General features: G+C 45.7%; 1 protein-coding gene across 1 annotated transcript; it reads right to left on the reverse strand.

Moving 5' to 3' along the window:
• Nucleotides 1-145: 145 nt before the first annotated feature.
• LOC120983422 (carnitine O-palmitoyltransferase 1, liver isoform-like) lies at nucleotides 146-43906 on the reverse strand (the record flags this gene model as incomplete). The annotated part of the gene is made up of 5 exons (XM_040413162.1): nucleotides 43762-43906; nucleotides 13162-13325; nucleotides 11363-11502; nucleotides 2522-2693; nucleotides 146-247 (listed from the first exon to the last, which is right to left on the reverse strand). Coding segments are annotated over exons 2-5 (555 nt in total), but the record flags the coding sequence as incomplete, so codon positions are not given.
• Nucleotides 43907-52533: the final 8627 nt, after the last annotated feature.

Here is a 52533-nt window from a genome sequence, read left to right on the forward strand (position 1 = left end):
AAATTCTCAACACGTCATTGAGCTGTTAAGCATGGCCGTATACTTTTAACCACCTATTAGAAATGGGCATCCAAATACTTTTGACCATGATGTACTGTATACGCATGAATAAAGAAGATATCATACATAGTCAGAATAGACTTACCTTTTGCATTGTGTCTTTAACTTTTGGAACAGGAAGGCGAGGAAGGGACGCCTGGTAACTGTAAAGCATGGGCTTACGGCCAGAGAAAATCTTCACTAAAGTCTAACAATAAAATAAGGAGAGTGTAAGCAGTATAATAATACAGACTGCCTATATAGTTCATAGAAATGGATGTGGGCACTACTGGACTGGCTGCCATGGGAAAGCTCTAGAAATACTAACATGTCCACGGGTAAGCTGCTTCTGTATAGTTATAGTGGCACGCCACCATCGAGTAACACAGTTAACAAATTTAACTATATGGCATCTTTGCATGACAGATTCATTATCTGTATCTATTTTTTGTTGCTAGTTTTACTTTTTATTTTGTGGTTTTATTTTTTACTCTGTGCTATGTGCACCCCCTGTCTCCAAACCAATGCAGGTATATACAGAGCAGCTACAAATCATTGGGTAACGGGTTCTTCCCATAAATACAGGGACTCTATCTCATCAGGAATGTCAATGGACCAGTCACTACTGTCCTTAAAGGGAACCTGACATCAACTTTATGCTGCCCATACTAACGGCAGAATAAAGTAGAGACCGGTGAGTTGATTTCAGCGGTCTGTCATTTATAAGTTAAAAGTAAGTGGTTGCCGAGAACCAACATCACAATCATTGCAGACTAGGCCTGGAAAAAAGAGTCCTGGCCACCTGAGAAGAGTCCTGGTTATTCATGAATTCCTGCTCTCCTGCCCACCTGCTGATGACTGACCGTCTTCTACCTAGTTTTTGCCCTTTCTCTCTAGGAGAGAACTGCCAATCATCAGCAGATGGGTGAGAGAGCAGGAGATTAGGAATAACCTTGACTCTTCTCATGTAGATTTGACTCTTTTCAAGGCCTGGGCTGCAATGATTATGATGCTGGTTCTCGGCAACCACTTACTTTTAGCTCATGAGTGATACACCACTGAAATCAGCATTTCTGTCACTAATTTATACTGCCCTCAGTAAAGTTAGCATAAAGTTGATGACAGGTTCCCTTTAAGACCGGGCCTATTTTCATTTATTTTTCTTCCCTACTTTCCAATAGCCATAACCTTTTTTTTTTTAAATCAAATCGTTTTTATTGAACAATAAATACATAGTATAACATAAAACAATACGTTGTATTTTCCTTTCTTTACTTTATAGCCATAACCTTTTAGTTATTTTATTTTTTTGTTAACATAGCCATATGAGGGTTTATTCATTGTGGGACAAGATGCATTTTTGAAAAACGAGAAAAAAAGAATTCTTTGTGGGGTAAAATTTAAAAAACAAAAATTCCACCAACGTTTTTGTAATGGACCCACGCAAACACGGGGAGAACATACAAACTTCATGCAGATGTTGTCCTTGGTAACCACTGAGCCACCGTGCTGCCCATATGTATACATAGATAGCTGTCAGTTACTGATAGTTGTACATGGGGGACGTGTTATCAGTGATTGATAGTATTCTCTGTGTAAATGTGTATATAGATATAGCTGTCAGTTACTGATAGCTGTACACGGGGATGGTGTTTTCAGTGATTGATAGCATTCTCTGTGTAAGTGTGTATACAGAGATAGCTGTCAGTCACTGATAGCTGTACACGGGGATGGTGTTTTCAGTGATTGATAGCATTCTCTGTGTAAGTGTGTATACAGAGATAGCTGTCAGTCACTGATAGCTGTACACGGGGATGGTGTTTTCAGTGATTGATAGCATTCTCTGTGTAAGTGTGTATACAGAGATAGCTGTCAGTCACTGATAGCTGTACATGGGGACGTATTATCAGTGATTGATAGTATTCTCGTATCTCTTCTCTACAGGATAGGGGATCAGTGTCTGAGGCCCCTGCCAATCAAGAGAATGGGAACCCCTGTTCTCCATTTGAAAGGACGGAAAACGCACATGCGTGTCTTCCTCTCCATTCAACTCTATGGGACTACTGGAGATAGCCAAGTATAGGCACTCAGCTAACTCTGTCAGCCACAGCATGCGGGCCTCAATACTCATGATCGGTGGGGGCAGACACTGATCAACTATCCTGTGGAGAGGGTATAAGTGGTTGTAATGGGACAATCCCTTTAAATTACTTTCTTTCTAAATTTCTTAAACTTTCAAACAACCCCCTCATTAAAGAGAGGGCTCATAACTTCTATCAACCTCTAGTAGCAAAGACCTACTGCTATTACAGAATATAGCAGAGGTCCACTTATGCTTTCCAAGCACAGCCCTGGAAGGATTTACCTTTGGAAAGATTCATATTTAGTTCCGTTCTACCAACAGAAACTCCAAACCCACTAGCATCCATTCAAGTGTTCGAAGTTCAAGTGAAACTTATTTGTTAAAGGCAATGCTCCTTACCAACCATAACTTGGTGGTGGCTGACATCTTGCCATGCTGCTCGTACATCCAGCCATGGTACGATAGGAGTTGTTTTAGTATATAACGCATGGTCATGATGAGTGCAAACCACAGGGCCGTGGAGAAGAGCAAGGCGCTAATAATACTCTGTCCTTGGTGAGATAGGTAGTAACTGCAAAGATTAAAAAGGAAAAGTTATCTGAAAAATGCTCATATCACAACATCACCAATCCAGTCTCTATGAATGCGGTATAGGCAAATCTGCCTCCGACTGTCCATGACTGAAAGTAGCAGGCAACGTAAATGCTGGCTTTCTGTGAAGACCACAAAAGCTGCATACAATCTTCTTATAGAGTACGTCCAAATCTGCAGCATTTTACAGTACCAGCAAAATGAATACGATACTAAGGAATCTTACTTAGAGGTCTCTTGCACACGACCGTATGCATTTTGCAGTCTGCAAAAAATACGGATGACATCCATGTGCATTCCGTATTTTGCGGAACGGAACAGCTGGCCCCTAATAGAACAGTACTATCCTTGTCCATAATGCGGACAATAATAACACATGTTCTATTTTTTTGCAGAACGGAAATACGGAATCGGAATGCACAAGGAGTACCTTCCGTTTTTTTTGCGGACCCATTGAAATGAATGGTTACATATACGGTCCGCAAAAAAAAAAAAAAGAAACGCAAATGGAATGAAAATACGTTCGTGTGCAAGAGGCAAGACGCTGAGAAAAGAATCTGCAGCATAAACTGACCTGTGAGGCAGATTTGAAATCAGCAGCGTGTCAATTTGCAATGAGCCTTATATGCACTCCATGTGAATCTCAATGGCATACAGATCTGCATCTCTAATATCAATAAAAAACTGATCAGCCGAGATACATCATAAACACAATTTCCCTCCTTCGTCTCCCTCTCTAAAATGGGAATACCCTTTAATTATTATATAACTAACATGTTATACCATAATTAGGGTATGGTATGTTGCCATGGGATGTGAACTGCTGTGGAAAAATCCCTGACAAATCCGATGAACACATGCGTAATATGCAGGGTCGCCAACAAGAATTTTTCTCTTCTCTAGACAACTTTTCCCCAAATCATGAACAGTCAACATTTTTTTAGGACAAATTGGAAAACCATAATGAATGATAAAGATTATAAGTAATACATGTAAATAGCTCAATATACTGATAACACCTCATTACCAGCATTTACTGTGAGCTGGAAAAACTAGATTTTTGTACTTACCGTAAAATCTGTTTCTCTTTCGTTTATTGTGGGACAAAGGCTTGACCGTGGGTATAGCTGCTGCCACTAGGAGGCGAGATTTTACGTTAAGTACAAAAATCTCGTTTTCTCATCCGTATTATTGGGGGACACAGGCTTGACCGTGGGACGTTACAGAGCAGTCCCAGGGATGGGCCACAAACGAAGAAGCCCTCCGGCCAGAGAAACGCCGTCTGCAAAACTCTATGCCCTAGAGAAGCGTCAGAAGATACAAAGGTGTGTACTCTGTAAAATTTGGAAAAGGTGTGCAAAGACGACCTGGTAGCCGCCTTGCACACCTGAAGGGCCGAAGCCCCAAGATGTACTGGCCAAAGCAGAATGAGCAGTAACCCGGAAAAGCGGAGCCTGGTCACTGATGCGGTATGCTTCCACAATGGCTAAACGAATCCATTGGGAAATGGAAACTTTGGACGCAGCCAGCCCTCGTCTCGGTCCCTCTGGAATGACGAATAATGAATCCATCCGTCGGAAAGAGGACGTCTGAGACAGATAGATGCGAAAAGCCCGAACCAAATCCAGAGTGTGGAGTGAGGATGAGACGGGCAGGACAAATGGGAGAATGATCTCTTCATTGAGATGGAATGCCGACACGACCTTTGGATGGAAGGACTAGACATGGGAAGAACTACTTTGTCCTGATGGAGGAAAAGGAAGGGCGACCGACAGGAAAGAACCGCTAGTTCCGACACCCTACGGATGGAAGTGACTGCCACCAAAAAGGTAACCTTGTAGAACAGGAAGCGAAGTGACACCTACTGCAGAGGCTCAAACGGAGAGGACTAGAGAGCGCTGAGCACCAGATTAATACGTGTGCCACCCCCTACTGAAGGGTCCGAACTGCAGAAAGCAAAGCCAAGTTCCGCTGAAAAAGAATGGAAAGGGCCGAAACTTGCCCTTTGAGGGAACTGAGAGCCAGCCCCAAGTCCATGCTCGACTGCAGGAAAGACAAGAGTCGCGGCAACGAGAACGGAATGAGAGACAACTGGTGGCGTTCGCACCAACTAAACCAACTAAAGTAGGACTTCAGGGTCCAGTGATAGATCCAGGAGGACGACGGCTTCCTAGCACGAATCATGGTCTGGACCATCCGAGAAACCCAGAGCCATTAGTACCGTGGCTTCAACAGCCATGCTGTTAAATGTAGAAAACCTAAATTCGGGTGGAAGATCGGTTCCTGCGACAAGAGGTCCTCCCAAAGTGCAAGACGCCAGGGTTCGTTGGCGAGGAGGGAGACTAGGGATGCGTGCCATACTCTGTGTGGCCAGTCCGGGGCCATGAGAATGACAGGCAGACCTTCGGACCAAATTTTCCGGAGAAGACGCGGAATGAGCGGAAGAGGAGGAAACGTGAACTGCGTCCACGGGATCACAAGGGCGTCCGATGCCCGAGGATCCTTGGACCTCGCAACGAACTTCTCTACCTTGAAGCGGGAGGTCATGAGATCCACATCAGGCCGACCCCATCGCTCGCAGATCGCGAGAGAGACCTGTGGATGCAAAGCCCATTCCCGGGATCGAATCTCTCTCGGCTGAGAAAGTCGGCGATCCAGTTGTCGACGCTGGGGATATGAACTGCCGACAGAGCTGGGACATGGCTCTCCGCGCAGGAGAGGATGAGCGCTGCTTCCAGCATGGCTGTGGGGCTCCGGGTGGCGTCCTGGTGGTTTAGATATGCAACTGCTGTGGAATTGTTGGATTGAACCTGTACTGGATACCCACGGAGACGATCCGTCCAATGAACCAGAGAGACAAATTGCCCGTAATTCCAGAATATTGATCGGAAGGGAGCGTTCCTCGCAGGACTAGGTGCTCTGGACCAAGAGATTGTCCAGAACTCCTCCCCAGCCCTGGAGACTGGCGTCCGTCGTCAACACTATCCAGCAGAGGGGAAGGAAGGAGCGGCCTGATGTCAGCATCGGAGACATCAACCACCACCGAAGATCTCTGCGCGTCGGGGCTGGGAGACTGATGAGTCGATCCAGGGAGGCTGGGGAACGGTCCTAAGTAGTCAGAATGTCGCTGAAGAACCGTGGTATGGAACTGAGCATAGGGCACTGCTTCGAAGGAAGAGACCATGTGGCCCAGAGCCCTCATGCACTGGCGAATGGGAAGAGGCTGAGGCCGCAACAAAGAGAGGATCTGACAACGGAGAGTTTGTTCTGGGGCAAGAATATCTTGGCCCGATCGGTGTTGAACAGCATGCTCAGAAATTTCAGCTGTTGAGATAGGTGAAGACATGACTGATAGGTTCAGAACCCACCCCGAAACGTTCCAGGGTGTCCCGGACGATGAGTAGGCTGTCCGCGTTGCCCGGAATGATGGATCCTTGATCAGGATATCGTCCAAGTACGGAATCGCCACTATCCCCCTGGCATGAAGCAGAGCCATGACTGAGGCCAGAATTTTGGTAAAGACTCTGGGAGCTGTGGCAAGACCGAATGGGAGGGTCACAAACTGGTAATGAAAAGGTCCCACTGCGAACCGAAGATATTTCTGGTGACTGACGCAGATTGGAACATGGAGGTAGGCGTTCTTGATGTCTATCGATGACAGGTACTCCCCCAGGTAGCGGCGGAGGGCATTGAGGTCTAGGATAGGACGGAACGTACCCTTTCTTGGAAAAACCAGTACCCGTTCGAGCGAAAAAAACAGTAACCCTCCGACATGACTTCTCGTACCCAGGCATCCGAGATGTGAGCTAGCCACCCATGCTGGAACAGATGAAAATGCCCTCCCACTCGACTGGGTGGGCAGAGACCACACATCATGCAGAGTAGGACTTGGGGGTATAGGGCTTGGAGCCCTGCTGGCGAGGACGCCAGGGAGGGCAAGGCTTGAAAGATGGCTTGCGCTTCTGCTCTGGGGCAGATTTGTCGGCTGGCTGCTTAGGGCTGGAGAAACCCCGAAAGGGCCGAAAAAGAGGTCTTTTTAGACCTGTTAAAGCACGTCCTGCTCTGCTGCAAATGGGTGCTTTTAGCCCCTGTAGCATTAGAGATAATCTCATCCAGACGCTTGCCGAAAAGTCTGCTACCTGCAAAAGGGAGGGACGTCAAGGCCTGTTTAGAAGCATTATCCGCCGCCCAGCAAGATAGCCACAGGGTAGGGCTGCACGATATATCGCAAAAGTAATCGAATCGCGATAATCGGCAAATGCGGTTTGGCGATTCGGCCGAGCCGAAAATGCCGCGATTATTATATATGAAGGGGCCCCTATTGATAAAAAAAAGTCCTCTGTCCTATTACAGCCTCTGTACTTACTTTCACAATGAATGCATGCACTGCAGCGACGAGCGGGAGCGAGCGAGGCAGCCGGCCGGCGCGGGACTGAAGTCACTTAGTCACGCTCCTGCTTCCTGAATTAAGTGGGAAGAGCGTGCCAGTGACGTCAGTCACGCGCCGGCCGGCTCGCTCTCTGCCGCTCTCTGCAGTGTGAGTGCATTCATAGTGAAAGTACAGAGGCTGGCCATTTTATGAATAGGAGAGTTAACACATGAAGGGACACATGGGGCCATGAGGGGGACCAGCATAAGATGCTATATGTGTGTCTTATGCTGGCCCCCCTCGTGGCCCCATGTGTCATAGCACACATCCCCTATAACAGTGCCCTCCGCAGGTCCCCCATAACAGTGCCCTCCGCAGGTCCCCCATAACAGTGCCCTCCGCAGGTCCCCCATAACAGTGCCCTCCGCAGGTCCCCCATAACAGTGCCCTCCGCAGGTCCCCCATAACAGTGCCCTCCGCAGATCTCCCACATAACAGCGTCCTCCACAAATCCCCCATAACAGCATCCACAGATCTACACCTCCACAGATCTCCCACATAACAGCGTCATCCACAGATCCCCCACATAACAGTGCGTCATCCACAGATCCCCCACATAACAGAGTCATCCACAGATCCCCCACATAACAGCGTCATCAACAGATCTCCCACATAACAGAGTCATCCACAGATCCCCCACATAACAGCGTCATCAACAGATCTCCCACATAACAGCGCCATCCACAGATCCCCCACATAACAGTGCCATCCACAGATCCCCCACATAACAGTGCCATCCACAGATCCCCCACATAACAGTGCGTCATCCACAGATCCCCCACATAACAGCGTCATCCACAGATCTCCCACATAACAGCGTCCTCCACAGATCTCTCACATAACAGCGTCCTCCACAGATCTCCCACATAACAGCGTCCTCCACAGATCTCCCACATAACAGCGTCATCCACAGATCCCCCACATAACAGCGTCATCCACAGATCCCCCACATAACAGCGTCATCCACAGATCCCCCACATAACAGCGTCATCCACAGATCCCCCACATAACAGCGCCATCCACAGATCCCCCATAACTATGTCATACCCAGCCGCGTCAGCGGCTCTTATGGGAAAATCCAAGCAAATAGACCTCTAGCACAATTCCCTTAAAATATCGCATCGCACATCGTTATCGCAATTTTTAGGGCCCTAATCGCAATCGCACAAAATTCCCATATCGTGCAGCCCTGCCACAGGGTATGGCGAATAGCCACCAAAAGGGCTGAAGAGCGGGCCAAAAGCCTGGCCGCGTCCAGAGAGGCCTCACAGATGTAAGAGCTGGCGTGGGAAAGTTGTACTGCAATATCTGAAAGTTCCTCCGAGGAGTCCCCAGAGGCGAGGCCTCGACGTAGCTCGTTTGCCCACTCGGTTATAGCCTTGCTAACCCATGTAGAGGCAAAAAACGGGCGCAGGGCAGTGCCAACTGCTTCAAAAGAAGATTTGGCAAAGGATTCCAATTTCTTATCCTTGGGGTCCGAGAAGGAAGCCCCATCCGCCATAGGCAAGGTGGTATTCTTAGCCAGGCGGGATACCGGAGGGTCAACAATAGGAGAGGATGACCACTTCTTTGTCAAATCCTCTGGAAAGGGATATAAGACGTCTAAACATTTCAGCAAAGCAAAATGCCTGTCAGGGAAGTTCCATTCCTTGGAAAGGGAGGAATCAAACTCTGGGTGGTTTTCGGAAAACTTTTGGCGAGCGATGGGATCGCCTGAAGGAAAAACTAGAACCCACAGATGAGGGTGTACGGTCCTCAACCTGTAAGGTTTCTATAACTGCTGCAATGAGATTGTCTACCAGTTTGGAAGACTGGTCCTCCGGTAAGACAAGTCAACGTCTGACAACTTTTCCTCAGAACACGCCTCTTCTAATGAGGATGCATCGGAGCGAGACTCCCTGGGAGGTGACGGGGAGATGGAGGAAACGGGGGACGCAGACGCCCTTCGAGGAGAGGGTGGTCTGGCCTGTTTTGCAAGACGGCCGCGATGGGGAGTAGCAGAGGAATCCCCAGAGTCTGATAGGTCAGATGGTGGCCGCACGGCCAAACGCCCCATCATTTCCACAATGGCCCTGTTGGAATGGGAAACGTCCTGCACCATCTTAGACAGAGAGCGCACCGACTCCGGCTCTACCATGGGCTGGGCAGGGGGGGGCGACTGGGACAGGGTCAGAGCCACTTGGTGGTGGAGCAGAGCACGATGAGCAGAGTGGATCCAACTGACTGAATGGGAATTTTGAGCGACAAGAAGCACATGCAAAATGTTGCACGGAAGTGATCGCCAGCTTTGGGGCCTGGGATCTGGGTTCGGACATAGTAAGTACCTGTAGTGAAAGGTAGGAGGGCTAAAGTTAGACCCTGTAGGAAGCGGAGAAAGCGTTCACCTGGCCTGTGTCCCTTACTGCAGCCTGTCCGGAAAAAAAACCTGGTGTCAGAGTCCGCAGAAGTCCTCCTGAGTAGGCGTTGGGCGGTGTCAGAGAAACAAGTGCGAAGAACTCATGCCCCCCCCGGTGATAATGAAAAGGAGAGCTGGCGCACCAACTGACTCCCCTTAGGGATCTCTCCCCCCCACCCCCTGTACAGCGGTGCTGCCACAAGGAGAGGCAGCACCGCTGGGGGGGCCAAAAAGAAGCTTGGCAAGCACAGAGGGCTTCCCTTTACCCCCAACCCCACAGGAGAGCTTTCCACGCCTGGGGGGAAAAGGCTTTGTGGGGCCATACACAGCAAGTAACCTGAGAAGGGTAGGGGGGAAGAAAAAGGTTTAGAGCCAGGAATACTTACCCGTCTGGCATGTTCTGCCCCCCTGGTTTCAGCCAGGTCACCACCTTAGGTGTGTGGCCCCTTGGGGAGGGCTGCTACACCGGAAACAGAGACTTGTCGTGGGCGGCCGTGGTGACCCGAAGGCTGGCAGGATGCAGAAGCTTTAGGAACCTCTGGTCCTCCTTGTCTTCTGGGGACTGGGAAGAAGCAGCAGACTGGAAACAGCTATTTTTTTAATGGACGCAAGAAAAAATGTTGCCTATTTTTATGGACTGTTCAGAAAATTCTGGACAGTTGGCAACCCTGCGTATATGTCACAGACCTCACCCCACGTGTTGCAAAGGGTGAAATCAGCAGCAAAAATTGACATTGTGAAGATTTAAAATCCACACCCCAATTTCTGCATCATGTGAAGTGTGAAATTCTGCTGCTATGGTAATTGCTGCAGACTTTCTGCCCTCAATTAGGAGGAAACAGAGGAGAAGAGAGATCTGCTCTGGAACCGGAGCGCCGGTAGCAGGTAATCTTTCTTTAATCCCTGCAACCTGCCAAAGAGGTTCCCTGTTTCTGAGAACTCCTTAAAAAAATATGCATTGCCCTGGTTTACCAGAAGGAGGAAGCAATGGCTATACATACTGACATCATAAATCAGAAGTGTTTGATGGGGGCTTCATGGTGTAATAAGTTACTATGGACTCCATTCATACTCTCTTTCGCACTTCTTTTCATACTCTCTAGTGAATAACAATATGCCCCCCATTTCCCCACCAGCAAGGCGCACATTCAGTATACCACTCACATGGTGGTGCATTTTAAATTCGTGCAATTGTAAATATTTTCATATATAGTTAAATGTTGATGACCTCAGGATAAGATCTGAATATCTGATCAGTGGCGTCTGACCCCCAGCACCCTGATAAAGTGCTTTTAAAAAGGGTCAAACAATGTTTGGGCGAGCACTGTGGTCTCATCCTCAGGTTGTGTCCATCGGTAACATGGTGTTTGTGCAGCTCAGTTCCATTCAAATGAACAGTACTGAGCTGCGACACCAGGCACAACCATGATACAATGTATGGTGTTGCGCTGATGTGAACAGATATTGGTGGCCTATCCTGAGGAAAACTACTGTAAAGGAGTTGTCTGGCCTAGGGGCTGACAACGCTAAGGGATGGAACTGGTACCCAGTTAAAAAAAGAAAAGAAAAAAAAACTGACCTGTCTTCAGTCCCGCTGTTCCTGGCTGCTTCCAGTCCAGCGGGGACCAGAAGCAGCCGAGAATGGAGCCGCAACGCAGGAACGGCAGAAGTCTGGACAGGTAAGTGTTATTTAACTGGGCATGTCTATCCCGGGTGTCAGCTCTTAAGAAAGAGAACCCCTTTAACAGAAGTATGCACAAAAAATAAAATAAAAAATGTATTATCAAAAGTTAAAAAAATAAAAATCCCGACAGTGAATACATACCTTACAGGTAGATGTTCTTTGATTTTGCCAATCATCCCCATTGATGGGTCCACACGAGCATACATGGTCCCCATAATTGCAATTACCACAAAGAGCCAACTGGAAGGGCTGGCTGGATAAACTCCTGTGATGAAACTGTTCTATAGAGAGAAAGCGTAGAAGAATTACCAGAAGGATTCTGCATATATACATCCGTCTGTCTGTCTATCATGGGGTTCCTGCATGGGACTTTACTTTGATAATTAAGCTGCTCACTGTCCTAAGAGGCATTCCACACACAGCAGTTTTATGGTAGTTATTCCTACTTCTTGACCCACTTCTAGCTTTGGCTCAAACAACTGCTTTAAACCTGCAGTGGTGTTTTCCCAAAAATACAGAAAAGTTACAGCAATAATAACGAAATCTCTTTTTTTAAGGATCTGTTTCTTTCTTTAAACTTGGCATATGTGCCAGCGGTAACCTTATATTGAGTTCACATATATCTGTTGCGTGCGGCGTCCATAGCTGGACAGAAAAACGCTGCATATAGCATATAACACATGCCATGAGGCCTAACTGCTCCCATAATAAAGCATGCGATCGGTCCTTGCGTTAGTTTCTGTACCACCGCAGTAAGGCTACTTTCACACTTGCGTTCAGAGCGGATCCGTCTGGGGTCTGCCCAGACGGATCCGCTCATATAATGCAGACTTGGGATCCGTTCAGAACGGATCCATCTGCATTATATTGTAGAAAAAATTCTAAGTGTGAAAGTAGCTTCAGACGGATCCGTCCAGACTTTACATTGAAAGTCAATGGGGGACGGATCCGTTTGAAAATTGAGCCATATAGTGTCAAATTCAAACGGATCCGTCCCCATTGACTTACATTGTAAGTCTGGACGGATCCGCTTGCCTCCGCACGGCCAGGCGGACACCCCAACGCTGCAAGCAGCGTTCAGGTGTCCGCTTGCTGAGCGGAGCCTGAACGCTGCCAGACTGCACTCAGAATGCATTAGGGCAGGACGGATGCGTTCGGGGCCGCTTGTGAGACTCTTCAAACGGAGCTCACAAGCGGAGCCCCGACGCTAGTGTGAAAGTAGCCTAAGAATCAAAACTGAATTGCCAGATTTGTGAAGGGGCCTTGTAGCCTACAGAGGATATTCACTACAATGAGTAATGGGAAGCTAGGAAGATGACAACAGGCTTAGCTGAGGTACACACTTTTCTGAATGTTTTCTACATGTAGTATTCTACACCTGGTGTGGACAAACTTCTCCTGAAGCACTAGCATAATGGAAGTGATCAATTATAGCTATCTTTATTCACTACATACTGTCAAAATTGTATCCTACCTGTGCTCTCTGTTCTGCCTAAAACCAACATCCTCCATAATCCCAAGGTTCAACTTCCGTCTCTAAGACTTTTCTCAAGCTGCACCAGTTCTCTGGAATGTGCCAACCCTGACAATCAGTTGGCCCCAAAACATATTCAGGGCATACTATCACATTTCCTATCCATCTCGTCTCTGCTCCCCTCTTACTGCATTTTCCCTCAGAACCCAACGTCTTCATCCAACAGTATCCCCCAAACTCCATGCAATCAAGAGCACTTCATGTCTGTACACGCACCCTGGACGGTGAATCTCCTAAGGGCTTGCAGACAGAACCTTCACTTCTGTTATCTGCATAGTTCATTAGTTTGTTACTTGTACGCTCAGGGGAATATACTGATCCAACAAATCCAACAATGTATGCTTCTTCTGCCAATACTACGAGGCCCATTACCTACACCGATTATGTCATGGGCCACGTTACTCACCCTGAGTCGAGCTAGTTTCTTCTTCCATGACCGCAGTCCTGAGAGGTAGACCTGTTTAAGTGCCTCATGGCTCAGACGAAGGTCAATTCCTTCTGGAGTGACCGTAAACTGGAACGCCACAGCCTGGTGGGCTTCAGCCATGTTGTTGCCACTTCAGTTCCAAGCTATAAAGGAATACAAAACACTGCAATTAAATATTTATATTCTTAGCAAATGTTCTTCACAGATGGAAAAGTAGGTGGTAAAAACCTTACTAGCTAAACATAAACTGACCACCATGAGACACAGTGTATCAGAGACAAAAATACTGAAATTATTTTAGAATGTAAGGTTGACAGTGCTGTACCACAAGGTTCTGTACTGGGTCTGTACACAGTTTACTGGCCAGTTTACTGCCTTTATGCAAATACAATTGATGGGTCAGGGCATCATCAAAATGACAGGTCTTGTGGGGTGTTCCCTATTATGCAGTGGTTAGTAGTTACTAAAAGTGGTCCAGGGAAGGATGACTGGTGAACAGGCAGGTCTGGTCAGATCCCACAGAGGAGCTACTGTAGCATAAATTGATAGAAATGTTAAAGGGATTGTGCCACTAACATAAATGTATCCTGCACAGCAGATATCACTGTTATATCACTTTACTCAAATCACAAATTTTTTTAAATACTGCCTTATTCTAAAGTAATTCGCCTATTACACCCTGTAGCAAATCGGTTTCAATTTTCAGTTGCTAGTGGTTACGTCCTGCATTGGAGCATTGTAATGGAGGACACAGGAAGCGATACTGGCAAGAACCAAGGAGCGTGGTTAGTGTCACATGTCCTGCTGATGTCAGGACACATCTCAGTGCCTTAAGGCATACTGGCACAGCAGACACATGACAAACCAGGAAGTAGGATTCAAGCATGGGGGATAAGAGAAAACTGCAAATGAGGTAAATTTGGTAAATCCAAGGAGGAACTGTAACTACAGTAATTGATGAAAATACACCTTAGAGTGAAAAGTAGTTTATGGTTCAAACCTGTTAATGCTGTATATGACAAATAGGTGTCACCCCCTGTGCATGAATAAAAAAAAAAAAGCAGCATGGTCTTATGATGATGGACGGGTGTGTATGTGTCACTTACTTGCACACAAGATGGCACCCAGATGTACTACGGAAAAAAGGTAAGCTGGTGGTGGCAGTGTGATGTTCTGGGCAATTTCATGTGGATGACACTGCAACATGTACTATCTACCCAGACATTGTTTCAGACCAAAAAACACATCTTCATGGCAAAGGTATTCTACAATGGTGGTGGTCCCTTTCTGCAGGATAATATGTACTGACAAAATACAAAAAATCTTTTTCTCTGATCTGTTAGAAAGGGTACATGATGTGAGCTGTAGGGAAGGTAATCCTCTTACCAGTGACTGCATTTGTGAGTTATAACCTCCCTTCTCATTCTCAGCTGTGTCATGTGACCAACACTGACTTTCCATAACACAGTATCTTATGTTTGTACAGGAAGCCAGTTTCTTTATGTATTCTTATGGCAGCCTCATTGTCAGTCTCATATGAATGAATACAGAAACTGACTTCCTGTCCTGTGTCAGTTAGAGGTCAGAGTGTTGGTCACATGACACAGCTGAGTATTAGGAAAGGGAGGTTATAACTCACAAATACAGTCACCGGTAAGAGGATTACCTTCACTACAGTTTACATTATGTAAATTGTGGAAGTGCTACTTTAACCCCTTAGGGACTTAGGGCGTACCGGTACGCCCTGTTTCCTGAGTCCTTAAGGCCTCAGGACATACCGGTACGTCCTAAGTTTAAAAATAGATTGCGGCGCGGCGGGGGTTAATTGTGACAGGATGCCCGCTGAAATCATTCAGCGGGCATCCTGTCACAACGCCGGGGAGGGCGGGGTCATGTGACAGACCAATTCAGACCTGCGGTTTGCGGCGGCGATCGGGCGTGCCATCGGGTCCCCATACGGCTGTGGGGGGGACCTGATGGCATGGAAGGCCGCGCGATGTCTAAGGAAGGCATCGCGCTGCCTTCCGGTGACGAGCCTGTGAGATCCAGCCCCCTGGATCTCACAGGCCGGAAGCTGTATGAGTAAATGAGTAATACACACAGTATTACTCATACAGCCAATACATTCCAATACAGAAGTATTGGAATGCATTGTAAAGGATTAGACCCCCAAAAGTTCAAGTCCCAAAGTGGGACAAAAAAAAAAGTTTTAAAAAAATTAAAAGTTTCAAGTAAAAATAAACAAAAACGTAATTTTCCCCAAATAAAGTAAAAAAAAATTGGTAAAAAATTGGTAAAAAATAGGGGGGGGGGGGGGGGGGGGGGAGAGTATACATATTAGGTATCGCCGCGTCTGTATCGACCGGCTCTATAAACATATCACATGACCTAACCCCTCAGATGAACACCATACCAATCTAACCGTCACCTCATCCAGCAAAAAATGAGCCCCTACCTGAGACAATCGCCCAAAAAATTAAAAAAACTATGGCTCACAATATGGAGACACTAAAACCATTTTTTTTGTTTTAAAAAAGCTGTTGTTATTGTGTAAAACTTACATAAATAAAAATAAAAAAGTATACATATTTGGTATCGCCGCGTTCGTACTGACCGGCTCTATAAAAATATCACATGACCTAACCCCTCAGATGAACACCGTAAAAAATAAAAACTGTGCTAAATAAACCATTTTTTGTCACTTTACATCACAAAAAGTGTAATAGCAAGCGATCAAAAAGTCACACGCACCCCAAAATAGTGCCAATAAAACCGTCATCTCATCCCGCAAAAATCATACCCTACCCAAGGTAATCGCCCAAAAACTGAAAAAGTTATGGCTCTCAGACTATGGAAACACTAAACACTGTTAACCCTTGCTTTGTAACTGGAAAAAAATTATTAAAATGGAAAATCTGCCAAAAAAGTGAAATTTTGAAATTGTATCTCTATTTTCCATTAATTCTTGTGAAACACCTAAAGGGTTAACAAAGTTTGTAAAATCAGTTTTGAATACCTTGAGGGGTGTAGTTTCTAGAATGGGGTAATTTTTGGGTGGTTTCTATTATGTAAGCCTCGCAAAGTGACTTCAGACCTGAACTGGTCCCTAAAAATTGGGTTTTTGAAAATTTGTGAAAAATCTCAAGATTTGCTTCTAAACTTCTAAGCCTTGGAACATCCCCAAAAAATAAAATATTATTCCCAAAATGATCCAAACATGAAGTAGACATATGGGGAATGTAAAGTAACTATTTTTGGAGGTATTACTATGCATTATAGAAGTAGAGAAATTGAAACTTGGAAATTTGCAATTGTTTAAAAAAATTTTTGGTAAATTTGGTTTTTTTTTTATAAATAAAATTTATATTTTTTTTTACTTCATTTTACCAGTGTCATGAAGTACAATATGTGATGAAAAAACGATCTCAGAATGGCCTGGATAAGTCAAAGCGTTTTAAAGTTATCAGCACTTAAAAGTGACACTGGTCAGATTTGCAAAAAATGGCCAAGTCCGTAAGGTGAAATAGGGCCGAGTCCTTTAGGCTGGGTTCAGACCTGAGCGTCTTTGATATGCGCGTTTAACGTGCGTTTTTGTCGCGCGTTTTTATGCGCGTTTTTTACAATAGTAAACGCGCGTTTGACGCGCGTTTGTGTGATTGACTGCAGTGTCCTATGGCCACAAACGCGCGTCAAAACGCCCCAAAGAAGCTCAAGTACTTGTTTGAGCGTAGGGCGTTTTTCAGCGCGTTCAAACGCGCTGTAAAACGCTCAAGTGAGAACCAGGGTCATAGGGAAGCATTGGTTCTCATGTGTTGAGCGTTTTACAGCGCGTTTGAACGCGCTGTAAAACGCTCAAGTGTGAACCCAGCCTAAGGGGTTAAAGGATGGCTTGAAGAATATGAGTTTAAGGTGATGCCTTAGATTCCCAGTTCTCCAGATCCAAATCCGATTGAGCATCTGTGGAATGTGCTGTAAAAACAAGTGTGATCCATGAAAGCCTAATTTATTGTGGTAGGTATCTGATCATGGGGGTCCAACCATTGAGACCTCCACTGATATAATGTGTCGGCAGATAAGAACCATTTGGCCCATCTAGTCTGCCCAATATACTGAATACTATGGATAGCCCCTGGCCCTATCTTATATGAAGGATGGCCTTATGCCTATCCCTTGCATGCTTAAACTCCTTCACTGTATTTGCAGCTACCACTTCTGCAGGAAGGCTATTCCATGCATCCACTACTCTCTCAGTAAAGTAATACTTCCTGATATTACTTTTAAACCTTTGCCCCTCTAATTTAAAACTATGTCCTCTTGTAGCAGCTTTTCTTCTTTTAAATATTTCTCCTCTTTTACCTTGTTGATTCCCTTTATGTATTTAAAAGTTTCTATCATATCCCCTCTGTCTCGTCTTTCTTCCAAGCTATACATGTTGAGGTCCTTTAATCTTTCCTGGTAAATTTAATCCTGCAATCCATGTACTAGTTTAGTAGCTCTTCTCTGAACTCTCTCCAAAGTATCGATATCCTTCTGGAGATATGGTCTCCAATACTGCGCACAATACTCCAAATGTGGTTTCACTAGTGCTCTGTAGAGCGGCATGAGCACCTCCCTCTTTCTACTGGTAATGCCTCTCCCTATACACCCAAGCATTCTGCTAGCATTTCCTGCTGCTCTATGACATTGTCTGCCTACCTTTAAGTCTTCTGAAATAATGACCCCTAAATCCCTTTCCTCAGATACTGAGGTTAGGACTGTATCACTGATTTTATATTCTGCTCTTGGGTTTTTACGTCCCAGGTGCATTATCTTGCACTTATCAACATAAAATTTTAGTTGCCAGATTTTTGACCATTCCTCTAGTTTTCCTAAATCCTTTTCCATTTGGTGTATCCCTCCAGGAACATCAACCCTCAATCTTTGTGTCATCAGCAAAAAGACACACCTTACCATCGAGGCCTTCTGCAATTTCACTGATAAAGATATTAAACAATATGGGTCCCAGAACAGATCCCTGAGGTACCCCACTGGTAAGAAGACCATGGTCTGAATATACTCCATTGACTACAACCCTCTGTTGTCTGTCCCTCAGCCACTGCCTAATCCATTCAACAATATGGGAGTCCAAGCTCAAAGACTGCAATTTATTGATAAGCCTTCTATGTGGGACAGTATCAAAAGCCTTACTAAAGTCTAGATAAGCGATGTCTACTGCACCTCCGCCATTCTATTATTTTAGTCACCCAATCAAAAAAAACAATAAGATTAGTATGACATGATCTCCCTGAAGTAAACCCATGCCGTTTTTCATCTTTCAATCCATGGGATTTTAGATGTTCCACAATCCTCCTTAAGTATGGTTTCCATTAATTTCCCCACTATTGATATCAGGCTTACTGGCCTATAGTTGCCCGATTCCTTCCTACTACCTTTCTTGTGAATCGGCACAACATTTGCTAATTTCCAATCTTCTGGGACGACTCCTGTTGCCAGTGATTGGTTAAATAAATCTGTTAATGGTTTTGCTAGTTCACCGCTGAGCTCTTTTAATAGCTTTGGGTGTATCCCATCAGGCCCCTGTGACTTAATTGTATAAATTGTAGACAGCTGACTTAGAACCTCTTCCTCTGTAAAGACACATGCATCAAAAGATTAATTGGTCTTCCTCCCTAACTGAGGTCCTTTTCCTTCATAAAGACTGAACAGAAGTATTCATTGAGGCAGTCAGCTAGTTTTTTATCTTCTTCCATATACCTTCCTTCTTTTGTTTTTAATTTGATAATTCCTTGTTTTAGTTTCCTTTTTTCATTTATGTATCTGAAGAATGTCTTATCGCCTTTTTTCACTGACTGAGCTAATTTCTCTTCTGCATGTGCTTTAGAAGCTCTTATAACTTGCTTGGCCTCTCCCTGCCTAATTTTATAAATTTCCCTGTAATCCTCGTTTTTTTATATAATTACTAAATGCTATCTTTTTGTTTTTAACGATTTTGGCCACTTCTGCTGAGTACCACAGTGGTCTCTTCCTTTTTTTGTTTTTACTGACTAGCCTAATGCAATTACCGTATTTATCGGCGTATAACACGCACAGGCGTATAACACGCACCTTCATTTTAAGGGAAATTTCAGGAAAAAAAATAAAATTTCAAATTGTACTGCTATGGGGTGGGGGGATCTGTGGATGGAACTGTTATGGGGGGGATCTGTGGATGACACTGCTATATGTCATCCACAGATCCCCCTCATAACAGTGTCCCCCAATACACCGGCCCTCTGCTCACCGAAGTATTTATAAACGTGAATCCTTATCCTGTTATTAAGCTGCCCTCTCCCATGTTCCCATGTCCCCCCTGTATCCCCACAGCACTTACGATTCACACGCTTCCATAGCAGGCAGAGCGGACGGCAGCAGTAACGTCACTCACTGACGTCGCGCGTCTGCTCCGCCTGCTTCATTCATAAAGGGGGCGGAGCAGGCGCTCAACGTCAGTGAGTGACGTTACTGCTGCCGTCCGCTCTGCCTGCTATTGAAGCTTAAGTAAGTGCTATGGGGATACAGGGGGGACATGGGAACATGGTAAAGGGCAGCTTAATAACAGGATAAGGATTCACGTTTATAAATACTTTGGTGAGCGGCGGGGCCCGGTGTAAGAGTACAGTGACTGCACCGGGCCCCGCCCCTAGTTACGGACTCCAGCCCCTCCTCTCTCCCGGCTCATACAGCGCAATGAATATCGGCGTATAACACGCATACATGATTTGCCCCCTATTTTCAGGGGGAAAAAGTGCGTGTTATACGCCGATAAATACGGTATCTGTTGCCTTCAATAGTGCCACTTTTAAGTAGTCCCATTTCTCCTGGACTCCATTGAAACTGTTCCAATCTGATAGGGACTCGTATACCACTAATCTAATTTTAGAAAAGTCAGTTTTCTTTAAATCTAAAACTTTTGTTTTTGTGTGGTGTGACTCAGTTACTGTACTTATAGTAAATCACACTGGCTGGTGATCACTAGATCCCAAGCTTTCACCTACAGTAATATCATATACCAAATTCCCATTTGTGAATACTAAATCTAAAATGGCCTCCTTCCGGGTTGGCTCCTCAACTACTTGCTGTAGAGATAATCCCAGTAGGGAATTTAGAATATCTGTACTCCTGGCAGAACTATTTTGGTGCCGGAGTCCCAGGAATGAATGCAGCGGCTGTCACGCATATGCACTGTCTCTCTATTGAACTCTAGGGGTCTGCAGAAGAGAAGCAGAGTACAGAGTTTGGTACTCTGCATCAGTCTCAGAGTTGAATGGAGCAGCAGCAGACATGCGATTGTGGCTCCATTCACTCTGACACCTCACTCTTGTGAATGGTGAAGGTCCTGGTGATCAGACCTTCACTGATCAGATATTTATCTCCTATTCTGTGAATAAAGGATACATTTCTATGGTAAGACAACCCTTTTAACCCCTTAGTGACCACACACTTTTTTTTTTAATTGCATTCCAAGAGCTATAACTTTTTTGTTTTTTCATCAATGTACTTGTATGAGGTCTTATTTTTTGCAGGACAAGTTCTAGTTTTTAATGCACCATTTTGGGTACATGCAATGATTGATTAAAGCCAGCTGTTTAGCTAAAACCCCCATGTTTACATTACTAAAAAGGCGTATTAGTGGTCACTAAGGGCTTAAAGCCTTCACAACCAACTCTGTACATGTATGGTGGAAGCTGGGTCTTTAAACATGGCACCCGCTTGCGAGTGCAGCAAGCTCCATAACCACTGGGTTTCTGCTGTTTCACAATATCTGCATTCAGCGATAACCCCTCGTCTTTTCCCGGGAGCGCTTCACTCCCTGGGCCCGAACGGCTCCCTCAGGCTGAGATCAGGGAAACTGTTCCTTGGTGGTGATAGGCCGGAGCCTGTACAAACCTGTATCACAGGTATGTTCCAATGTTGGCCTTCAGGTGTCAGTACAGCATTGGAATATAGTAAATTTCCCATACACTGATATATGAAATCGCACTAACGATTACATGCTCAGGTCCCCTAGAGCGGCAAAAAAAAAAAAATATAAAAAAAATTGTAGTTTTCAAGTGTATTGGAAGGAGCCTCCCCATTGAAGTGAATGGGACAACTTGTAATTACACCTGCTCACCGCTGCGATGTCGACGGCGAGCAGGAAAACAATGAAGGGAAGGCAGCGCTCACAGGGAGCACGGCCTTCTCTTCAACCAGCTGATTGGCAGACCCCCACCGATCTGATATTGATGACCTATCCTGAGGATAGGTCATCAATATTAAAATCCCAGAAAAAGTTATAGTTAAAGGGTTTCTGTCACCCCATTAAACCGTTTTTTTTTTTTTTCTTTACTAATAATCCCTATAGTGCGATCTCATGATACATAAGCAAATTAATCATTTTGGTTCAGTAGAATTTGCTAAAAATCGATTTTTAAAATATGCTAATTACCTTGCTACCAGCAAGTAGGGCGGCTACTTGCTGGTAGCAGCTGCATCCTCCGATGGTAATGACGCCCCCTCGGCATGCTGATTGACAGGGCCAGGGAAGGGAATCGTTCTTTGCTGGCGCTGTTAGAATTTGAAATCTCGCGCCTGCGTCGTACCTGTCTTCAATCGGGGCAGGCGCACTGAGAGGCGGCCGCTCGCTCGACCGCTCCATCCTCAATGCGCCTGCGTCGATGACGTCATCAAGTACACCCGGAAGAGAAGACGCCGGCATCGCTGGAAGGAGGCGGAGAGTCTGGTGACGTCGCTGGATGCTCGAATCAGGTAAGTATGTACATAATAAGCATGCTGCCACAAAAACCACCAACGAAATGGGAATAAATAATTTTATAAAAATGACAGTTATTAACACTATACCACCAATGATTATTAATAATAAATCTCTTCCGGGTGTACTTGATGACGTCATCGACGCAGGTGCATTGAGGATGGAGCGGTCGAGAGAGCGGCCGCCTCTCAGTGCGCCTGCGCCGATTGAAGACAGGTACGGCGCAGGCGCGAGATTTCAAATTCTAACAGCGCCAGCAGAGAACGATTCCCTTCCCTGGCCCTGTCAATCAGCATGCCGAGGGGGCGTCATTACCATCGGAGGATGCGGCTGCTACCAGCAAGTAGCCGCCCTACTTGCTGGTAGCAAGGTAATTAGCATATTTTAAAAATCGATTTTTAGCAAATTCTACTGAACCAAAATGATTAATTTGCTTATGTATCATGAGATCGCACTATAGGGAATATTAGTAAAGAAAAAAAAAAAAACGGTTTAATGGGGTGACAGAAACCCTTTAACCACCTCAGCCCCCAGTGCTTAAACACCCTGAAAGACCAGGCCACTTTTTACACTTCTGACCTACACTACTTTCACCGTTTATTGCTCGGTCATGCAACTTACCAGCCAAATGAATTTTACCTCCTTTTCTTCTCACTAATAGAGCTTTCATTTGGTGGTATTTCATTGCTGCTGACATTTTTACTTTTTTTGTTATTAATTGAAATTTAACGATTTTTTTGCAAAAAAAATGACATTTTTCACTTTCAGTTGTAAAATTTTGCAAAAAAAACGAGATCCATATATAAATTTTGCTCTAAATTTATTGTTCTACATGTCTTTGATAAAAAAAAAATGTTTGGGTAAAAAAAAAATGCTTTGGGTAAAAGTTATAGCGTTTACAAACTATGGTACAAACATGTGAATTTCCGCTTTTTGAAGCAGCTCTGACTTTCTGAGCACCTGTCATGTTTCCTGAGGTTCTACAATGGCCAGACAGTACAAACACCCCACAAATGACCCCATTTCGGAAAGTACACACCCTAAGGTATTCGCTGATGGGCATAGTGAGTTCATAGAACTTTTTATTTTTTGGTCACAAGTTAGCGGAAAATGATGATTTTTTTATTTTTTTTTCTTACAAAGTCTCATATTCCACTAACTTGTGACAAAAAATAAAAACTTCTATGAACTCACTATGCCCATCACAAAATACCTTGGGGTCTCTTCTTTCCAAAATGTGGTCACTTGTGGGGAAGTTATACTGCCCTGGCATTCTAGGGGCCCAAATGTGTGGTAAGGAGTTTGAAATCAAATTCTGTAAAAAAATGACCTGTGAAATCCGAAAGGTGCTCTTTGGAATATGGGCCCCTTTGCCCACCTAGGCTGCAAAAAAGTGTCACACATCTGGTATCTCTGTATTCAGGAGAAGTTGAGGAATGTGTTTTGGGGTGTCTTTTTACATATACCCATGCTGGGTGAGATAAATATCTTGGTCAAATGCCAACTTTGTATAAAAAAATGGGAAAAGTTGTCTTTTGCCAAGATATTTCTCTCACCCAGCATGGGTATATGTAAAATGACACCCCAAAACACATTCCCCAACTTCTCCTGAGTACGGAGATACCAGATGTGTGACACTTTTTTGCAGCCTAGGTGGGCAAAGGGGCCCATATTCCAAAGAGCACCTTTCGGATTTCACTGGTCATTTTTTACAGAATTTGATTTCAAACTCCTTACCACACATTTGGGCCCCTAGAATGCCAGGGCAGTATAACTACCCCACAAGTGACCCCATTTTGGAAAGAAGAGACCCCAAGGTATTCGCTGATGGGCATAGTGAGTTCATGGAAGTTTTTATTTTTTGTCACAAGTTAGTGGAATATGAGACTTTGTATGAAAAAAAATAAAAAAAATCAGCATTTTCCACTAACTTGTGACAAAAAATAAAAAATTCTAGAAACTCACTATGCCCCTCACGGAATACCTTGGGGTGTCTTCTTTCCAAAATGGGGTCACTTGTGGGGTAGTTAGACTGCCCTGGCATTTTCCAGGGGCCCTAATGTGTGGTAAGTAGGTAAATGACCTGTGAAATCCTAAAGGTGCTCTTTGGAATATGGGCCCCTTTGCCCACCTAGGCTGCAAAAAAGTGTCACACATGTGGTATCGCCGTATTCAGGAGAAGTTGGGGAATGTGTTTTGGGGTGTCATTTTACATATACCCTTGCTGGGTGAGAGAAATATCTTGGCAAAAGACAACTTTTCCCATTTTGTTATACAAAGTTGGCATTTGACCAAGATATTTCTCTCACCCAGCATGGGTATATGTAAAATGACACCCCAAAACACATTCCCCAACTTCTCCTGAGTACGGCAAAACCAGATGTGTGACACTTTTTTGCAGCCTAGATGCGCAAAGGTGCCCAAATTCCTTTTAGAAGGGCATTTTTAGACATTTGGATACCAGACTTCTTCTCACGCTTTGGGGCCCCTAGAATGCCAGGGCAGTATAAATACCCCACGTGACCCCATTTTGGAAAGAAGACACCCCAAGGTATTCAATGAGGGGCATGGCGAGTTCATAGAAATTTTTTTGGCACAAGTTAGCGGAAATTGATATTTTTAATTTTTTTCTCACAAAGTCTCCCGTTCCGCTAACTTGGGACAAAAATTTCAATCTTTCATGGACTCAATATGCCCCTCACGGAATACCTGGGGGTGTCTTCTTTTCGAAATGGGGTCACATGTGGGGTATTTATACTGCCCTGGCATTCTAGGGGCCCTAAAGCGTGAGAAGAAGTCTGGAATATAAATGTCTAAAAAATTTTACGCATTTGGATTCCGTGAGGGGTATGGTGAGTTCATGTGAGATTTTATTTTTTGACACAAGTTAGTGGAATATGAGACTTTGTAAGAAAAAAAAAATAATAATTCCGCTAACTTGGGCCAAAAAAATGTCTGAATGGAGCCTTACAGAGGGTGATCAATGACAGGGGGAGTGATCAATGACAGGGGGAGTGATCAATGACAGGGGGAGTGATCAATGACAGGGGGAGTGATCAATGACAGGGGGAGTGATCAATGACAGGGGGAGTGATCAATGACAGGGGGGTGATCAGGGAGTCTATATGGGGTGATCACCACAGTCATTGATCACCCCCCCTGGAAGGCTCCAGGGAGACGCCTGTATGTGTTTTGCGGATCCGATCCATCTATCAGTGGATCCGTAAAAATCATGCGGACATCTGAATGGAGCTTTACAGGGGGTTGATCAATGACAGGGGTGTAATCAATGACAGGGGGGTGATCAGGGAGTCTATATGGGGTGATAACCACAGTCATTGATCATGCCCCTGTAAGGCTTCATTCAGACGTCCGGATGCGTTTTGCGGATCCGATCCATCTATCAGTGCATCCGTAAAAATCATGCGGACATCTGAATGGAGCTTTACAGGGGGGTAATCAATGACAGGGGGGTGATCAGGGAGTCTATATGGGGTGATAACCACAGTCATTGATCATGCCCCTGTAAGGCTTCATTCAGACGTCCGGATGCGTTTTGCGGATCCGATCCATCTATCAGTGCATCCGTAAAAATCATGCGGACATCTGAATGGAGCTTTACAGGGGGGTAATCAATGACACGGGGGTGATCAGGGAGTCTATATGGGGTGATCACCACAGTCATTGATCACGCCCCTGTAAGGCTTCATTCAGACGTCCGGATGCGTTTTGCGGATCCGATCCATCTATCAGTGGATCCGTAAAAATCATGCGGACGTCTGAATGGAGCTTTACAGGGGGTTGATCAATGACAGGGGGGTAATCAATGACAGGGGGGTGATCAGGGAGTCTATATGGGGTGATCAGGGGCTAATAAGGGGTTAATAAGTGACAGGGGGGGGTGTAGTGTAGTGTAGTGGTGCTTGGTGCTACTTTACTGAGCTACCTGTGTCCTCTGGTGGTCGATCCAAACAAAGGGGACCACCAGAGGACCAGGTAGCAGGTATATTAGACGCTGTTATCAAAACAGCGTCTAATATACCTGTTAGGGGTTAAAAAAAACACATCTCCAGCCTGCCAGCGAACGATCGCCGCTGGCAGGCTGGAGATCAACTCTCTTACCTTCCGTTCCTGTGAGCGCGCGCGCCTGTGTGCGCGCGTTCACAGGAAATCTTGCGTCTCGCGAGATGACGCATATATGCGTGACTGTGCGCAGCGCTGCCACCTCCGGAACGCGATCCTGCGTTAGGCGGTCCGGAGGTGGTTAAAGGGTTTCTGTCATGAGAAATAACGTTATGTAGCTGACTGACATCAGCGATGTGCTAATGTCAGCACTACATAACAGTATGCTTTATAACCCCCTGCCTGCCGCCGTTCTCTTAAAATAAAGACTTTTAAAGTATGCTAATGAGTCTCTAGGTGCTATTAGGGCGTTGCTTCAGCACCTAGAGGCTTGGTCTATGCACCCTTTGGCACGCCCAGGTCCAGTTGATTGACTATCGAGTTCTCCTCAGTGTCCAATAAATCCCGCGCCTGTGCCGTCCAGGTGCTGCAGCAACGCCCTAATAGCACCTAGACGCTCATTAGCATACTTTAAAAGTCTTTATTTAGCACGAATGTAATGGCCCACCAGAGCGATTAGCTTGGGGGACACATGGGGGCAATGACCCCATATTTTATGGCAAATTTATTAGGTAGTTTGTGTTCTCTCCCCCCTTTCTCCCCCTTTTCGCCTTATTTTTCAGGTGAATTTACCTCAAGAAGATGAATCCGGTTAGAGCTGGTTCTGTTTAAGTTTGATTTTCTGGATAGCAACTAAAGCCGAGCTGTTAATTGGTTGCTACCCTGTTGCTGGGGGAGATTTCCAGCTCTGTGATTTGTTCCTGCCCGCAAGGCGGGAAATTTGTCCCCTTTATATTTCCAGGTTCGCCGCTACCTCAGGGCAGTCGTTGCGGATCTGGACAGCGCCCGCCCTCCCTCCCTCCCTTAAATTTTGTGCTACCTGTCGCTGTGCTTTATTAGAGGGCCTGTATCGCTCAGCTGATGCTGAGTGGATCTTGGTCTATATGGATGGTTTGAAATTGGTATTTATTGTTATGGTTGATGGTTTTAATTATTAATTAATTTATTAAATTATTTATTGGTTTTAATTTTGGTTACCCTTAATAAAGCACTTCGGCCATTTCTATTCCACTAAGAAAAATGTTGTCAGTGTTTTTATTTATCTAATCACATATGGTGGAGAGGGAAGTGGTGTCGTTTGCCTCCATGGCGGCAGGCAGGGAGTTATAAAGCACACTGTTATGTAGTGCTGACATTAGCACATCGCTACATAACGTTATTTCTCATGACAGAAACCCTCTAAATAGTGCCAGTAGAAAGTACTCAAGATTTCTTCTGCCACAATGCCTTTAGACAACCATAATTCAAGAAACATGGACAGATATCAAAATTTTACTGCAATTCGGTAGTCTTTATTTTTGTCCGCCAAAGGTTAGATCATAGGATTCCACTCACTCATGGATCAATTAATTGCAAGGGGGTTGAAAGGGAATGAGAAATATAAAGGAAGGACTTCTCCTTCCTGCAGGATTCACCCCTGGCTTTAGCTCAACGACATACAGAGGCAGATTTATCAAACTGGCGTAAAGTAGAACTGGCTTAGTTGCCCATTGTAACCAATCAGATTCCACCTTTCATTTTTCAATGGAGCTGTGAAAAATGAAAGGAGGAATCTGATTGGTTGCTATGGGCAACTAAGCCAGTTCTACTTTACACTTTTTACATTGATGTACTGTACATAGGTTTTAATTCCTTTTTCGTTGAAAAAAAAAAAAGTTTGAACTTGCCTCCAATGACGCCACCACTTACATAAAAGACACAGCACAGATATTTTTATCCAAAAAAAATGCGTACAAATGTAAACCCCCAATGTAGGGCCTAATTCTATACCCCAGCAGCACTCCCAACACAGGGCATTCTTTTTTTCAAAGCCGCATAAATTATTTTACGGAGACTCGCAAATAATTGCCAACTGTCGCAGGAAAGGGATGGGGCCAAATGCAAAATTTGAAGGGCAGGGTTTGAGCAAAGTTAGGGCTTTTTCATACGAGCGGATGCTGTGAGGGTAATCCGCTGCGTGAAAGAGAGCCAAGCCCCTTTCCGGACAGCAGAGACACGGAGCAGTAACATGATTGATAATGCTCCATGCCTCTCTGTGATCTTTTTACTACAAAATCACGATGACAACTTTATCTCACTGTGATTTTGTAGTCAAAAGATCACAGAGAGGCACAGAGCATTATCAATCATGTTAATGCTCCGTGTCTCTGCTGTCCAGAGCGCGGCTTGGCACTCTTTCACGCAGCGGATTACCCGCACTCCATCCGCTTGTGTGAAAGAGCCCTTACCCAATAGTGGGAGTTTCCTGGATATTTCAAGGTTGCCCAGGGACTGGTCTGGTTTCGGGTATGGGGCTTAAGGCTAGGACTATACGGAGACAAGTAGTGTTGAGCGAACTTGTGTTTTAAGTTCTGCGTCTAAAGTTCAAGTTCAGGTTATCGAAGTATCCCGTTATGGATTCTAAATTCCGTTATGGTCCGTGGTAGCGGAATCCATAACGGGATACTTCGATAACCCGAACTTTAGACGCCGAACTTAAAACACAAGTTTGCTCAACACTAGAGACAAGTTGTACAAGTGCACAGAGCAGCAGTATTCCCATAGAAGTGAATGGGACTGCCCGCACGAAAAAATAAAAATCCAGCAGTTTTGGGTGGCAGCCAGAGCCAGAAAATATACCTTTACGGAGCGGAAGCAGTGTACAGTGAAGGGGGAGTACTCTACAGTTCATCTCCCATTCCAGTCAATGGGAACGAAGCTGCAATACGACAGTGCCAGAAACGACACCGTGTACGGAGCCTTCTGCTTCCACTCACTACACTGGATAGTTTCCAGCACCAGTGGCTGCCCAAAAAAGGCAGGGGTTGTCAGGTGTCAGACCCCCACCCATCTTGATATCGAAGACCTATTGTGAGGATAGATCCCTATCTGTAGCCCGGACAACCTCTTTAAACTCAACAAGTAATCCAACAAAGAAGAAAAACTTGTTCTACAGAAAGAAACCTAAAACCAGATTAAGGGCACTGGTTGGAGGCTTTAATAACCCATAGAGAGGTCTTTGTAATGTAAGTGTGACAAGATCAGATCTGGTGGAAAGCAGAAGTGATGAGTGTGTAGATCCGGCATGTAACCTCAGCCACGTATGATACATGTACATGGTGAACGCTCATACTACACACCCATAAACCACATTCCTTCAGACAGAAGCTTGTGACTGTCTTCTGCTCGATTACATAGAGTGTAACCTCCTGCCTGGAATCCTAATTAAGGGGGGTGAACCTACTACTTCTTGAGTAAACAAAACCAGGTACTGACACGCTTTTTTCCAATCTGATTTTATTTTCTCGTTGTATCATTTTTCTTATGGACATATCCCTTTCCGGCACGGCCATGGCTTTAAGCCGCTACTCCTCAAGCAGACTCCCATTGAAATGAACGGGAGGCAGAAAGGACATGGTTGTTGGTGGTCTTTGTTGTCCGCGCCAAAATTCCACGGTGGGAAAGGCCCCTAAAGGTTTATCAAATGTCGTATGGTGTTGCTTAAATTTGTCTCATCTTTGAACCTAAGGCTAGTTTTGCACTAACGGCAGGGGACTCCGGCAGGCTGTTCTGGTGGGTGAACAGCCTGTTGGATCCGTCCAGCCGCTAGTTCACGTGTGCCCCCGGACTGCCGCTCCGTCCCCATTGACTATAATAGGGGTGGGGGCGGAGTTCCGGCGGCAGCACACGGCGAGAGGCAACTGGACTAAAAGTATGACATGCCGGAACAGACTGCCGGAGCCCCCTGCTGCTAATGTGAAAGTACCCTAACGCTTTTGTGTAGAATAGCTAATCCAGTTTCCCTACTTTTTAGCAATTTTTTTTAAAACCGTTTCAGTGATAAATCCGGAGTGAAGCTCATTAACATAGCTAACCACACCCACTTTGTCACCTACTTTTCAAAACTGGAGTGAGTGGTGTAAAAATGTAAAAAGTTGAAAAAGTTTTGCGCAACTGATGTCAAAAAGTTACAATTCTGGAGTGAAGTTGTGATAAATCCCCCCCGACTATGTGAAAGTGGCCAAAGGGCATATTCACACAACAGTGACAAAAAAAGGCCATTAAAATCAGATAAACTGTCAGTTTTCGTGGCCATTTTGCATCCATGTGCGCATCCATTTCCTGGCCTTCTATCACCTGTTTGTCATTAGTTTTGCATCTGTTTTTAACATCCTTTAAAAACAGATGAATTTAATTGCCTTTTTTTAAACCCCAAGCCATACAGTGCCCTCAGTATATATTCTGCCCTGTACAGTGCCCTCAGTATATATTCTGCCCTGTACAGTGCCCTCAGTATATATTCTGCCCTGTACAGTGCCCTCAGTATATATTGTGCCCTCATAATGCCTTCAGTCTAAATTATGGCCCCCAGTATAAGGCTACTTTCACTTTCGTCATGTTAATACAACCGTCTGCATCCGTTATGAACGGATCCCGTTGTATTAGCTCTAAAATTAACATGATGGATCCATCTCTAAAACCATTGTAAGTCAATAGGTGATGGATCCGTTTTCGTTTGTGTCACTGAAAACGGATCTGTCTCCATTGACTTACATTGTCATGACAGATTCTCCGCATTCCCAGGACGCACTCACAAATGCTGCTTGCTGCGCTTTTGTGTGTGTCATGGGAACGTAATGAATTGTAACGGAATGCATTCTGGCGCATTCCGTTCCCTACAGTTACGTTTTGTCCCCATTGAAAATGAATGGGGACAAAACTGAAGCGTTTTCCTCTGGTATTAAAATGCTATGACGGATCTCAATAGCAGAAAGGGAAAACGCAGATATGAAAGTAGCCTAAAAATGCCACCACAGTGCCCCAGTATAAAAAAAAAATGCCAGCATAGTGCCCCTTGTAGTCCTAATAGACCCCATAGATATAATGCCCCCCTACCCACAATAATGCCAATAAGGGCTCTTTCACACTTGCGTTGTCCGGATCCGGCGTGTACTCCATTTGCCGGAGGTGCCCGCCGGATCCGGAAAAACGCAAGTGAACTGAAAGCATTTGAAGACGGATCCGTCTTCAAAATGCGTTCAGTGTTACTATGGCACCCAGGACGCTATTAAAGTCCTGGCTGCCATAGTAGTAGTGGGGAGCGGGGGAGCAGTATACTTACAGTCCGTGCGGCTCCCGGGGCACTCCAGAATGACGTCAGAGCGCCCCATGCGCATGGATGACGTGTCCATGTGATCACGTCATCCATGCGCGCGGGGCGCCCTGACGTCACTCTGGAGCACCCGGGGAGCCGCACGGACGGTAAGTATGCTGCTCCCCCGCTCCCCACTACACTTTACCATGGCAACCAGGACTTTAGCATCCTGGCAGCCATGGTAACCATTCAGAAAAAGCTAAACGTCGGATCCGGCAATGCGCCGAAACGACGTTTAGCTTAAGGCCGGATCCGGATTAATGCCTTTCAATGGGCATTAATTCCAGATCCGGCCTTGCGGCAAGTGTTCAGGATTTTTGGCCGGAGCAAAAAGCGCAGCATGCTGCGGTATTTTCTCCGGCCAAAAAACGTTCCAGTCCGGAACTGAAGACATCCTGATGCATCCTGAACGGATTTCTCTCCATTCAGAATGCATTAGGATAAAACTGATCAGGATTCTTCCGGCATAGAGCCCCGACGACGGAACTCTATGCCGGAAGAAAAGAACGCAAGTGTGAAAGGGCCCTAAGTTAGAAAAAATAAATACTCCCTTCACCACAGACACATGTAGGAACACTTGCTGTTGCTCTGCACGGAGGCAGCAGGACCTGATGCTCCCAGCATTGTGAGGTCACATGATCACACTGGGAGCGTCAGGTCCTGCTGCCTCCAGTGAGCAGCAAGTGTTACTACATGTGTCTGTGGTGAGGGGAGTATTTTTTTTTCAGTGTTGTTAATGGCTGTTAGACGGAGGAAGTTCAGTCTACACGACCGTGTTCATTTTTTTAGCAGACAGAAATAGGCATTGTTATAAAGGGTCAAGGAAAAAAAACGTTTACAACACAAGTGTCACATGGACATCATCCAGACGTTTTGCGGACAGCAAAATACATACGGTAGTGTGAATGGACCCTAAGGCTGTTGTGAAAGGCGGATGAGAACTTAATATTGACATAATATGCCCTCTCTGTCAGATGCGGGTAAAACGTCTGCTCGCTCAAATATTTTCTGAATATCCATAGTGAAGAACTGAGAGCATGCTGCGCATGCACAGTGTGTTCTCCTTCACTTGAGGAGGGGGGAGCCGTTTTCTAGATAGGTGCGGTCCCAGAGATAGGTGCGGAACCATACTCAGGATAGGTCATCCTGCCGGTCACCTATATGAAGAGAAGTAACGCGCCACCTGTTGGAATCTGGTTGCTATGGTAACTAAGCCAGTTTGCCTTTACACCAGTTTTGACAAATCTCCCCCAATGGGTCTTAAGAAGGCTGCATCAAATAACGTTAATCGGTGCCGTAAGATAGTCGTATCATCAGTTCCAGGACCGTTATCGGATCCTGTCAGGAGAAAGCAGGGAAATCTTTTCTAAACAGCACAGATCTCTATGTGGGAATTCATTAACTTATCATAAGGGGAATTTTTGAAGTCAGTGAGGGTCATTTACAAAGACTAGACTTTGTTCCTCAACTCCTGTGCTGCCAGAGGACTCCGCTATTTACTGAAGAGGCGTGCGCCTTGTCATAAATTAGACACACCATGAGCAGCCGTGCAGCTGGAGTTAAAAAATACTCCAGAACCTGACTGAAGTAGCCTTCACCCCTCTTTTACGCCTGTTTTGCAGATGTAAAAAATAGTACATTTGTCAAGGCTGAAGTCCCGGCCTGCGCCACGCCCCTCCCAAGTGGCAAAGATGTAAACGCACCTGTGTGACAAAAATTGCTGCATGGGTCACAAAACGGGGTCTAACGTCTAAAAGTGGCGTGGCGTGGCGAGGCGAACGTAGTAAATGCACTGATATAATTTGCAGCAAACCGCACGGTGCTCTGGAATTGTCACAAATTTTTCATTCTGAATTTATGTCCTGACAGGACACACCCTTCAGCCATCGTCAGAAAATGAATCAGGAAGCAATAATATGCCGGTAACAGGGGTGCAGCTATAGTTGTGAAGAAGTAGTGGGTGCTGGCACCTAAGGGAGCACAGAAGTTCTTTTACCAGAAAGGAAGACAACCAGTATTATACACGGTAGGTGGAGACCACGTTACAGATATTGCTGAGGCCTAGCGACTTCAAGTTACACCTCTAGTTGGAGCGCCTACTGGTCCCATGCACATGGCTTTAAAGGGGTTGTCCAGGTTCAGAGCTGACATACCCCCATTTTCACCCCAGCAGCCCCCCTGACTTGAGCATCGGAGCAGTTCATGCTCCGATGCTCTCCTTCGTGCTGCGCTAAAAGGCTCTTTTGTTTACAGTAACACACTGCCGGGAGAAGGCTTCCTCCCGACAGTGTGTTCGGTGACGTCGCAGGTTCTGATGGGCGGGCTTAAGCGCTGCCCTAGCCGTTTTACTGGCTTGAGAAGCGCTAAAGTCCACCCATCAGTGCCGGTGACGTCACCGGGCTCCCTGAGCAGCCGGAAGAAGAGGCTTCAGCGCTCCTGCAAGGGACCTGGTACGTCACCGAGTCTAAGAAAACAACACTTCCGGCGAAGAATTTCCTAGAAGAAAACGGGGCTTCAGAAACATGTGGAAAAGGTAGGACATGGATGTATGTTATGTGTATGTTCCATTAGTACAAGACAGACAAAGTCCTAAATCCCGGACAACCCCTTTAATGCCTACAAAGAGGTAAAAATTCACCCCTCAATTACAGCAGCGTTTTAATATCTTCATGCAGCAGATACACAATCCTCACGATGTTCAAGGAAACCATTCTAGCCGCTACCATAGTCAGTCCACTAAATCTCTACATTGCTCGACTGGGTCTAGAACGCAGTGAGTAGAAAAAAATAAAATAATTATTTCAATTTTTATGTCACCATAGAAACAAAAGACAAGGTATCAATGTGTTACATACCCCCAGTGTAGGCACCCCAAAAAATCATCTGCCTCAATACGTTGGTGGGGCATTTATAGACGGTCGCATCATATTTATCAAGTTTTGCAAAAAAAACAAAAAAAACAATAATCTGCCATTTGTCACTGGCACGTGCATCCCATGACAACGACTGTTCTAAAAAACTGCTGCAAGGTGACTAACGCGTGACCCTGTTGGCCATAGGACTACGCGCCAATTATTGGTTACACTATCCATGTGTGATGCAGCAGACATAGGAAAGGGCTGAAATAATTTATTTGATCAGTAAAAGGGGTGTCACTTGTCACCCTCATCTTTGATAACATCTTATAAGGCTATGACGTCACATCAGCTCGTCACTTATTCATTAAAAGCAAAATGCCGCTAATTCCCCATCATCTCCACTTCCTGCCGATCAAGGACTACAACAACAACCGCTGCAGTTACTTTGCTTTCTGACGCCGGTAACGAACGGTACCGGGCACTTGCATCGCAGAACTCACCATACGGGACAGCGCATGAGCCTGAAGGTCTTGATTACCGCCGATGGGATCGCGCAGGCGCAGTTCCAGGTGGAAGGAAGCGACGCGAGCGGGAGGGTAAGGCGCATGGGCGAACTAGAGCGTGACGTCACCGGCGCGCGCTGTTGTAAATGATAGCGATAAAAGCGAAGTAGCAACAATGGCAATATAATAGCAATAGATGTGGGCTGATATGAGGGGAGGGGGCATGAAGAATAATAGGGGCATGCGAGGTGAGGTGTGACCGTGCAGATAAGCTGCTCCACCTATATTTACGTTGCAATTACTTGACATGCCTTTGGTGACGTCACGTGATTGTCCTACCCAGATAAGAAGGGGGTGGGAATGTGTGGTGAAGAAGGCCCTGGAGCTGAGCCCATAGTGTAAAATGGAACATAAGTAAAACTGGGGTACAATATGGCCCCTAAATGTCAGTATGACACGACCTGGTGGATTTTGTGTCCCAGGTTGCAAGTCACTCACGACTTTTACTCCATTGACTTTAATGTAAGTCGTGTGACTTGACTGTTTTTACAGTCAAATTTCTCTCTGAAATAGTCGCAAGTTGCATATATATATATATATATATATATATATATATTATTGTAGCCCCACACTAAATAGGAATATGTACACCTGGAGGAAAAAAGCAAAAAATGTGTGAGGCCAGACACCTTAAATACGAAGGACTCGCAGCGTGACAGTGAGAGGTCCTGACCTCCCTCCTCTGACAGGATCGTACAGCATAATTCACACGTCCGTGGTGTGTTGCGGACCCGCAACACACCAGCCCGGCACCCCCATTGAAATGCCTATTCTTGTCCGCAAGCTGCGGACAAGAATAGGACATGCTCTATCTTTTTGCGGAGCTGCGGACCCAAAATCGGGGCCGCGCTCCGCAATTGCGGCTGCAGACAGCACACTGTGTGCTGTCCGCATCCATTCCGTCCCCATAGAGAATGAATGGGTCCGCACCCATTCCGCAAAATTGCGGAAAGGATGCGGACCCATTTTGCGGACGTGTGAATGGAGCCTAAGGCTACATGCACTCGACCATTGTGTGTTTTGTGGTACCCAAATTGCGGATCCGCAAAACACTGATGGCGTCCGTGTGTGTTCCGCAATTTGCGGAACAGCACGGACAGCCATTGATATAACTGCCTATTCTTGTCCGCAAAACGGACAAGAATAGGACAGGTTATATTCTTTTTGCGGGGCTACGGAACGGAGCAACGGATGCGGACAGCACACGGAGTTCTGTCCGCATCTTTTGCGGACCCATTGAAGTGAATGGGTCCACATCCGAGCCGCAAAAACTGCGGCTCGGATGCGGACCAAAACAACGTCCGTGTGCATGAGGCCTAAGGGCTCATGCATCCGAACGTATTTTCTTTCCGTGTCCGCTCCTTTTTTTTTTTTTTTGCGGATCCATTCATTTCAATGGGTCTGCAAAATAAAATGGATGTTGCTCCGTGTTCTAAAAGTAACCCCATGTTGCGGGTGAGTCCAAATTGACAAAAGGTGCGGTAGCACAAGTCAGCAGCTTCAGCAAAAGTATGAGGGGCCAGCAATACGGTAGTACAGAAAGACCACCCCAGCAGAGACAAATACCACAGTGCAGCGCAAAATACTGCTGCCTGCGCCACAATATTCAACTGTATCGCTGTCCTGAGGATGGCGATATAGTTGAAGACAGGAAGGCCCCTGTGGGTGCTGGCCAGGTGCATAGGAGAGAATTAGATTATGCATCCTGCCGGGGCCCGTGAGGAGGGCTGGGCGACCCTGCTAGGCATTGGCCCACAGGGATATTTCCCTTCAGTGTCTAGGGCTAGTCCGCTCATGCTACCTGACTTGCACCGCTTTATCTGCAACTCCAACTCGCTAGAATTCCACCTTGCATATGCTGGAGCGTCTGTACAAGCAGCATAAAGTGGTGAATGGTTTCGTCTTGCACCAGACCACCTCAGCAGGTCACACAATGGCAGCTCATCAGAGACCCTTGTCCTGTACTCAGGGGACCTTTGAAGATGCCACCAGATTTGTCAGTAGAGACAACTGTGGCATAAACAATGTCATCTCCCTTATATTTATCGCAGAGCACCTTGCTGGCCACCCTGTAGCTGTTGGGGACCCATATGGACAAAGTCCCATGAAGGAGGAATTGCAGGAGGAGGAGGAGCTACCCCTGGACGAGGAGGAGTCAGTGGCGGAGGAGGAGCAGGTGGTTGATGATGATGACACCAGCTATGATGACCAACCGTCGGGGGCAGAGCCAGAAAGAATTGGGCCTCGGGCACGCTGGCGAGCATGACAAGCTGTATACTTAATGCTTACGTACTGACATGGCATATCGGTAGCATTGAGCAATCTGACTGGATAGCCATGCTTTTAAAGCGAACCTTTCACCTGGATTTCACTTAATAAACTCAAGTGCTATCCTGTAACTGAATCGCGCATGCGCCGTCCCCGATGCCTGCCTGTCTTCTCTTTCTCACGCGCGATTCAGTTACAGGATAGCGCTTGAGTCCGACGGCGCATGCGCCGCCTGTACAAGCGCGGTCCCGGCGACTGAGCCGGGTGTCAATTAGACTGCATAGAGGCGGGGTTAGGGCAGGGGAGTTACAGCCTGGAGTGAGGGAAGGGCTACCCCCTTGACATCTAACGTGACTTGTGGAGCTGGAGAAGAGTACTTTATAAAGCGATTTTTCCATGCATATACATGACAGAAAAGCGGGACAAGACCGTGTGCTAACACAATGAGGATGATCTATAAGGTACTTTTGATAGTTTATTAAGTGAAATCCAGGTGAAAGGTTCGCTTTAAACCCTCACTATCAAAGTAAAATGGAGGAATGTTTTTCTGATGCCAAAAGGGAGGCCAAATTACTTTATTACCAGGATACATTGGCAGGGATCTCAAGTCTCCCGGCCGTTCAGGGAGTCTCCCGCTATTAGTTAGCGGCTCCCTGATGTGAAACAATATATCCCGGAAAGGTTCACTGATAGCAGAGAGATAAGAGAAGTGACAGGACAGAGTTTAGATTACTGGTTGAATTAACCCTTTAGGGTCAAATTGACTTCTCAAGGAGATATATATGTTAAAGGCATCCCTTCTTCTGTCTCATTCAGTAGCTATAGAACTATTGAGAGAGATGTATTTTTTTTAAATACATTTACACATTTAACCCTCCATTTTAATTATATTATTTACCCCAGTGTTAAATTCACACCCCCTGGATGCTTGTTTTTTTCCTACAGTGGGGTAGATAATTACACACAGGATTTTAAAGAATAAACTTCCGGACTCAGAACAAGAGCCGACTCAGCGAGTCAGCAAGTGAATCCAAGCATCCGCGCATGCGCATTGCGCAACCTAAGCTTCGGTTCACTTGCTTCTTCTCAGCTCAGCGAATGAACCGAAGATTTGATTCATGAACCGGTTCATTTGAATGAACTGATTCAAATGAACCGATTCATGTGAAAGATCCGAACTTCCCATCTCTAGTTTACTCGCAGTAAACCTTTCCGGCAACCTGTAGCAGTGTCCCCTTCTCGGCGCGTGCACACAGTGCAAGAAGAAGCCAATGCCAGCAGTCCGCAACGGCGCATCAGGCTGAGCCTGTGCGCACGCGCGGGATCTCGAAGCGGGAGGAGGGGGAGGGAGGGAGAGGCGGCACTGAGGAGTAGAAGGCGGCGCTGGGAACGAACGGCGATGCGTGCGGCCGGGCACCATGCATCCACAGACCTCCCCTGCTTGGGCACCTTAATTCAATGATTGACAGGTTAGTAAAACCTGTTTTTCCGCAGAATAAAGCCACAAATAGCTTTTATAAGGCCACCTTAGAAATCAGAATGCTACCCTGGACATGAGCATATGTTTAGCTCACAGGGCTTATAGGTGGTGACAGAATCCCTTTAATCATATACATAAATATGATAATTTGGGGCAGGGTAATGAGCCCAGTCCTCCACACCATAGAGCAAAGTGTGCAGATACTGCATATGTCTGGGAAATGTAATAAAAAGTTCATAAAAAAAAGAAAACCTCCCTGAAATGAGAAGTGCACCTCCCTGAAATGAGAAGTGCACCTCCCTGAAATGAGAAGTGCACCTCCCTGAAATGAGTTTTTGCAGGTTGGGATGTCTGCATTGGTGTATTCAGCTTTCTGCAACTTTCGCTGAGCAGAAGACTGCCGCCTGTGTGTCTGACCAGGAGGTCCTCTCCACCCCCCCAAGTCACCCACCGTCTCTGCTACCACAAGGAACAGAAGCTGCAGCAGCCAGTTCAGTCTCATGAACATGATGGAGCAGTTTTGTCATGTGCCAGGCTGACTGAAGTCAGCAGAGACAGACTGCCAGAACAACCAGGTTCAGTCCTACCTGGACTGTGGCCTTTCTTCGGCACATATTGTGTTCTCTGACCCCATGGGCTTCTAGGCAGGCAGACTGGAACAGGGGCCGGAACAGGCTCAGTTTGCTTTCTCTGTACTGTCTTGTTAAGGCGACTTTCACACTGGCGTTTTGGCTTTCCGTTTGTGAGATCTGTTCAGGGATGTCACAAACGGTCCAAAACGGATCCGTTTTGCCCTAATGCATTCTTAAAGGAAAAGGTTCCGCTCAGAATGCATCAGTTTGCCTTCGTTCCGTCTCCATTCCACTTTCCTGCTTGCAGCATTTTGGTGTCTGTCTGACGAAACTGAGGCAAACAGATCCGTTCTGACACACAATGTAAGTCAATGGGGACAGATCCCTTTTCTATGACACAATAGAAAACGGATCCTTCCTTCATCGACTTTCATTGGTGTTCAAAATGGATCCGTCTTGGCTATGTTAAAGATAATACAAACGGATCCGTTCTGAACGGATGCAGACAGTTGTATTATCTGAACGGATCCGTCTGTGCAGATCCATGACGGATCCGCAGCAAACGCGAGTGTGAAAGTAGCCTTAGCCTTTATTGTCATCTCAGAGAGGGTTTTCAGTGCAGCAGGTGGTGTGCTCACACCTAAACAGACAAAGTTGTCCTCTGCCAGTGTAAAAAACATCACTTTTGTCAAAAAGAATGAGGCATGGATGCGTGAGGATTTTCGCACACCTCTGGGTGAGACCGATGAATAGATCTGCCGTTGCTGACAGTGGCTATTTATTGCAGGCCCCATCACACCACTGCTGCCGTCCAGGGTTGCCAACTGTCCATACATTTCTGGACAGTCTGTAAAAACAGGCAACCCTTTTCCTCTGTCTGTGAAAAAAAAATAGAGGTTTGCATAATTTTTTTGAGGCTGGTGGTACTTGACTAGATTATTTCGGATGTAATTATCATTATTTTCCAGCTCACAGTAAATGCTGGTAATTAGTTATTATCAGTATATTGTGCTATAGTCATGTATTATCATTCATTATAGTTTTCCAATTTGTCTGTAAAAAATGTTGGCTGTCTGTGATTTTTGGATAAGTTGCCGTCTGCCTACCTGCCATCATGTTCCGTACCATATGGCTGCTGCTGCCTCCCCTTACTGGTTCTGGCATTACCCCTAAATAGATGCCACTACTACTACTCCAACACAGCTGGTGCTACTATTGCTGCCACTATTACCCCTGCACCTTACCCTTTCTGCATCCACACCGCTGCTCCCAAATAAAAAGGAGAATTTTCCAGGCTTGTCCAACTTCAGAACAAGCCACTGTTTCTTTTGACAATTAACAGTTGTGTTGTGTAGAACAAGCCATGGTTTCTTCTCACATTAAAGGGGTTGTCCCATCTAGCAATTTCATACTTACCTGCTGCGAGCTGCGCTGTTCACTTACTGGTTTCCGGCTTGTGAGGCTGGGAGGGCTTAGTGAGCTTAATTTAAGGCTTGTCCCGGACAGGCCGCGCATCGCTTTCTTGAACGTGCACGCCGCCGCGCATGCGCCATGGTGACTTCTTCCTGGCCAGTATAGTACAGAGCCGCGAACGCGCACGCCGCCGCAATGGTGAGTTTCTTCCTGGCCAAGTATAGTACAGAGCTGCGCTGCATAGAGAGCATACGCGTCTCTGTACTATACTCGGCCAGGAAGAAGTCACCATGGCGCATGCGCGGCGGTGTGCACGTTCAAGACAGCGATGTGCAGCCCGGCCGGGGGAAGCAAATATGTTCTACGCAAGCGCGGCCCACTGATGCGGCACACAAGCGGTGGCCATATCTAGTGGATACCAGAAGACAACAGTGGGGTAGGATTGGAATATTTTTTCCAAGATAGGTAGGGATTTGCTAAAGGAACGTAATTACAAAAATGCTCACAGGCACTTCTAGAACAAATTAAAATAGGATCAATGAGATGGGAATACCCCTTTAAAGAGGTTGTGCAGTGAGTACATACTGATGACCTATCCTCAGGATAGGTAATCAATATCCGATTGGTGGGGGTCCGACTCCTGGCACCTCCGTCGATCAGTTTGAAGAGGAGGCAGCGCTCATATGAGCGCTACTTCCTCTTCAAGATTACACTGTGCATCGTCTTGGAAGTCACAGTGACACAGTGTAATTACAAGTGCTTGTTCCATTCACTTGAATGAGATGAACACTTGTAATTACACTGCCCCACCCCTCAAGTGAGACAATGCGCAATGTAATCCTGAAGAGGAAGCAGCTGATCGGCAGGGGTGTCGGGAGTCTGACCCTCACCGATCAGATATTGATGGCCGCCCTATACTGAGGATAGGGCATCAGTATGTACTGGCTGCACATCCTCTTTAATGTGTGTGCATAAACAAGGGCTGTGATCTACCCCCATTGCGGCATACGTTTTGGATGCTTGCAGCAACTGCTTTTTTCCCATAACACTGTGTGTGTGTTTAAACACCATCTGCCCCCGATATGGGACAATTTTTGGAAGGTTTTGAATATGAAAAAGCATGACGCATGACAGCGCAGTGTGTTTTTAAACAGGCTGTTTGTTAACACCTTCAGCTGTGTCTTTCCCTTAGCTATATATATATATACCTATATGTCAGTGTCACTATAACAATTTTTGCCATTGCGGTCATTGCAATAAACAGCTTGAAGAGTGGGGGAGGGGAGAAAAATTCAGAAAACAAAATTGAAACAAAAGAGAATGACAAACTAGAAGAAAATCTGACTCTTAGGAGACCTTTCAGATTCGTGTAGGATCAATTTGGCCACAAATCAAAATTTAAAAAAAATTCTACATATCGGACACAAAACAAATTTTGCTCATCTCTAATTTAAACAAAGTAAAATACACAAAGACTAATACAAGTAGAATACAAAAATCCTGTATTTTGCATATTACATTCCTAGGAGACAGGACCTGTGCACTTGCATGCTGTGTCAGTACGTGGTCTTGTTGCTTAGCAATGCACACAATAGCCTCCATTTTCTTTACATATTTGCTGTTAATGATTGGCGTGTCATGACTAGAGGACAAACCTGTAAATGTACACTATGCAGTAAAGGTGTCACGAGTCAGCACTGTACACACCTAGTACCTGGTGACACTTTCGCTTGTAGTAACAGGAATTTTGACCTGTGACACAGAAAAAGTGCACAGCATTCACAGACTGAGATATCATGTAAAGATTTCCTCCTACTCCTCCCGCCCATTGGGATATGTATTGACAAGTATCCAATTATATGCTTATATTTGACCTGATTTACCATGAGCACATATTTCCAGGTTCAAGAACCTTTAGGGTCCATTCACACGTCCGTAGTGCATTGCGGATCCGCAATACACCCGGCCGGTGCCCCCATAGAAATGCCTATTCTTGTCCGCAATTGCGGACAAGAATAGGACATGTTCTATTTTTTCCGTAGCCAAGGACCGTAAGATAGGCGGCGCGCTCCAGAAATGCGGATGCAGAGAGCAGATAGTGTGCTCTCCACATCCATTCCGTCCCCATAGAGAATGAATGGGTCCGCACCCGTTCCGCAAATTGCAGACCCATTATTACGGACGTGTGAATGGAGCCTTACTTCTATAGGAGTGGATGATATTAGTAGCTGGTATTGCTTATAAGGGCTGATTGCCATTTATCTACTGCTGATGCCAGGACTGATCTTTTTGGCTCAGTTCTACTACTGTATCTGCGCCTAAAATCTGTCTAAAAAGTGGCACAAATTTCTCACAACTAGGGTTTCTTCTAACTCGAAAAAGGGACACGGCTCCGCATAAAGGGGTGATTTGTGGGAAAGGGGGTACGGCCAAAACGTGCCATTTTGCTGCAATATTGCACCACAAGTCTGGTGTACAATTCTGATTCAATATCTGATATAGAGTTAGACAAATGTGTGTATCTCATTAATTCTCCATCCTGTGATGAATCTGGTGCAGGTCTAGACAGCCTACGTGTGCACCAGCTGTAGGATTAGTAAATCTGGGCCACTGTTTTCTATGGAATCGCTTCTGGTATCCAGCGTATTGTAACACCTGATGTCTCTTTTTGCTAGATAAATAAAAGCAGCATGCAGCGTTTTTCTGTCTGCCTGTGGTTCCTGGACTGGTGCACAATATGTATCAGATGTGCCCAGCTAAGGCATACAACAACTGGTCGGACACAAGTGACATAAGTGAACACAGCCTAATTAGCTGACTAACCTAGGTCGTGTGGATAGGCTTTCAGTAATGAGGGGCAAAGCTCTAGTTCTTTGTCGTAGCCCTGTATCAGACTACCTTGGACAAGGCAGAGCGGCTTGTTGGTGCTTCTACTGGGCCCTAGCTCTCAGGAAACCCCACCGCACCCCCTCAGCTTACAACCCTGTAGAGTTTTGCCCCTGTGGCGATCATCTTGTGACTTTAGTCTCTGTGCACAGGGAATGTTTTATAGCTGATGAAGCAATACATTTTAGAAGCAACAAAATAAAACCAGACGCTTATATGCTGCTGCATTTCCTGAAGGTCCTATGATAACCGTCAATATACCAAATATAAAGATTATTTGTAAATGCCTTCACCATGATATCAGGAACAGTAGCACGTGTCTACAGATCAGATTTGAAATCCTTTCTCTATTACCTGCTATCTACGACACTTATCTCACGGCCAATATCTAGGTCCTATTTATCTCTGTCTTCTCACCCTTTCCCTTCTTACCTTAGTATTTTGACAGTTCTTCCAAGGAAATGAAAGAAAGTGTGGGGAGCCGATAGAAGATCCACAGTCTAACTCCGTTTACTCTGTGATAGGTCTAACAAAGTGAGCTCCACCAAACAGGTTTGACCTGTTAGCGTTAATAAAGTCAACGCCTCAGATCTTCACTTTACAACTGTGACATGTGAAAAGCAGATATGATTGAAGCAGAGACAGTGGGTATGTTAAATAGGAGTGGCTGGAAGGCAGGGCATGCAAGCAACTGATGGAAACGTGGTGTTTGGTTACTCTTCTACCACATGTAACTGGGAATTCTAAGCATACAGTCACTGGGACAGTTTAACTTTTGCCCTTGTGACTTTTATGAGTCTTATCATCTTAAAGTAAAGAGTACACTAAAGGGAAAATCCAGTGTAGGGTGAATTATTTGTTTGAGAAGAGATGGGTCACGGACCTGCTGGTCAGACAAGTATCTTGAGGTTTCTGGGCCCCAAATCAAATCTGACCCAGGGCCGTAGCAGGAGGTTGCAAGGGTCTCAAAACATTCAGTGCCCAAGTCCTCATACATATGTGCCAAATTCTCTAAGCAACCCCCCTCCCCACACACACCCTAGCCCTAAAGACATATTGTACTTGTTGGATGGACTCTAACAAACATACAGGACTATACAGCATTAAATACCACTTACATATACTGTAGTGCCTCACAGGTGACGTATCCTCTGATGTACACTTTCCTCATCTTTCCCCATTTACTTAAGACAACTTTTTTCAGCCATGTCTCGTCTTTGCAGAGTTTGCCACACAGACGTCTAAGGTTCCTCACTTTTTTATTATCCTCTCCACCAGTGATGGTCAGTTCGCAGTGTTCGCCAACGAACACATGCGGGCTGCCATCTTGACTCACCCGTCCAGCGATGCACAGGTAAGCCCTTTACCTGTGCCTGTGGCGGTAGCCAGTCTGAAATCAAATGCAGTCACCGGGAGCAGGCAGTTCCGAGAACAGCCCGATGAAGGCCCCCGGCGGCTGTTCTCGGAACTGCCTGCTCCCGGTGACCGCATTTGATTTCAGACCGGCACAGGCACAGGTAAGGGCTTACCTGTGCATCCACGGACGGGTGAGTCAAGATGGCAGCCCGCATGTGTTCATTGGCGAACACTGCGAACTGACCATCACTGCTCTCCACCCTGGTGCCCCAACTATGTTATCCTGCTGTGTTTGTCAGTGCCCCCAAATACTATGCCATACAGATGGTTCCCCCATATTAATATAAAAGTCCCACCAATAGCAATAATTCTCTCCTAGAGTGCCCTTATTAGTAATAGTGCAAGAGTGTCCTTGTTAGTAGTAGGGCATTCCATATCACACCTACTAGTAATAAGGCCTCTCTATAGTTCCCCTTGTATTAATAAGGCCTCCCTGCCCCCAGTAGTACCCCAGTACTTTTAATGCCCTTGCCCCCCCATAGTGCCCTGATACTTATAATGCCCATGCCCCCCGTAGTGCCCCTGCAGTTATAATGCCCCGGATTTCAATTCCATGTGACAAATAAAACAAAAAAATCAAATGTCTCACTCTCGTTCCCAGCCACTGTCTGCAATGCATGCCACAGGCCTCCTCCGGCCTTTGGCCTGAGCTGCCTGCTTCCCAGAGAAGACGGTCGCAGTCATGTCATTGCGCAGCCTGTTCCAATTTTGCGTCCTTTAATAGGCTTCAGGCCTAGTGGCCCCCTAGCTGATAGGAGCGACTTACAGCAGGGTAGGCAGCCATTGGTTCCTGTGCTCCTCCTCAATATTCAACTGTATCGCCATCCTGAGGACAGAGGTACAATTGAATGTGCTGGCGGTCATGATGTTCGGGGCCCTGGCAACATCCCTGACTATACCAGTCATTGCATGCTATTTCTAGTACTTCTGTCCTCTTATATGGCAGGAGACTCTTTGGGTATCTTCATGCAGAAGGGCTCACATGTGACTGCAACCTCTACACTCTTAATAGCTATGCACTGCTCCAGGCACTTTGTATAAAGTTGTACTCCCTCTGATGGGCAGATAGATTTCTTTAAGTGCTATGTAGATTTAAAGTTACTATGTAAATTACACATACATTGCACCACCAACAATGATAAAGGAAGGTTGCTTCTGTGACAATAAAGGTGTCCACATTTTACTCATATCACTATTTGCCTTCCATTTTATTTTTGCTGGCTAAACCTTGCTAGAGCCTGGCATATAATCCAAAGGGTGTGCACTTTGTATAATTTAAATACCACTTGCCTCCTGCTATTAGCTTCTACAGTCATAGGTATAGGAGGTGTACAAGTAGCAGAAGCACACAGGTCCTGGTGGACTAATGAAGTGCAAAAGTTCAGGAGTCCATCTGGGTATGGACACTTAGTGGCACTGCTTCATGGGAAAAGGAGATACCTCTTTGTGCTTAATGGGTAAATAATCTTGAACAGAGGAACGGTGGAACAGTTGCAGGAACACAAGCCCTCTCTTGCTGGAACTTTGAGTAAGGTGCACCACACCACAAATTCTCAACTTTGGCAGGTTGTGCTCAAGATGGCTGATAGTCTTTTTGAACCTTCAGTGCCGCTATCTAATGGAGGTTACTACCTACCTCTGCATGCAGAGTTGCAGCAGCCTCTTAGATTTTGATGTCCTGGCTATTCTGAGGGTCCTGACAAACTCTAGACCACTACATTTCCCATGAATTTCCTCTTGACCACCTACAGTTGTTTCCATACAGTGTGTATACTGCCCAGACTAAATGTCCAGGAATTTTAGTTTGAGCAGTTCCTGACCAATGCATGGTCGATACAGTCCAAAGTCCTTCAGAAGGGTTAACACTGTACTACTTTAACTTGAATCTATGTACAACCAGTTAAGGTTCACTTTATACCTTTTGATCACTTCAAGCATTGAATACGAATCACACCATTTCCACTCGCAGGAAGAAGGTACCATCTTAGCACACTCTCTTGAAGGGCTCACACAAACTAAAGGCATCTGTGCCTTTACTGCGGACCGCAAACGGCGGGTCCACAATACATGAGCACCGGCTGAGTGATCTCCGTGCCTTCTGAATGCGCACCCATTGACTTGAATGGGTCCACGATATGCAAAAGTTAAGACATGTCCTATCTTTTGCAGAGCAAAAGCCCACAGAAGCGCTTTCGTCGGCTTTCGGGTCTGTGCTTCCGCACTGCAACAAACAGGACATGTTCTATCTTTTGCAGTATTTTGCAGATCACTGACCCATTTAAGTCAATAGGTCTGCACCACAATACGGGATTCACATGGCCGGCTATTTGTGGTCCGCAACACAGGAACAGGGCCCTTTTGTGTGAATGAGCCCTTAGTCTGAATGCTTGCAGGACCATTAAACAGGCCCTAGCGAAATCAGTCCTTAATACGAAGATGAAAATGGTAGGGGCTAGTAAGATGCCTCATTCACAATATGCAGACACTAGCGCCCTTGGACATAAGTCTCTTTCAAACTCACTAGGCTCAGTGTACAGTATCTCTCATCCAATTAACCCCTCTGAGGGCTTTCAATCTTCAGGACCCATCTTTCTCACTGTGTACACAAGGCCTTGTCTTGGGTTGCACTCACAATCTCCCTCTGTCTTTGACACAGCCCACTGATGTGCTCTTTGGTGACAAGGGTCAGACGTCTGCTCAGTCTCTGTGTCTCTCATACATTTTATTGTACCCAAACCCTTTATATGGAGGCCCCTCAATCCCCACCTAGAAATGCTGCAGTGCAACACTTCTGGTGTCACAAACTCCCATGTTAAATCAGCACAGGACATCAGAAAAATGGACTCTTCTGGCTGGTGCCTCTTCCTCCTACTGAGGGATGACATCTATCCCTTTACTGTGCAGAAGGACCATATCAGGACCAGTATCTTAAATAGCACATGTGGAGGACTGGTGAAAGTTTAAAATCAGTGGTGTCCAGGTGCTATCGTTCTGCAGACATAATTAAAGAGCTTAATGGGAACCTGTCACCCTAAAAAATGCTGTCCTATAGATGAGCATCGGCAGGGGAGATTTATATATAGTTCTGTGTAAAAAGATTCAGTATAACTTGGAACTTATTGATTAAAATCCCTACTTATTCCGGGTTTTAGGAGTCTCGTGCATGGAGTGATTAATTGTATAAGCCACTGAGTAGGACCACTCACTGGACTAGTACAAGGAGAGATTTAGGGTGCAGTCACATGACTGTATCCGCATTGTGGTCCATGTGCATCGGTGGGTCACATTGAAAAATGCCTATTTTTGTCTGCCAATTGGACAAGAATAGGACACGTTCTATAATTTGCAACTTTGCAGCACAGATGCAGATAGCATGCGTATGACATCCGTCTACTGTCCACATTTTTTGCGGACTCAGGGTAATGAATGGGCCTGTGTGCAATCCACAAAAATGTGCATTGGGCGCAGACTGAAAATACGCAGTGTACCCATCCCGTCTCCCTTCCTGTCCGCTGCTGCAGTCTATGGTCTTTGCCATAGACATCAGCGGTGACCTTGAAGAGAGACGACGGGAGATGGCAAATGTGCACTGCGCGCCGTCTCTTCATACAGCTGATCAGTGGGGGTCCGACACCTATCCTAAGGATAGGTCATCCATAGTAAAAGCCCGGACAACCCCTTTAAATGTATAAAACACAAAGTATACTGAATTTTTTCACAGTATAAAAATACCTGCTCAGCTCCTCACGCTGTATAACATGATGCTGGCAGATCACGCTACTTCATTGTGATATCTTATCTGTATATACATTACTGTATCTTTTCTTTTTTACTCCACTTGAGTCCTTCATGACTAATGGTGGTGACCATATTAATTTTTTTTTTATGCAGAAAGTTATCATATCAAGCAGTGTCTATGCTGGTGACCTGCTTATCTTCTGTTGTTTTCAACCCTAGCCCTAACCTCTGTACATCTATTTCTGTCCAGACTGATGTCTGAAAGCAGTTATGTTTAGGACTGGAGAACATGACATGATATACCTCAAAAAAGCAAAGTGTTGAAAAGTTAACTACCAGTAGCCTTAACTTTTTATTAACCCCCTTCAGGACCCAGCCATTTTTCACCTTAAGGACCAGGCCATTTTTTGCAAATCTGACATGTGTCACTTTATGTGGTGATAACTTTAAAACGCTTTTACTTATCTAGGCTATTCTGAGATTGTTTTCTCGTCACATATTGTACTTCATGACAGTGGTAAAATTGAGTCAAAATAATGTATTTTTATTTATTAAAAAATTGCCAAATTTCCAAAAAATGTGTAAAAATGTGCAAATTTCCAAATTTTAATTTCTCTACTTTTATAATAGATAGTAATACCCCCAAAAATAATTATTACTTTACATTTACCATATGTCTACTTCATGTTTGGATCATTTTGTGAATGCCATTGAATTTTTGGGGGACGTTAGAAGGCTTAGAAGTTTAGAAGCAAATCTTGAAATTTTTCAGAAAATTTCCAAAAACCACTTTTTAAGGACCAGTTCAGGTCTGAAGTCACTACCCAATTTTAGAAACTACACCCCTCAAGGTATTCAAAACAGATTTTTACTAAATTTGCTAACCCTTTAGGTGTTCCAAAAGAATTAATGCAAAATAGAGATGAAATTTCAGAATTTCACTTTTTTGCCAGATTTTCCATTTTAATCCATTTTTTGCCACTAACAAAGCAAGGGTTAACAGCCAAACAAAACTCAATATTTATTGTCCTGATTCTGTAGATTACAGAAACACCCCATATGTGGTTGTAAACTGCTGTACAGGCACACGGCATTGCACTGAAGGAAAGGAACGCCATGTGATTTTTGGAAAGCAGATTTCACTGGAATAATTTTAAGCTGCCATGTCACATTTCACCCCTAGAGTATAAACTCCTAAAAAGTGACCCCATTTTAGAAATTACACCCCTCAAGGTATACAAAACTGATTTTACAAACATTGTTAACCCTTTAGGTGTTCCACAAGAATTAAATGGAACCAAAAGTGATATAAAACTGGCAGCATTACTTTATAGCCGCCCCCCAGTCTGTAACTGATCATGTGTGTGAGCCAGAAATTCGATAATCCATACTTGAGAAAAACGCTTTTTTAATCTCCATGAGCGCTCTGTTTCCTGTGAGCTTAAAGTCAAGGGGCAGCGGCCTCCTTGCTTCAAATCAAGCAAAGCCCGCCTCTTACCTGTCCCCTCTTGACTGTGATTTACATATTTTCTATTCCCTTACGTCCTACCAGCAGCACAGATGGGGTTAACCACCCCCCATGGACTGGTAGGACCGGCGGAATTTAAATGAGCCCAAGTAATAATTAAACACTTAAACCTCCCCTATAAAGGAGGGAATCACCTCCAGCCCATTGTGTTTTTTTCTGTCCTCCGGAGAGGTGGACTGGGCGGTGATTCCCCCTCTCTTAGGGGGGAATCTTTTTTTCATGTTATCTGCGGGCTTTGCCTCGCTGCGGTGCGTTTTTTCGGCGTCCTCGGTCCTTTTCCTGTGCGGCGCGCTGGGCGCTGCCATCTTCCGAATCTGACGTCACTTCCGGAATTTTTTCCTTGCGACGCGATTTCACGTCATTATTGTGATTTTTTTTTTTTTTATATATAATTCGCGATTTTCCCTCCGGTTGGAGGTTTTATTGTATTCCTTCCTGGGGGGAAACCTTTTTATTTACTGTTTTCTCCTCTGGGGACGGGGACGGGGACTCGGCTCTGAGCCCACTCTCTCCCCTATTTAAGGAAACATTGTGAACCAGGTCGTTCTCTGGCTGCACATGCTTTTTAAGCTAGCTCCCAGAGTCCCATAAGCTGGTGTTCCTCCACTTATTGGTGCCTTATTTCTTGTCCTCATTTTCAGCTATCCGCCGGTCTGCCTTTTCTTTTACCTTTCTCCTGAAACATTTATTGGTTGTTTACAAATGTTTTACTTATCCTTTTTTTTCTTTTTTCAACGGTTATTCTAAGCTGAATTTACCTGCACTCGTCAGATCGCAGAAGATAAGCAGCTTGGGGCTTGGTAGGAACCAGCTTGGGAGACTGGTTGGGAATCCCTTGTTCCGTTGATTTTAAGAAAAAAAAAAAAACCTCCACGGGATTCGAATGGCAGAAAGGCGGTTTCCAAGCGGAAACCTTTTTCGTGCTATGATTGTAGCGCGCTTCTGGAGGATAGCTGTCCCTACTCCAGGTGTGACGGCTGCTGTCCGAGGGTCCAACCTTCCACCGAACCTACGATGCAGGATATGTATCAGTGGGTAAAGACCTATGTTGATGGATCCATCAAAGGGGTTATAAGCCTGCTGGATGAGAGGCTTCCTACTCAGACTCCTATGGAGTCTTCGGCTCCAGTAGAGAGACCGTCCGTAGTCTCCTTGAGTTCCTCCTCCTCGGATGAGGAGGAGCTTACTTCATGCTTCTTTCCTCCTGATAAGACGCAAAAGTTACTTAAAGGGATTCTGTCACCAGGTTTCACCCCTGTCAGCTAAACATATGCTGATGTTCAGGGCCTCATCAGGATTCCTAATGTGGGCTTCTAAATGTGATCCGTAGCCTTATTTTGCTAAAAAATAGGTTTTACTAACCTGTCACTCAAAGAAATAAGGTGCCCAAGTGGATGTCAAGGGATGCAAGGTGCCGGCCGCACCCACCGCCGTTCGTGCCCAGCGCCGCCTTTCCAGACTTCTGCACCGCCTCCTAATCCTCTGTGCCGCCTCTCGCTTTCTCCCTCCACCCCCCCTCCTCCTGCTGTAAGATATCGTACAGGGCTCTGAGAGGCTGGCGCCAGAGTGCAGGTCATACCTGGGTTGAGCGAAATGCCGGCGCATGCGCACTTCGTTTAAACAAGCCAAATTCAGAAGTCCGCACGGGCGCATCAGGCAGAGCCCTGTGCGCACGCGCGAGATCTTACAGCGGGAGGAGAGAGGAGGGAGGAGGGAGGATGGAGGGAGAGCGAGAGGCGGCACAGAGGATTAGGAGGCGGTGCAGAAGTCTGGAAAGGCGGCTCTGGGCACGAACGGCGGTGGGTGCGGCCGGCACCTTGCATCCCTTGACATCCCTTTGGGCACCTTATTTCTTTGAGTGACAGGTTAGCAAGATAAGGCTACGGATCACATTTAGAAGCCTCATATTAGGAATCCTGAGGAGGCCCTGAACATCAGCATATGTTTAGCTGACAGGGGTGAAACCTGGTGACAGAATCCCTTTAAGTCCATCAGGTCGGGGGACCATGATGTTGACCTGGGGGAGCCCTCTGGTCCCGCTAGTCGGGCACTTCCTGTCTTTAAAGCGGATGAGACCCTCCTCTCTGTCATGCGCACAGAGTGGAAGAAACCCGAAAGGGGTCCGATTCTAACTAAATATTCAGAACCATGTTTCCGATGGCTAAAGTGGTGGAATCGTGGGGTTCCATTCCCAAGGTGGACATGGCGATTGCCAAACTGTCCAAGCGCACTCTGGTTCCTGCGGACGATGGGTCGAGTCTGCAGGATCTCCTTGACAGGAGAGCAGAGTGCACACTCAGGAGAGGTTATACGGCAGCTGCAGCTTCCGCGTCTACGGCCATCGCTGCTACAGAAGTTTCTACCTTCCTCCGGTCTCGATTAAACCAGATCCAGATGGATGTGGATCAGAAGGTGTCTCGGGACGACATTCTGGCGGCTTTCAAGACTGTCGACCTGGCGATGATTTTACTGTCTGATACAGCGCAACAACAGCTGAAGTTGGCGGCCAAAACCATAATCCT

The sequence above is a fragment of the Bufo bufo genome, unplaced genomic scaffold (assembly GCF_905171765.1).
Source record: "Bufo bufo unplaced genomic scaffold, aBufBuf1.1, whole genome shotgun sequence".
Lineage (NCBI taxonomy): Eukaryota > Metazoa > Chordata > Amphibia > Anura > Bufonidae > Bufo > Bufo bufo.